Source organism: Syzygium oleosum, unplaced genomic scaffold (genome assembly GCF_021117445.2).
Source record: "Syzygium oleosum isolate NSW1041296 unplaced genomic scaffold, Sole_v2.1 Sole_v2.18, whole genome shotgun sequence".
Lineage (NCBI taxonomy): Eukaryota > Viridiplantae > Streptophyta > Magnoliopsida > Myrtales > Myrtaceae > Syzygium > Syzygium oleosum.
Genome location: NW_026607502.1, coordinates 6377069 through 6449157, shown reverse-complemented (window position 1 = coordinate 6449157; position 72089 = coordinate 6377069). Strand labels below are relative to the sequence as shown.

General features: G+C 44.2%; 1 long non-coding RNA gene across 1 annotated transcript; it reads right to left on the bottom strand.

The window, feature by feature from the left end:
• Positions 1-24744: 24744 nt before the first annotated feature.
• Positions 24745-30210, bottom strand: LOC130140365 (uncharacterized). Its single transcript, XR_008818380.1, has 3 exons — positions 29766-30210; positions 29583-29641; positions 24745-25123 (listed from the first exon to the last, which is right to left on the bottom strand). It is a non-coding gene; the product is annotated as an uncharacterized LOC130140365 (long non-coding RNA).
• Between the last annotated feature and the right edge of the window lie 41879 nt (positions 30211-72089).

Below are 72089 nucleotides of genomic sequence, written 5' to 3'. Positions count from 1 at the left end.
GCAGTCGTCGAGCATGCACCCCGGTGGGGATGGAGCAGAACGGAGAAGTGGCTGTTTGGATTATTCCCAGCTGTTGGTGTTTCCTTTTTGGTTGTTGTGAACACTATAAAAAGAGTTTTAAAATAGTAATATAAGTATGTACATATTTTCTGCGTTAATCGTTGTTTATTGGATGGCTATCCTTGGCTTATATTGTAATTGTCTGGGTTTGTTTATTTTATACTTCCGCTTGTGCTTGATCTCTGTATGGGCGTGGGTCGGCGACGCTTCCTGGGACGTCGCAATTTATCGACCGAAGGTGGGATGCTCTCGCTTCGTGGGGTACGGGGCGTGACAGTGTGTTCGAGAATATTTGCTGTGAATCAATTGCAATCTTTTGGAAGCATTTTTATAGAATTTGGGACTGGTGTATGGTAGCGGGTTGTAGGAGTTCTCTAGAGGCGACCTTGGTATAGGTTGATTTCAAGACCTTGGTATTGGTTGGTTCCTAGCTATCGGGGAGAGAGAGAGAGGGGTGAGAAGTGGCTTGACTCGGCTGACTTAGAGTACTAGAAGTCAAATTTAAGAAGGTATTAACAGCTCGCATTGATTTCTCCAGTAAGATGTCTCTTTCTAATTCGTTGGCCTAGTGAATACTTACAAATTTCTGTTATTGTGAGACTGTTATATATGTCTAGTAATCTATGTTGACTTTGTCTTTTCTGGAAATTTTTGGTCCACTTACTCCGGTTTCGCCTTGCAAGGCGCAGTTTCTTGTTCTAGTTGTTGAATGCAAGATATAGTCCGAATCGCCTATATAGGCGAGGAACTTAGGTTAAATAAAACTTTTTTGTCATTTTTTTAGTTTCATATTAGAGTTTATTAAATTTCCAAGAACTAAGATGGTCATTGATCATTGATTTCTACCAACCCTAGAATTCACTGAATCACCTATTTTGTCCATGTCTGGATCCCGTTTTAAATCATGATAAGAACAGTCAAGTGCACCGTCTTCTCTATCGTGTATAATTGGAAGATTTGGGATTGGAACCACAATTGCATGGGTCTTTTCTGTGTCCAAGTTTCTATAAAGTACTTGTTCTATACAACAGTTGAGTAAATTTGTAATTCATCTTGGGTTGAACGATTAAGTTAACCATTCTTTTGTTATTGTAAACTTATAGTCATCTCATCCATTTTGCAGTTCAAAGGCCGAAACTAAATACACCTCATTAGTAAATTCGTAATTCATCTAGGTTGACTGGGTGAGGATTTGTGTCCAACATATTGTTGTTGTCCAGTTTTACCAGTGTTAGGTTTTCTATGTAGAATGCGAGTGCAAAAAGAATCTCAAATCAGATTGACTAGATTAAAGTAGAGCATCAAAATATGTGGTGGCTCGGCCATAACTAATCGGCCTAAGCTTTTGACCGAAATTCATTCCAATTAGGTTTGTTCGAGAGATTATGTTTTGGCTTCCTCTTTTGAGCGGCTATTATGTGGTATTAAACTTCTGTTGTGATTCCTAACAACTTTTGCATACCCTTGTTGTCTATTGTTGAGAAACTGAGTAGATTCGTAGTCACAACTCATGAGTATTGAAGAGTAAACAGAGCAAGGAAGTTTACTAGCTGGCTAACACATATGTCAAGTGGATAGATTTAACTCTCTATCCCATGTAATTGTTATGATGGGAGCACGCAGTCGAATGACTTCATTTCAACTTGTGCAGCGCACAGCCACTGTTGTGGTGGTATGGCCTATGCTCGATCTCCACATCATTTACTAACCCGCTTCCATCAAAGACACACCGAAGCATCATTTCAGCTGCTGTGGTGACCATTCGCTTCTCTCTCAGCAGTTCTTTTGGATCTTCTTGTTCAATTTTGTTTGTGTTGGTATGTTTGAGAATATAGCTAGTAATTTGTGAATCTTTCGCAAGCCCTCTGAATCATTTATATAGAATTTGGAATGGGTGTATGCTAGTGGGTCATAGGATTCCCTAGAGGCCTTGGTTGATTTCAAGAGAATGTTGAAGCTGTTCTAAAGAGCTTTTTGTGCTGTTAGTTAACTAAAATTGTTCTTCCCGAGAGAGAGAACAGTTGGCTCGGGGCGGCTTGGCTGGCTTGGGGCACTACGAAGTAAACTTCATGGACGTAATAGAGCCTAGCGTATTTCTCCAATATATGTCTCTTTCCAGGCTAGCTTGTTAGAGCGAATCTTTACACTATTGTTTTGAGTGATGCTGGTGATTGTCTGTATGTATATGTAGGATTTTAAATTGAATTCTTGTCTTTTCTGAAAATTGTTCCGCTTTCTTTGGTTATGCCTTTTAAGAATTGTTTCTTGATCTATGAACAGCACAGTGCTTGGAAAATATAGTTCAAGGGCCCATTTGGCAACTTACCAAACAGTAAAAATTTCTGTTCTTTTGTTTCCAGAATCAGTTTGGAAATAGAAATGCGTTTGTTAAATTTTTTTGTGCCCGGGCACAATTTTGCAAAAAATTGTTCCCAGAATCAATTTTGGAATAGAATCAAGAAGCAAAAAAAAATAGCTTCTTGATTCTGGAATAATTTTTCCATTTCTGATTCTTCTTGGTTTTTTTTCTTTTTTCTTCTTTTTTCTTGGTTTGTTCTTCTTCTTCTTTCCGACTTGCCGCCACCTGCCACCTGCCTGTTGCCGCCTACCTCTGGTTGGCCGCCAGCCGCCGATCACCACCGGCCACCAGCCATAGGCTAGGGTCGACGAGGGCATCCTAGCCCTCGCCGGTGGCCGGCGAGGGTCCCCCTCGCCGCCTGGGCGAGTGCGGCTCACGGCCACAACGGCGAGGCCTCGCCATGGCTGGGCGAGGCTCGACCTCGCCTAGATCTGGCGACGGCGAGGTCGGCCTCGCCAAATCGGGGCGAGGTCGAGCCTCACCTGGCAAGGCCGACCTTGCCGTTGCGACCGGCGAGGTTGGCGGCAAGGGCTGCGATGCCCTCGCCGGCCCTGGCCTGTGGCTGGTCGTCGGCGCCGGCGACCGGCCATGGCCAAGGAAGGGAAGGAAAAAAAAAGAAAAAAAAAGGAAAAAAAGAAAGAAATATTAAAAATTCAAAATATTATTAATAAAAAAAATTTGTATAGTTACCAAACGCATTTCTGTTCTATTTCTGTTCTAAGAATAGAAATTTTGGGCAGTTACCAAACACCTTCAAATGCTTAAAAATTGTTCTCGGGTACGGAAGTAAAAAGATTTATTTCTGAGCAGAATCTGTTCCCGTACACAGAATGGTTGCCATGCGCAGCCCAAATTGCCAGTTGAGAAAATGCTCGATCTCCACATCATTCACTGACAAGCTTCCATCTAGGACAGACCGAAGCATCATCTCAGCTACTATGGTGGCCATTCTCTTCTCTTTCTTCCTGCTTGCTCTTATGTGTACGTAATTTGATCTCAAGGCTTTTGTGTGTCTAAAGTTTTCTGTTGTGAATCAGTTGAGTGCCTTAGGGAACATTTAAATAGGAGTAGGAAGAGATGGATGATAACAAATTGTAGGAGTTCTCTAGAATAGAGACCTCGGTTTTTGGTAGAATTCAAGAAATGTCGTTGATTTTGCCATCAGTGTTCTTGTCTGGTTAGTTAACTACTAACGGATTATTCGATGGTTTTCTTGATTCCTTAATATTGTGTGTGACATTTCGAATTTCAGCCCATTTTTTTTGGGATTTATGAAACGTGCAATACGTCAGTGTGCTGATAGTACAATCTCGCCCGGGAACTGATCACTCTCGGTTATTTTATTTTTAAATTAGAGATTTCGCTAAAAATGCACTTGATTGAATTTGGCCGTTAATTAGAGCCCAAGCTTTGGTGTCGAATTTCTCGGAGTTCCAGGATGAATTTAATTGGACGGCGTCGATATTATTGTGGCCAGCCTCGAGATTGCCCGGAATATGTGAAAAGTGGATTTTTGACCGGGTACGGGTTTGGATTAGTAGACCTCCCTCGGGGTAGTTTGATTTAATTAATTCGGCATTTGTCCCTTATTATATTCTGCGATTAATTTGAACTGCCAGATCGTTTTCGATTTTAAATATGGGCCATTGAATCGCAATAATTATTTGAATGAACATTTATTTTTCTCTATCTCTCTCCTTCCCTCTTTCTTTCTCTCTCTTCTCCCCCTCTGCCGCGCACAATGGCCCCTCCCTCTCTCTCTCTCTCTCTCTCTCTCTCTCTCTCTCTCTCTCTCTCTCTCTCTCTCTCTCTCTCTCTCCTCTCTCCCGCGTCGCTGCTGTGCACGTGTTTTTCCCCCTTGTCAGAGACTCTCTCCTCCTTTTCTCTCTCTCTCTCTTCCTTTTTCTCTTTTTCTTCTTCTTCTTCTTCTCTCCCTTCTCTCCCCCAACGCCATGGCTTCTGATTCTTCTTCTTCTGCTGCCTGACCTGCTCGCCGACTGGACCGCCTCGCTGCGCGCCGCCGCTGCTCGTCGGGCCGCCGCGTCGCCGTCAGGCTCCGCACACCGCCCAGCCGCCGTGCCGTCCGTCCGGCCACCATCCCTCGACTCGGCTGCTCTTCTCCTTCGCGTCGCGCACAGCAGAAGTAGATCGCCGTTGCGTCCGCCGCGGTTCGGCGCTGCCTAGTCGCTCGTCGGCCCGTCTTTTGCCGTCCGACCTTCGCGAGTCGCCGATGCGTCACACTGCCGCGCCGTCTGACCAATCGACTCCCCCTCTCGACCTGGCTAACCTCCTTCCCCCTATTCGCGCGAGCAGTGAGCTTGTCCCCGCGATCGCCGCACGCCGCCGTGCCGGTCGCCGCCGCTTCCACCACCACCACCCGGCTCCCTTTGCCACCGCCTCCGCGTATTAGCCGCCTTGGCCGCCCGACCACCGCCATCGCCCCGACCGTCCTCGCCCGAGCCGACCACGAGCGTGGCCTTCCGCCTGTAACTAGCGGCCGCTCGTCGTCGCCGTCGCCCGCCGTAGCTCGCCGTGCCAGCCCGGCCAATGGCTAGCTAGCTCGTCGGCCGAGTGTGCCCCGCCGTGGCCGGACAGCCAACCAGCTCGCCCAAGCCGGTCCCGTCGTTGCCCGGGCCGTGGCCGAGCTAGCCTAGCCACTACCCAGCCAGCCCGAGCGTGCCCAGGCCGTGGCCGGACTGCCCCGGGCCGTGGCCGAGCTCCGGCCGTCACTGTTCATCGGTCCGTTACTGTTCATCCGGCCCGTTTACTGTTCATCCGCCTGTTTTGAGCCCGTGCGGGTTTTTCCCGGGCCATATTGAAGTAAGTGACTTTCTAAACCCTATTTAGTACTTTGGGTATTTTTATGACTTGTCTCGGGTTTAGAACGGTTAGAGCGTGATTTAATTTAATTATATTATGATATAATTGTGCTAATTGGATTGGATAAAATAATGTGCATGATTTGGGTGATCGTACGTGGCCGACTTGAACGTCGGGTTTATGGATTGACGTGGCGAATTGTGAATTGGATTGAGTTGTGAATATGGATGGTTTAATGCAATTGGCGTGAAATTGATTGAATTGAATGGCGTGTACACGCCTGTTGATTATAAGCCCGGATTGATTGGAGAGCTACGGACTTGGAACGTGTTGACGGCGGTCCGTGTGAAGGCATGAATGGCCGGTGTGCCAAATGGATGCGGGCTTGAGACGTGTTGACGGTGGCCCGTTAAAGGTGTGTTGGACCGGGACGTGTTTACGTCGGTCATTAGAATTGAGCCCGGATTGATCGGAGGGCTAAGGACTTGGGACGTGTTGACGGCGGTCCGTGTGAAAGCATGAATGGCCGGTGTGCCAAATGGGCTTGAGGCGCAGTGGCGCGGGCAATGAGAATAGACTTGAGGCGCAGTGGCGCGGGTTGTGAGAAAGATGTTCGGCCATGCATGCGATTTGAGTGTGATTGAATTGACTGGTTGAGCATGTAATTGAATTGGCTGGTTGGATGTGTGGTTGAGTTAATTGGATTGATTGAGTGCGAGTGTGGTTGGTGTTTGAGCGATTGGGATGTGTTATTAAATTACTATTATTGCATTATCACGTTGTAACTAACGTGCAGAGTTGGCATGGGCTTGATGACGAGGTAAGTACAACGATGCGAATTTTATTTGTTATGGGGTAGATTGCGTGTACGACTTGTCTGGGTACGCATTGGCCTATGTGGGGTATAGGGGGTTGCTTATTGAGACTCGTTCTCACGGTTATTGTATAACCATTTTCAGATCTGCGACCGTGATTGATTGGAGACGCCACCAGGGTATCTCGGGGATGGAGGACGGGTCAAGTTACTTCATATTTTGTTAGCGAAGTAGGATATCCCACCACTGTTTCTTTTGATGTTGTGTATTTGGATTTGGAATTATTGTTTCGTGTTATTGCTACCCCTTGTCATTATTAATTGTCTGGGTTGTTTCTATTTGTTTCCGCGCGTGCCTAATCTCTGATGTTTGGGTTGGGTCGGCGACGTGCCTGGGACGTCGCATTCAATGATCAACCATCGAGGGATGATTGCGCGCTCGTAGGGTGCGGGGCGTGACATCCCGGTTGATTTGGTATCAGAGCAAGGTTAGCTCGAACCAATATGGTCGAAGCTTGGAGTGATAAGGAGCGATGATTTTGGGGTAGCCAGTTAGGGAGACTCGTGTTCCATGCGTACCCCATACCGTGTGGTTGTGATTGCTGAGTAATTTTATGCAATATTATGTGAGGTGCAGGTGCGTTAGGACATGTGGTAAGTGCACGAACTTTGTTGGTTGTGATCGAGTTTTGTTTGTGATTGGCTGCCTGCTTAGTAAATTGTTGTGGTTCACTGCCTAGGGCTTGAGACTGGTATAGTTGGCCTAGGTCTTTAATTTTCGAGGGGAGTTATAGCAGGTAAGTGGGTGGTGTGAACCCTGTGAGTATGAGTAGTCAAGGAAGAGGTCGAGGTCGAGGTCGAGGTCATGTAGGTCCGCAAGTTGGAGTTGCAGAGGATCCCAGAGTGAATGGAATTTTGAGGGCACTCGAGGAAGTTGAAATTTTAATGGGAAGGTAGACTGAGAAGCGAAATGCGACTGTTGCTACTGATGTTGAGGCCGCTGTTGCCGCCGCTAATGGAAATGACGGGAATCATGGGCATAATGAAAATATCGGGAATCAAGGTCAATGGCAAGTTAATGCAGTCAGATAGATGCGTCAGCTGGTTAGAAAATTTTTGAAATTTAAACCTGCAAGGTTCGATGGTAAATGTGACCCTGAAGCTACGTTACTTTGGATAGAGGACTTGGAAATGGGGCTTTTGAGGTATTTGGGTGCACTGATGAGGAGAAAGTGACCCTGGCTATATATCAACTCTAAGGAAATTCAAAGAATTGGTAAGAGGGCCCCCGAAGTAGGATATTTCAGAGGGCATATTTCCAAGCTGGGGTGTCGTTATCGAGGCCTTCAATGGGAAGTACTTTCAGAGAGTGCGCGAGGATAGAAAATGACAGGGTTTTTTCAGCTTCGCTAAAATTGAATGTCAGTCGACCAGTACGAGGTCAAGTTTGTAAGGTTGTCTAAGTACGCACCAATGATAGTTAATGATCGTGTGGATAGGACAAGGAGGTTCCGGGATGGACTGAAACCGAATCTCCGCAGTTAGTTGATGCTAGTGAACTTAAGGGATTGTAATGAGCTGTATGACAAGGCTTAAACGGTTGAAAGGGATATGAATGAGAGGGTTACCGTATATGGATCGCGATGCACGCCAGCTAGGGACAATGGGAACTTTGGGAAGAAGCTTATGACCGAGAACAAGAGACTTGTCCCTTCGTTAAGAAAGAACTTTGGAAAGCCGAACTACTACTCCAACGCCGTATGTCGGTCTTGTGGAAAGGGGCATAGGAATGACTATTGCCAAGGTAGAAGTGGAGCATGTCGTGGATGTGGACAGTAAGGTCACCAAGTGAGAAATTGTTGAACCGACAGGTTAGGTTACTAATGCAATCGCAGCGACCGCAGGTAGGACATTAAGCGAGAGCTGCCCCGCAGATTAATCAGAATCGGCTAAGGACGTAAGGAAAAGTGTATGTTGTGGCTGAGAAGGAAGTGAAGGGTGTGCCTTGAAAGTCTAGATGCGTTATGAGATGGTATTGAGTACAATAGGAGAAGATTTTGAAGTTATTACTTGAATGGTCATGTAAGACTTATAATCACTTGTGGTGAATAGGCGCAATCATTTTGAGGATTTCTGATTTACTAAGGACATTCTTGGACGAGTTTGGAAGAATGAGTTATGCTTGGAAATTTCGGATTTTGTAAAGAACCGGGATAATTTAATTTGGGAGACTGTTGGATTGAAATTGGATGGATTAAGCATTGTCTTTGAGGTGTGGAAAGATAACTATCTTGTGATTAACTCGTTGGTTAAGGAGTCAAGGCTAGATGACATAGCCGAGGTGTGTAATCTTCCCGATGTATTTCCTCAGGAATTGCCGGGATTGCCACCTGATAGAGAAGTGGAGTTTGTGGTTGAATTAGCCCCAGAGATAAAACCGATCTTGAAAGTGCCCTATAGGATGTCATTATCGGAATTGAAGTCATTGAAGGTCCAAAAGCAAGAGTTATTGGATAAAGGTGTTATTCGCCTAGTGCGTCTCCATGGGGAGCGCTAGTGTTGTTCGTGAGGAAAAAGGATGGATCATTAAGGTTGTGCATTGACTATAGACAACTGAATCAGGTGACTATTAAGAATAAGTACCCGTTGCCTCGGATTGATGACCTTTTTGATCAGTTGCAAGGGGCATCAATATTTTCAAAGATCGATTTGAGGACTGGCTATCACCAATAGAGGATTAAGAAGGAGACGTGCCGAAGTCGGCATTTAGGACGAGGTATGGACACTACGAGTTCACGGTGATTCATTTTTGACTGACAAACGCCCCTGCAGCCTTTATGGATTTAATGAATCGGGCGTTCAAGGAATTTCTGGATCAGTTTGTAATTGTGTGTATAGATGATATCCTGTTATACTCGAAGAGTCCCGCTAAGCATGAGTTACATTTGGAAAAGAGTTCTATGGACTTTAAGGGAACACGCACTCTACGCTAAGTTTAATAAGTGCGAATTCTGGCTTCATCGAGTGGCATCCTTAGGGCATGGGATACCCGGGGAAGGAATTGGAGTGGACCCAATGAAGATTGAGGCCATCATGACTTGGCCAAGATCGACAATGGTAATCGAGATTCTGAGCTTCTTGGGTCTGGCAGGCTATTACAGACGTTTCGTGAAAAGGTTTTTAACGTTAGCGACACCGTGGACGCGTTTACTAAAGAAGGAAACGGAATTTGAATAGACGGATGAGTGCATAAGGAGTTTTCAGGAATTAAAACAGAGTTTGACGACCTCGCCAGTGTTGACGGTCCTGTCAGGTCTGGAAGGATATGAAATCTACTGTGACGCGTCGCTAAAGGGACTACGACGCGTGCTAAGGCAACATGGAAGGGTGGTAGCATATACATCGTGACAGTTGAGATCGCATGCGATGAATTACCCGATGCATGATTTAGAATTGGCCGTGATCATTTTCACCCTTAAGATTTGGAGGCACTACTTATGTGGGGAGAAATTTCAGATTTATACGGACCATCAAAGTTTAAGGTATATATTCTCCCAAAAGGAATTAAGCATGAGACAGCGCCGTTGGATGGAACTCCTTAAAGACTGCGATGCGAGATTATGTATCATCCCGGAAAGGCTAACAGAGTAGCGGATGCACTGAGCCGGAAATCGAGCGTCGCGCATATGGTGGTCAAGGAATGGGCTCTGTTGGGGGGGAATTCGGGATTCGAAATTTAAGTCTGAGGTGAGTCGGGTCTCAAGTTTACTTGCCGCATTAAGGATTGAGCCGGAAATTCAAACTAAGATCAAGGCCTTACAGTCGACGGATCCAGAGATTCAAAAGATTCTGAGTATGGATGTCACAAAAAGGAAATCGGATTTTCAGGTATCCGAGGATGGGATACTGAAGTTCCGTGGACGATTGTGTGTACCCTGTGATGCAGAGCTTAAGGAGGAGATTTTGTCAAAAGCTCACCGTAGTAATTACAGTATTCACCGGGGTAGTACGAAAATATATCAAAACTTACGACAACATTATTGGTGGAACGGCATGAAAGTAGATGTAGCCAACACGTGGCAAAGTGTTTAACATGTCAGCAAGTGAAAGCGCAATAGTGTAAGCCAGGTGGAATGTTGCAACCATTAGAAATCCCTGAATGGAAGTGGGAACACATCATGATGGACTTTGTAATGGGATTACCAAGGAGTCAGAGGAGTCATGATTTGATTTGGGTAGTAGTCGACCGATTGACAAAGTTTGTACATTTTCTGCCAGTGCGAAAGGACTTTGCCTTAGAAAGGTATGCCGATATATACGTGCGACAATTAGTCCGCCTACACGGAGTGCCAGTGACGATTACCTCATACCGTAATCCTAAATTCACTGCCGCTTTTTGGAAAAATCTTCATACGGCATTAGGGACAAAGTTACAATTTAGCACGGCCTAGCACCCCAAACGGATGGCTAGTCTAAAAGGACAATTCAGACCTTAGAAGATATGCTACGGGCATGTGTATTGGATTTTAAAGGTAACTGGGAGGAACAGTTGCATTGGGTTGAATTTGCCTACAACAATAGCTATCAACAGAGTATCGGAATGGCACCGTTTGAAGCGTTGTATGACAGAGGTTGCAGAACACCGGTTTGTTGGAATGAAGTGGGTGAGTGGAGTATCACGGGTCCCGAGTTGGTTCAACAGTCAGTCGAAACAGTCAAGGTGATTCGGGACAGGCTTAAGACCGCTCAGAGCCGTCAAAAGAATTATGCGGACCGGAGACGTAGGCCTTTGGAATTTCAAGTGGGGGACCACGTTTTCATCAAAGTGTCGCCGATGAGAGGATTGTCACGGTTCGGCAAGAAAGGAAAGTTGAGCCCGAGGTACGTGGGTCCATTCGAGGTTTTAGAGAGAATCGATACTCTGGTCTACCGTCTCGCGCTACCGCCAAATTTATCTCATGTTCACAATGTGTTCCACGTGTCTATGCTAAGGAAGTATGAACCGGACCCGGCCCACATGCTGAATTACGAGGAAATAGACGTGGGCGACAGAGTGTCGTATGTGGAAAAGCCAGTTTGGATCGAGGACAGAATGGAGAGAGTGTTGCGGAACAAGACAAACCCGATGGTCAAAGTGATTTGGGAGCACCATAGGACTGAAGATGCGACGTGGGAAAGCGAAGAGTTGATGCAACACCAATACCTCAATTTGTTTGAATAGTTGGGTTGGATTGTAAATTTCGATGACGAAATTTTTGTAAGGGGGGAAGAGTTGTGACATTCCGAATTTCGGCCCATTTTTTTTGGGATTTATGAAACGTGCAATTCGTCAGTGTGCTTATAGTACAATCTCGCCCGGGAACTGATCACTCTCGATTATTTTATTTTTAAATTAGAAATTTCGCTAAAAACGCACTTGATTGAATTTGGCCGTTAATTAGAGCCCAAGCTTTGGTGTCGAATTTCTCGGAGTTCCAGGATGAATTTAATTGGACGGTGTCGATATTATTGTGGCCAGCCTCGAGATTGCCCGGAATATGTGAAAAGTGGATTTTTGACCGGGTGCGGATTTGGACTAGTAGACCTCCCTCGGGGTAGTTTGATTTAATTAATTTGGCCTTTGTCCCTTATTATATTCTAGAATTAATTTGAACCGCCGGATCGTTTTCGGTTTTAAATATGGGCCGTTGAATCGCAATAATTATTTGAATGAACATTTATTTTTCTCTATCTCTCTCCCTCCCTCTTTCTTTCTCTCTCTCCTCCCCCTCTGCCGCGCACGATGGCCCCCTCTCTCTCTCTCTCTCCTCTCTCCTCTCTGCCGCGTTGCTGTTGTGCACGCGTTTTTCCCCCTTGTCAGAGACTCTCTCCTCCTTTTCTCTCTCTCTCTCTCTTCCTTTTTCTCTTTTTCTTCTTCTTCTTCTTCTCTCCCTTCTCTCCCCCGACGCCATGGCTTCTGATTCTTCTTCTTCTGTTGCCCGACCTGCTCGCCGACTGGATCGCCTCGCTGCGCGCTGCCGCTGCTCGTCGGGCCGCCGCGTCGCCGTCCAACCGTCAGGCTCCGCGCACCGCCCAGCCGCCGCGTCGTCCGTCCGGCCACCTTCCCTCGACTCGGCTGCTCTTCTCCTTCGCGTCACGCACAGCAGCAGTAGATCGCCGTCGCGTCCGCCGCGGTTCGGCGCTGCCTAGTCGCTCGTCGGCCCGTCTTCTGCCGTCCGACCTTCGTGAGTCACCGATGCGTCACCCTGCCGCGCCGTCTGACCAGCCGACTCCCCCTCCCGACCTGGCTAACCTCCTTCCCCTTGTTCGCGCGAGCAGTGAGCTCGTCCCCGCGATCGCCGCACGCCGCCGTGCCGGTCGCCGCCGCTTCCACCACCGCCACCCGGCTCCTCTGCCACCGGCCTCCGCCGTATTAGCCGCCTTGGCCGCCCGCACCGCCATCGCCCCGACCGTCCTCGCCCGAGCCGACCACGAGCGTGGCCTTCCGCCCAGACCAGCAGCCGCTCGTCGTCGCCGTCGCCCGCCGTAGCTCGCCGGCCAGCCAGCCGGCTAGCTAGCTCGTCGGCCGAGCGTGCCCCGCCGTGGCCGGACAGCCAACCAGCTCGCCCAAGCCGGTCCCATCGTTGCCCGGGCCGTGGCCGAGCTTGCCTAGCTGCTGCCCGGCCAGCCCGAGCGTGCCCAGACCGTGGCCGGACTACCTCGAGCCGTGGTCAAGCTCCGGTCGTCACTGTTCATCCGCCCGTTACTGTTCATCCAGCGTACTGTTCATCCTGCCCGTTTACTGTTCATCCGCCTGTTTTGAGCCCGTGCGGGTTTTTCCCGGGCCATATTGAAGTAAGTGACTTTCTAAACCCTATTTAGTACTTTGGGTATTTTATGACTTGTCTCGGGTTTAGAACGGTTAGAGCGTGATTTAATTTAATTATATTATGATATAATTGTGCTAATTGGATTGGATAAAATAATGTGCATGATTTGGGTGATCGTACGTGGCCGACTTGAACGTCGGGTTTGTGGATTGATGTGGTGAATTGTGAATTGGATTGAGTTGTGAATATGGATGGTTTAATGCAATTGGCGTGAAATTGATTGAATTGAATGGCGTGTGCATGCCTGTCGATTATAAGCCCGAATTGATCGGAGGGCTACGGACTTGGGACGTGTTGACGGCGGTCCGTGTGAAGGCATGAATGGCCGGTGTGCCAAATGGATGCGGGCTTGAGACGTGTTGATGGTGGCCCGTTAAAGGTGCGTTGGACCGGAACGTGTTTACGTCGGTCATTAGAATTGAGCCCGGATTAATCGGAGGGCTACGGACTTGGGACGTGTTGACGGCGGTCCGTGTGAAAGCATGAATGGCCGGTGTGCCAAATGGGCTTGAGGCGCAGTGGCGCGGGCAATGAGAATAGACTTGAGGCGCAGTGGCGCGGGTTGTGAGAAAGATGTTCGGCCATGCATGCGATTTGAGTGTGATTGAATTGACTGGTTGAGCATGTAATTGAATTGGCTGGTTGGATGTGTGGTTGAGTTAATTGGATTGATTGAGTGCGAGTGTGGTTGGTGTTTGAGCGATTGGGATGTGTTATTAAATTACTATTATTGCATTATCACGTTGTAACTAACGTGCAGAGTTGGCATGGGCTTGATGACGAGGTAAGTACAACAATGCGAATTTTATATGTTATGGGGTAGATTGCGTGTACGACTTGTCTGGGTACGCATTGGCCTATGTGGGGTATAGGGGGTTGCTTATTGAGACTCGTTCTCACGGTTATTATATAACCATTTTCAGATCTGCGACCGTGATTGATTGGAGACGCCACCAGGGTATCTCGGGGATGGAGGACGGGTCAAGTTACCTCATATTTTGTTAGCGAAGTAGGATATCCCACCACTGTTCCTTTTGATGTTGTGTATTTGGAATTATTGTTTCGTGTTATTGCTACCCCTTGTCATTATTAATTGTCTGGGTTGTTTCTATTTGTTTCCGCACGTGCCTAATCTCTGATGTTTGGGTTGGGTCGGCGACGTGCCTGGGACGTCGCATTCAATGATCGACCATCGAGGGATGATTGCGCGCTCGTAGGGTGCGGGGCGTGACACTGGGGGGGGGGTACGCGGAGGAGGAAAGAGCGCTGTTACTATGGCTTTAAATGTCCGCTTGGCTTGGCTGGACATGGCTTTTGTAGTTCATTTCAATATGTAGAATCTCATATTGGCTTAGACTTCTCCGAAGAGTAGCTCTCTTTTGACTACTACGTTAGCCAAGTGAATCCTTTGAAATGTTGTTATAGTATGTATTAAAATGGCTGAGTTTTGTATGTATATTGGTTTTACATCTTTGTCATTTTCTAGCAGCCATTAAGTAATTTTGGTTAGTATTTTTTCTTGGTACTAGGGGTGTTCTACGAAAAACTTGTTTAATCAGCAACTATACTTTTTCGCCTGAATTCATGTCAGCATATATGTATTGGTACAAATTATTAATGTAAGAATTATTAGTCTGCACACATAGTTGATAATAAAGTTATTCCACGTTAGCATTCTCTGCTAAATTATTTTTTGGAATATAACTTAGGAAATATCAGTGTTTTTCTGCAGACAAAGTTCTGAACAATTAACATCAACTCCAGTACCGGGCATCGAAAATGAAAACCAAGAGGGCATACGTTAGAGAGGATTGATGTTTTAGAGAGAGAGCTTTGTGATTTTAGAATTGCCAAGATTCTTGTTATCAACCTTTGATGATTTTTGTTTGACGAGGAAGAAAAATTAACGAGTTAGGTTATTTCTAAACAACAGTTCCTTGTTCTAGGAAAGATGGAAGTCCGGGCGATGAATGCAAAACCGGTTCCATTTTCCAGAGTTTGTGCTGCTTATCTTTCATCACTTTTTACAGAGTTTCCTAATTTGGTTGTCAATGTAAATATTAGTGTTAAAGACAGAGATTCTAATCCAATGGCGTTGAATCGAGAGCTGCTAATACATTTTTCTAAAAAATATAAGGAACAAAAAAGTGTCCTACTTTTTAGTGTATACTTTTCATCATAATGCATTTTTTTGCTGATGCATCCTCTGTTCCACTTATTTGTGATGAATGGATAGCTGATGCAATGTGTGAATTCTTCCTGCAAAAAATTTGATGGTTTTCACTGCCACAAAAAAATGTACAGAAAGTGTCTGCACGGGAGCAACCGTGCTGTGTGATTGCATCTCGGTTCATTTAATTGATTTCTTGAGATTAGACACTGTTATCAAATAAAAAATAACGCCCTACTTATAGATGGTGCTAAGCGAGTCCTAAAAAATGTCTCCATATTGAAGGAAGTTATCATGATCATGCTTTGACCTGCAAACTTGATTAACTTGATGAGAACGAAAATGATGTCATAAGTGATCCCCAAGTAAGTTGTTATTCAGTGAACTTCAAATCCCACATACCTAATATTGCTTCAACAACCTGAAGTATAGGCGTTGCTGTACGTTTCGAGAGCATGGTGAAAGGTAATTCCTGTTGCTAAAATGAAAATAAGAAATAATTGAGCAACAGTAGTTTCAGTATTATATACTTTATGCGCACCATTCTGTCCCATAATAGTAAACGCACTCTAGTTTGTCATCAAGACAAATTCAAGTGGCAGTGCATGCTCTGGAACTACTCTAGAAAGTAAATTGGAATGAAGTTCTACTGATCTGAATTGGCTTCTATATGTCTTGAAATTCAGAGACGGTGTCCTTTTCATTATGTATCCTCCGAATGCAGTTACAGAAGAGTAAAAACCTGTCCTAACTGCGAGTCTTTTCATTATGCCTGATTCTTTTCTTTAATTCTCAAATATTTTGCAAGGTTTTGGATGCATTTTGATAGAAGTAGAACTTTATTTTGGTCATTGGAATTAGGAATTCTCAAGAGAAAGATGATGATGCCGTTGGAATTTCTGAGGAGTTAAAAACTATTCTCTCGTGTTCCTGGCCAGTCAATTAGCTGAAATTGCAATGATGTCTTGATTTCTCATTGTCCTGTGCCTTTTGGTGTGGGTAACTTTGGAGTTAGAGAAACTTGAGCCGCTCGGCTTGGCTTGTATGGCCTTGGCCAGTAAAAAACAAAATCCAAGAATGATTTGCCAAGATTTGACCGAAGGGATGTCTTTTTCTTTGACCAATTCGTTAGCAAAGTGAATGCTTACAAATGTTCGTTATGGGGAAACTGATGGTCTTTTGTATTAACATCTAGGACTCTATGCTGACTCTCTGTCTATATTTGTTGCATTTTACTTCCATTGTAAAGCACCTTCGGACACTATTCCTCTTGTTCGAAGAACAACACCTTGTAAACATCAGCAAAAAACGCTACGAGAGTATTTTGATGGACCTCTTATAGTGTTATCTTTAGTTGTCTATTTCCTATTGAAAATCACTGACATAATAGTTGTAACTGTGATGATCAGGGAAAAAATGCCGTAAAATGTTGCGACATAATTTAAGTGGTGCATGCTGCCCATTATTGAGAAACTGAAAAAATAAGACACTAAAGTTTCCGAGTCATAATTTGTGAGCATTCAAGTAAAAACAGAGGAAAGAAGTATTGGACCGGCTAATATGTCTACAACGGATATTAAAACTCGGCCGAATTTACAGGAAGAAGCTCGCCAAGAAACTTGTGCTATTCATCCTCTAGAGATTTTGTTCATTGAGGAGTAAGGACTAGAAATAAGAAAGGACCAAATGAATAGCTTCCCTGTTTCTATCCTTTTATAATTCTTCCTCTACAACACCTCCAGTGTCTACCTATCTTCTACTTGACACTACTAATCCATTGTCATGAGCTTTCCTTGCTACCGACAGAAGAACTACTGCAAACACAAGATTGAGAAGTGAACTTGGCAGCTTTTGCGAACACAGAGCTATTAGTCGGTAACTCCTTCCAGGGGAATGATATGTTGCTATGATGGGAGCAATTGGTGGAATGGCTTCCTTTCAACTTGTGCATCGCACATGCGCAATTACGATGGTATGGCCTCCTCTCGATCTCCACATCATTTATCGACAAGCATCCGTCAAAGACGCCGCGAAGCATCAACTCAGCTGCTACGGTGGCCATTCTCTTCTCTTGTAGTGATTCTTGTAGATGTTTTTTTTTTTTTTGGTTTTTTTGGTGTGTTCGAGATTTGCTGTGAATCATTTGCAATCTTTTGGAAGCATGGGACTGGTGTATGGTAGCGGGTTGTAGGAGTTCTCTAGAGGCGACCTTGGTATTGGTTGATTTCAAGACCTTGGTATTGGTTGGTTCCTAGCTGTCGGGGAGAGAGAGAGAGAGGGGTGAGAAGTGGCTCGGCTCGGCTGGCTTAAAGTACTAGAAGTCAATTTTAAGAAGCAATTAGCAGCCCGCATTGATTTCTCCAGTAAGATGTCTCTTTCTAATTCGTTGGCGTAGTCAATACTTACAAATTTCTGTTATCGTGAGGCTGTTATTTATATCCAGGAATCTATGTTGACCTTGTCTTTTCCAGAAATTTTTGGTCCACTTACTCCTGTTTCGCCTTGCAAGGCGCAGTTTCTTGTTCTAGTTGCTGCATGCAAGATATAGTCCGAATCGCCTATATTGGTGAGGAACTTAGGTTAAATAAAACTTTTTGTCATCTTATTTAGTTTCGTATTAGAGATTTTTTTATTAAGTTTCCAAGAACTAAGATGGTCATTGGTCACAGATGTCTACTAACCCGAGAATTCACTGAATCACCTATTTTGTCCTTGTCTGGATAGTATATGTTTTTCCATATAGCTGACGTCTTGGAACATTTCTGCCTGTTTTAAATCATGATAAGAACAGTCAAGTGCACCGTCTTTGCCACGCCCCGAACCCTCGAGTACGCGAACATCCTTCTTCGGTCGTTAAATTGTGACGTCCTAGGATGCGTCGCCGACCCATTCATTTTATCTTTCAATTAAACGCAAGCGGAAGCAATCATAATCCACCCAATCACAACAACAGGGATGGTCAGGAAAACACACCTCAATATATACAACATCATCAGTAATACATCGAGTTAACATATTACAAGTCCGCTATGCGGACCTTTCCAATTATAACCACAAAAGGTAGGGGGTTAACTTATCTCCTCTACCTACGAGGTGACCTCAAAAGAAGTATGACCCCTTGAACGGGTACCTGGTCACCTCCTGGTCCTAGTCAACAAGGACTCCAAAATCGCACGTGGTGATTTTCCATCACCCAAGGCCTGAAAAGGGTTAACAACAACAAATGAGATATAAACCTCAACAAGTTAACGACCTAACTCTCGTTTAGGAAGTCAACTCGTCTCGGATGCACCTAAAACACGTAGTGATATAATGATGGCAAATCAATTGCAAAGCAATCCCTTGCTTTGCCTTAATTATACACAGTGGCAGGCAACTCGGCACAGCATACACAAACACGCCATCACATAATCGCAAGCATCCTTACCTTGCCTTGGCACACGCCCTACACGTTATAAACCATCATATGCCATAATTATGCAATAAGCATATAACATAATCAGAACACATAGCAACTTTCCCATGCACAATGCACCCATGCATGTTCTGATTATTACGACCATTCAGGGCCACGGCACAACCCAACGGGTTGGCGGTCTTCCGGCATGACCAGGCATCTATGACGATCGCTCAGGGCACGCCCATCCTCGAACGGGGGTCTTCCGGCTTAGCCGCGCATTTATCACGGCCACTTAGGGCACACCCGAAATCCATCGGGGTCTCATCACGGCCATTCAAGGCACGCTCGCAATCAGGCGGGGGTTTTCATCCCTGCCATTCAAGGCACGCCTGCACTCATACGAGGGTAATGGGCTAAAAACTAAAAAATACTTAGTTTGAGGATGGAAATTGAGAGAGAGAATAGAATACTTGTCATTGGATGCAGCTTCCCCTTGTTAATCCAAGTTCCCTTTGCTAGCAGTGGAATGCCAAAACAAGCGAAGCTCTGGCTCGTGCATCCTAGGAACTCAATATTTAGCTTAAACTTTTAGTAGCTATGCTTATAAAATAAAATAATGCCAGGATTAGGGACCGTCGGGACTAATTTTAGGAATGTCAAAGTAAATATTCAATCAAGCGACTATAGAGAATAACAGATAAACAAAAAGTTTAATGCATGGTTTCCGGTTGATCTACCATTAGGCTCTTTTCCATCTCAGGTTGTTTGGACAAGGTTGTGATCAAGTTTCAAGAAAATAGTTGTTGTCTAGTTTCCCCAGTGCTAATCACCGTTGCTCACCTTGTTGAGAAATAAAATGTTGGTTATGAGACTGAGACTCAACTGCGTGGGAAGGGCTACTAACTTGATATTTTCAATTGGTAAGTTCAACTTCCGATGTCCCATGTGAAAGAGAACAAGATAGAAGAATGTGTATATATAAAAGTCTTCAATTTACAATAGTAAGATGAAGAAGAAGCTGGTGCTATCAATCCTCTGAGGTTTCGTTGCCTTGAGGAGCACTTTAAGGGTCAAAACAAGAATGTACAGATCCTCTGTTTCTGACCTTCCTGTTCTATTCCAGTGGAATAACGCCTCCAAATTATGCCTACCATCTGCTGAACAAAGCTAATTCACTGTTGTGTGCTGTCCTTGCTACTGATGGAAGAACCGTTGAAAAGGGAAGAATTAGAAGAGAACTTGGAAGCTGCCATGGACAAAGAGCAATTACTGGATAACTCTCTCTTGGGGAATGACATGCAGTTATGATGAGAGCAAGCGGTTGGCCAATCGCCTTTCAATTGGTGAAGTGCACACCCGCAATTGTGATGGTACGACCTACGCTCGATCTCCACATCATTCACTGACAAGCTTCCATCTAGGACAGACCGAAGCATCATCTCAGCTGCTATGGTGGCCATTCTCCTCTTTCTTCCTTCTAAAGTTCAACTGTGCTCGCTCTTATGTGTAGGTAATTTGATCTCAAGGATATTTTGTGTGTCCAATTTCTGTTGTGAATCAGTTGAGTGCCCCAGGCACATTTAAATAGGAGTAGGAAGAGATGGATGATAACAAATTGTGGGAGTTCTCTAGAAAAGAGACCTCGGTTTTTGGCAGAATTCAAGAAATGTCATTAATTTTGCCTCGAGTGTTCTTGTCTGGTTAGTTAACTAATAACGGAATATTCAAGGGTTTTCTTGATTCCTTAATATATATATATATATATATATATATATATATAGAGAGAGAGAGAGAGAGAGAGAGAGAGAGCTTTAAATGTCAGCTTGGCTTGGCTGGACATGGCTTTTGTAGTTTATTTCAATATGTAGAATCTAATATTGACTTTAGACTTCTCCGAAGAGTAGCTCTCTTTTGACTACTTCATTAGCCAAGTGAATCCTTTGAAATGTTGTTAAGGTATGTATTAAAATGGCTGAGTTTTGTATGAATATTGGTTTTACATCTTTGTCATTTTCTAGTAGCCATTCAGTTATTTTGGTTAGTATTTTTCCTTGGAACTAGAGGTATTCTATGAAAAACTTGTTTAACTAGCACCTATACTTATTCACCCGAATTCATGTCAGCATATATGTTTTGGTACACATTATTAATGTAGGAATTATTAATATTATTAATCTTAACGCATAGTTGATAATAAAGTCATTCCACATTAGCATTCTCTGCTAAATAATTTTTCGGAATATAACTTAGGAAATCAGTGTTTTTCTGCAGACAAACTCCAGAATAATTAACATCAGCTCCAGTACGGGGCATCAAAAACGAAAACCAAAAGGGCATACCCATCAGATTTCATCTTGTATTTGCTTCTTTTTATCTAAAATAATGGGCTTCGATCATTAGAATTGTTCATCCATGCCGGCGCTAGGCTGGGGGAGGGTAAAATCTCCCAAGTCCATAATTGTTTTTACCGACAAATAAAAAATATCAAGGCTGTACATCCATGAGGTTAACCCTTTCTAGAAGAAGTATTTATGTGGAATATAATGGTTTAAGAAAGAAGATGATATTATTTTTAACTTGTTCTCGGTTCATCTAAGGAAATAACTGAGCTACAATGCTGTTCTTTTGTAAGACATATAGACGAGTTAGACCAACCAAAAAATTTAGTAGTTCCACCGACTTGAAGTATAAAAGAGCATAGAACTGAGCATATCTTTGTAGTTATATTCTTTTTGTTTCATTTTAGTCTTAAATTTGAAGAAAACAGGAGGAGCAACGAAGATGCTTCCACGTAATATCTACAGTACACACTGTTTTACAAAGTTTGAATTGATGTTACTTATTCTCTAAGGGGCTATTTGTCCTTGAAGAGCCATCAAGGCTATGAAAGGAAAAAGAAAAAACGAATGGAAAGAAAAAAGTGCCTCTTCATTCCTAACCTTTCCTCTTCTATGTTTATGTACACATCATTGTTCTGCTAAAGCTGCTTCACAGGTGTCTCTGTTGCTAACTGAAAAGCTGTTAACTAACGGGGAAGACTGAGAGGAGCAATTGGAAACTGTCACTGATAGACAATGATCCTTCCAGGAATCTTTTCTGGGGTATGAAACATTTCTATGTCTGTCACAAGCACCTGGACAAGTGCCTTTTAACTTGTGCACTGCACAGCTGCAATTGCGGTGGTATGGCTGACGCTCAATCTCCATGGCATTCAGTGATAAGCTTTTTTCAAGCACACAACCAAGCATCATCTCAGCAGCTAAGGTGGCCATTATCTTCTCGATCCTCCTTTCTTCTTAGTTTATTGTGCGTCATCTTTGACTAAAGGTGTAGTATCTTTGAAGTTTTGAAAGTCTTGTATACTCTGGGAACATTTATGTAGAGCAGGAAATCACATATGTTAGAGAGGATTGACGTTCTCGAGAAAGGGCTTTGTGATTTCAGAATCGCCAAGATTCTTGTTATGCGGTATTCATGTTAAGTTAGTTAACAAGTATGCAATTTCCTAGGGATGCTGTGATTCCTTAGAGAGAGAGAGAGAGAGACCACCAAGAGAGAGACAGAGAGCGAGAGCGAGAGAGAGAGGACTTCTTGGCTTGGCTTGGCTTGTATTTGGGCTTTGAAATTTCCATTAGCTGTTAAGGTCATAGACAGCATAGATTTTTCCGAAGTGGGTATTCTAATTCGTTAATGTTGGATCTTAAAAAATGTTTGTTTATGTTTGAAGGACAATGTTTGGAATTACTCAAGGATCTAGCCTTTGATGTTTTCGTTTGACGAGGAAGAAAAATTAACAAGTTCGGTTATTTCTAAACAACAGTTCCTTGTTCTAGGAAAGATGGAAGTTTGGGCGATGGATGCTAAACCCCTTCCATTTTCCAGAGTTTGTGCTACTTGTCTTCCATCACTTTTTTTTACAGAGTTTCCTAATTTGGTTTTCAATGTGAATATAAGTGTTAAAGATTCTAATCAAATGGTGTTGAGCGGAGAGCTGCTAATACATTTTCCTCAAAGATGTAAGGGAAAAAAAAGTGTCCTCTACTGTGTAGTGTATATTACTTTTCACCGTAATGGAATTTTTTGCTCATGCATCTTCTGTTCTACTTGGTTTTGATGAATGGCTAGCTGATGCAATGTGTGAATTCTTCCTGCAAAATTTGATGGCTTTCACTGCCACACAAATTTTCACAGAAATTGTCTGCATGGAAGCAACTGTGCTGTGTGATTGCATCTCCGTTCATGTAATTGATTTCTTGAGATTACACACTGTTATTAATTAAAAAAGAACGCCTGGCTCATAGATGTGATGCTAAGCAAGTCCTAAAAAATGTTTCCCTATTGAAGGAAGTTATCATGATCATGCTTTGACCAGCAAACTTGATTAACTTGACAGGAATGAAAATGACGTCATAAATGATCCTAAAGTAAGTTGTCATTCTGTGAGCGTCAAACCCCACATACCTAATATTTGCTTCAACAACCTGAAGTATTGGCGTTGCTGTATGTTACAAGAGCATGGTGAAAGGTAATTCTTGTTGCTAAAATGAAAATAAGAAATTATTGGCAATAATTTGTATTAAAGCATGGGATCCTATGTGTATGATATATTTGAGCAACAGTAGTTCCACTATTATATACTTTATATGCACCATTCTGTCCCATAATAGTAAACGCACTCTAGTTTGTCATCATGACAAATTCAAGTGGCAATGCATGCCCTGGAACTACTTTAGAAAGTAGATTGGAATGAAGACTGATTGAATTGGCTTCTATGTCTTGAAATTCAGAGAGAGTGTCCTTTTCATTATGTATCCTCCGAATGCAGTCAGAGAAGAGTAAAAACTTGTCCTAACTGCGAATCTTTTCATTATGCCCAATTTGTTTCCTTGAATTCTCAAATATTTTGCATGGTTTTGGATTCATTCTGATTGACGTAGTATTGATTTTGGTCGTTAGGATTAGGAGTTCTCGAGAGAAAGAAAATGATACTTGTGGAATTTCTGAGGAGTTAGAAATTATTCTGTCTTGTGTTCTTGGCCAGTCAATCAGTTGAAATTGCAATGATGTGTTGATTCCTAATTGTCCTTTGCCTTTTGGTGGGGGTAAGTTCGGAGTTTGAGAAGCTTGAGCAGCTTCGCTTGGCTCCCCATGAGCTGACATTGGAGGGTGAGACTGGCTCCGAATAAACTGAAACACTTTTGAGGGTGGAATCTTTTCTGGGCTTGGCTTGTATGGCCTTGGCCGGTACAAACAAAATCCAAGAATTATTTGCTACAAGAAAGATCTGTCCAAAGGGATGTCTTTTTGTTTGACCAATTTGTTAGAGAAGCGAATGCTTACAAATGTTCGCTATGGTCAAATTGACGGTCTTTTGTGTGAATATCTAGGACTCTATGCTGACTCTCTCTGTATTTGTTACGTTTAACTTCCTTTGCAGACCACCTTTGGATACTTATTCTCTTCTTCTGAGAACAATACCTTGTAAATATCAGCAAAATCGCCACCAGAGTATTCTCTTGTTGATCCGCGTGTCAAGAAATGATTTTCCTCAGCAACTTTTCGTGTCCTTTATCAGAGAGGATGAAATTTGGTTAGAATAAAAAATCTTGCTTCTTCAATTATATATTGTTTATCTTGGAACCAATTTTCTTAGCTTTTAAATCCTTCTGTATTGTGGTTGTTTTCTTAATGACTTCTCTATTTTGATGCAAAACTAAGAGACTAAATGGTCATCCATCTCTCCATGGGAGAAACACATGGCAAGTCCTATAAGTGGAACACACCTGAATTATACACTTCTTTAACAACAAAAAGAGGATAATTTTCTCCATTTCTGATAAAATATACTTGGAACAGTGGTACTAACCATTGGGAATTTCTATCTAGGGAACTAATTGACTGATTATATCTCATGTCAAGAGAAATCTTGGCTGAACTGAAGCGCGCTAAAGTAGTTAGATGCACAAAAAAATGCACTGTGTAGAGTCTCTCGTTGTCGAAGTTTTTCTCTCTCAACTATGTAGAGTCTCCTCTACCTCCATGGTAGTTCCTTTCGCATAAACCCTATCTTTTCCCAGTTGTTCCCCTCTTCCCATCTTACAGTTTGCTTTGGACTTTTCTCAGCCCACAGAAGATGAAGCAAGCACGATTTTCAACATTTCCATCCAGATACTGGGCGGAGTAACCAAGAACACCTTGCTCGAAACTCTCTCAACTATGTAGAGTCTTCTCTACCTCCATGCCCACAGAAGATGAAGCAAGCACGATTTTCAACATTTCCATCCCAAATAGATCACCACTTCCACAAAAACTGTCCATTATCCATTGCAATCTCGACCTTTTCCCCAGAATATTTTAGTCTAGAATTACTCACCACCTAGAGTTTCGTTTTCTGTTTGCAATTTGGCATTAATCCCTAAATTTGCAGTCACCTTTTCATAAACCCTACCCATGAAATCTGATTTCCCTTCAATGCTCCATCGGGTCCAGAGGCCTCTTTCCCACTCTCGTTAATCTGATTTTTATATGCAGCAATACGCAATTTCTTCCCCTAGGGTTCCTGTTACTAAAGCATCTCTCTTCTAGTCACCATGGAAGAAACTGAGGAAGGAAATGCTCGCTTGGCCTCGCTCTGCAAAAGGTTAGGTAGACTATGGTCAGAAGAGACGATTGAAGAATGGGAGGATGCAGTGCCGAAGGAAAAACTTGAGGAATGCCAACTAATTTTAGTGGGTAAGTTCATGTCCAACCGTTCCATCAATTTTCAAGCCTTTCAGAATACGATGAAAAGGGCTTGGAAAGTTGAAAATGTTGATATCACACAACGTGAGTCTGGCTTGTATGTGTTTAAATTTAGAAAGGAAGAGGAGAAAAATAAGGTTTTGGAGAATAGCCCTTGGCTCTTTTCAAATCATCTGGTGATTCTGAAACCTTGGATTCCCAATACCCCCCTTCAATGTTATGATTTCACAACCTGTGCGTTTTGGGTCCATGTGTATGGTTTGCCCTTGGAAAGGGATACTGAGAAGGCTATTTGTAGAGCTGTCCAAGAGTTGGGAAAAGTTACAGAAGCTAGAGTGGAAACTAAAGATGGTGTCTCACTAAAAGCAGGGAAAGCAAGAGTAGAAATTAACCTACAGGAACCACTCAAATCTGGCAAGCTGATCAAGTTGGAAGGGAAGTACATGTGGTTGGATTTTCGGTATGAACGACTATCACATTTCTGTTACTCATGTGGGAAATTGGGACACTATGCAATGTACTGCAAAGAGATCCCTTTTGATGAAGAGAAACTGGAAAGAAAAGAGGAGATGTGCTTTGGTCAATGGCTGCGAGCTGAAGTTCGGGAACATAGCCCGTTTTGGAAGGCCTTTTATGGGAAACAAGAGAAAGTTGATGACGAGGATGAACTTATCCCCGAGACACCAGAGATCTCAACTTAGTTGGTTCCTTTTGAGCCAACTTGCAATAACAAAGACAAAGAAATTGTGGAGGTGACGGAAGCAGAGATGGTGGATGTTGCATCAAGTGTCCTGTGTAACCGTCACCAAGATAGAGAGACGACAGGATACGGGGGTACTATACCCACGTCACCAGTATTGGTCCAGAACCAGAGAAGCCAGGAAAAGAAAGAGGGTTCGGCAAAGGTTAAAAAACTGAAGCTTACAGGTATGCATTCAATGGCATCATCTAGCAAAAAGATTAAACGCTATAATCCCTATGGACTGAGAGGAAGTTTGCAGGGAGGAATTGATGAGACTCAAATGATAGACACCCCGATTTTTGAGGTGGAGGGGCCAGGAAGATGGGCTTTGGTGGCTAGCCCTAATAAGCCACCAAGTGACAAATGACGCTCATAAGTTGGAACTGTCAGGGTCTGGGCAATCCCCTGACAGTCCAAGCACTAAGAGCCCTTGTGGTTCAAGAAAAGCCCAACGTAGTGTTCTTAATGGAAACAAAGAACCAGGAGATGGTGATTCAAAGAATTAAGAAGAGGTTGAAGTTCCCCTATGGTTGTGTAGTGGATCCCATAGGCTTAGCAGGGGGGTTAGCGGTGTTATGGAATGATAGGGTATCTTTGCATATTGAACGTATGGCTGAGGAGTTTATAGATATGATTTACGAGGAGATGGATAGTGGCAAAAAGATGCGCATCACGTGCCTTCATGCGTCGACTGTGTACCAAAAAAGATTACAACTATGGGAGGAACTAAGACAGATTAGCTCCTCAAATTCCCTTCCATGGGTATGTATTGGGGATTTCAACGAAGTACTTCATTATTGGGAGAAAGTAGGTAAGAGGATAGCTGAAAATTATAGAATGAATGCTTTTCGAGAGCTTCTAAATGACTGTTCCTTAATGGACTTGGACAGTAAGGGTTGCGCATTCACTTGGGCAAACAATAGGGAAGGCGATGATTTTGTGAAGGAAAGGCTGGATAGGGTGGTTTGTACAGTGGAATGGCAATTACTGTTCCCAGAAGCTGAAGTTTTTGCACTACCTGCTATTGGATCAGACCACAGTCCAATTCTATTATCTTTGGAGGCAGATCGAGTGAAACGAAAAAAGGAATTTAAGTTTGAAGCATTTTGGCTGGAAGATGTGGAGTGCCGAGATGTGATTACTTATTCTTGGGAGTCCCCTCTTTTAAAAGAGACAGATCTTTCTAGGAAATTACATGCAGTGACTCTTGCACTTGCCAAATGGAGCAGGAAGAGGTTCTCCAATGGGCATCAAAAGATCAATTATTTGAAACAAGAACTTCAACAGCTTATAAACAGTAACAGTGACTTCTATGATAGGGAGCGAGTATGTCTTTTACAATGGGAGATTGGAAAATTGTGGCAGCAAGAGGAAATGTACTGGAGAATGAGATCCAGAATTAACTGGCTTCAATGGGGTGATAAAAATACTAAATTCTTCCATGCGACCACTATCCAACGAAGGCTAAGAAACAGAATCAAAATGCTGCAGAACTCAGATGGAGATTGGATTAGGGACCAGGACCAACTGAAGAATATGACCATAGATTATTTTGAAAATTTGTATCAATCAGTTGGGTTTCGAGACTTCCAGCCCGTGTTGGATCAGTGCCCCCAGGTGGTGTCGAAGGAAATAAATGACCAGTTAGTAGCTGAGGTTACTTTAGAGGAAGTAAAGGGAGTAGTTTTCCAGCTAGGGGTCTCAAAAGCACCCGGGCCGGATGGTCTTAATGGGCTATTTTATCAACACCATTGGGAAATTTTGAAGTGCGATATTTTCAAAGCAGTGAGAGATTTTTTTGTATCCGGGGTGATGCAACCAGACTTTAACAAAACCGTGATTTCCCTCATACCCAAAATCCCTAACCCAGAAAGACTAGAACAGTTTCGCCCTATTAGCCTGTGCAACTTTGTATACAAAATTATTGCTAAGGTGATAGCTAACCGATTGAAGACTTGGTTACCCGAACTAATTGCAATGGAGCAAAGTGCATTCGTGAGTGGGAGACAAATTCAAGACAACATCCTAGTTGTGCAAGAGGTACTCCATCAACTTAGAGTCAGAAGGCGAAAGAAGAAATTTCAGGCCATATTGAAGTTGGATATGCAAAAAGCCTATGATCGAATAGAGTGGGATTTTTTGGAGGCCTGCCTAATCAAAATGGGATTCCACCATAAGTGGGTACAATGGGTGATGCAATGCGTATCTACTGTTTCCTTTAGTGTGAAATTTAACGGACAACCTTCTCGGTACTTTCAACCGTCAAGGGGTATTAGACAAGGAGACCCGCTATCCCCTTATCTCTTCATCTTGGTGGCAAATGTTCTATCTACGCTTATCAAGAAAGCCGTGGAGATTGGCAACATCAAAGGCATCAAACTAAACAGGTGGTGTCCCACTCTTTCCCACTTATTCTATGCAGATGATTCTATCTTCTTTTTAGACGGGAAGTTACAGGAATGCCAGAATCTGGCTAACGTTCTAAACCAGTATTGTCTAGCTTCAGGACAAACGATTAATCTCAACAAGTCTGGAATATTTTTCAGTAGAGATTGCCCTCAAAGCCTAAAAGTAAATCTAGCTAGAGAGCTGAGAGTTCCTGTGATTGATAAAACAGGTAAATATTTAGGAATTCCATCGGATTGGGGATGTTCTAAAAAAGAAATGTTCGCATGGATCTTGGGGAGAGTGAATACTAAACTGGAAGGATGGAAGGAGAATTTAATGTCCAAAGCAGGAAAAGAAATTCTTATTAAAACTGTGGTTCAGGCTCTTCCACAGCATGCAATGTCTATTTTTAAAGTCCCAGTGTCCATTTGTAAGACAATTGAGCAGAGAATTGTTGCCTTTTGGTGGAAGAACACTGTAGCTAAACCAGGCATGCATTGGAAAAGATGGGAAATTCTCAAAATTAGGAAAGACATGGGAGGGTTAGGCTTCAGAGACTTAATTGTCTTCAACAAAGCAATGCTGGGTAAACAGGCCTGGAGACTCTCTCAGAACTCGTCATCTCTTTGGAGCCAGATACTAAAAGGAATCTACTTTCCACATAGAGACTTTTGGCATGCGGAAAAAGGCACACGTTCTTCGTGGGGGTGGCAAAGCTTACTAATGGGAAGAGACTCAATTGCTCATCAGGTGCAGTGGTCAGTGGGGGATGGAAAGAAAATAAGAGTTAGAGAAGACAAATGGTTGAGAAGGGGAGTAATTGGAGGACCTGCACCCAGAGGTGAACCTTCCTTGGTGGCTGATTTCATTAATTCAGAGGAGAATACATGGAATACCCAGCGTCTTAAGGATAGCTTTGATGCTCAAACAGTCAATGAAATTCTATCGATCCCAGTTAGACCTCAAATAACAACTGACCAGCTGATATGGACAGGGACTCAATCAGGCGAGTATTCAGTAAAGAATGGATACAACAGCATAAAAGCAGCCGAGCACAACAAAAGCCATGATTCAGCATCATCTTCCTATCAAGTGCCCCGTAGCCTTTGGAGAAGGATTTGGAATTTGAAAATTACTCCTAAAGTAAGAATTTTTATGTGGTCTCTATGCCAAAATGCTTTACCCACAAAGGAAAATCTCTATCGAAGAAAAATCGTACCAGATCCGTTTTGCACACTGTGCAATGAAGAAGTCCCAGAGACAATCGAACACCTTTTCCTGTTATGCCCATGGACAAACAGAGTTTGGTCACACCCACAACTTGGCATACATATTCCATCACAAGGTTTATCAAGAATCGAAGCTTGGTTAGCAGATCGGACAGCAAATCGAGACAACTCACCTGATCTGGAAGTCATAGCCTCGGTCCTTTGGCAGATATGGAAGGCGCGGAACCATTTCGTATTCAGAAAACAATGCCCAGATCCGGCTTTTACTGTGGAAACCGCTCTCGCAAGTTCGAGAATCATTAGCACTTGGGGCCTGCACAACGCGAAAACCCTCCAAAACCCAACCAGCTCATCCCAGATTTGGTGTCCACCGACGCTCGGGAATCTTAAAATAAATATTGATGGAGCCTACACACCGGGAAGGGAAGAAGGAGTAGTAGCTTGCGTGTGTCGTGATCACCAGGGAAGGCTTGTTGATGGATTCTCTTCTTTTGTCCGTGCGGCTTCCTCCCTACAAGTGGAAACACATGCTTTGTTACAAACCCTAAAATTTCTGCTCCAGCGTGAGAGAGAAAAGGAGAATCTAGTGTTGGAGTCAGATAATCTTACTTTGGTCAATGCCTTGCACACCCCCTGTCGACACCTTGGGAGGTCGAGCTCTCTTGTCCGAATGTGTTGCTTTGTTAGAGTGTTTTCCTCATATTCGGATCCAACACTTTGTAGAAGGGAGGCAAATTTTATTGCGGACTGGGCCGCTAAAGCCCACGGACGCAATTCCCTACCTTCAAATTGGGTTGTTTCGCCTCCTCAAACTCTTTTAGACCTTTTATGTACTGAAGCCCATTTTATGGGTCGTTTTGGTTCTCCTACTTAAATGAAATGCAGCTTTATTTCGACCCAAAAAAAAAAAAGTAGTTAGAAGCTTTTGGGACATTTTCTTCCACTCGAAGTTATATGAATTTTGAATTTTTATTGTACCTTCACATTGACATTATTTGGCCACCCCAAGGGGCAAGGCCTGCTCCCTTTGCAATCAGCTTGTTACCATGGATAGGGGGACACTGCCATGAAGTGACGGGAATACTCAGGTGCTCTCAGAAGCCTGGACATCCAACCTCATAAGGGAAAAACATAATGATCTCTTTATGAGTTTTCGTAAATTGAATGTATTGCGTTTTCTCGATAGTTTTTACCGACCCCTCTGTCACGCCCCGAACCCCATTGAGCTCGCGACATCCCGCTCCGGTCGAAATGATGCGACATCTCAGGAACGTCGCCGACCCAACCCAAACATCAGAGCCACATGCGAAAGCGAATATAAAAACCCCGGACAAAAAGATGACGACGACGGGGTAGAACACCATAAGAATCAAACAACAACAACTTCATACAGCACCAAATATACAAAATTCATATTACAGACATAAATACAGACGAACATCCTCCGCCACCGTTTTAACAAAAGTTCAGGGGTTTGGTTATCTTAACTTCACTATCGGATAACCCAAGTTGAACAACCCCTAAAATACCCTAGGGAAAAACCTAAGGGTCGCCCTTCTCCAATCTGCTCCTCATTCATCTGGTTCGATCCTCCGGAAATCTCTTGGGCATCGCCTGCGAATCCTCCGGGCACCATGGCGGCTCTTCGTACTTCAAAAAGAAGAGGTGGGCTCCCTGGGTTTACGGCTAGGGGTCTGAAATTGTGGATTATACAACTATGAGACGAATCTCAATAAGTGTACAATCCCAAACCCCACGTAGGCACTCACGTACCGCCAGACGAAAACACGCATAACATACAACAATCAATCAAACTACCAACCACACACAAACCTACCTGGAATCCATCATACACGTCCCTGCACGTTAGTCAATAACACAGCCCACATATCGTAGCAATGATTCACATATGCGTACGTGCCTCAATTATAAGACAGAAACCACTTGGGCACGTCCCATACCGTGTCTAGCAGTTTCTACCCCATAATTAAGCATCACATCACGCGATACAAACACACTCGCACACTACTCACACCATGCGTCACTTTCTCAAACCTCGCACCTCAAGCCAATTCCCGCTCATTCGCAACTCTTCCACCACTACCACGCCCGCGTAAAACGCATCAGGCCCACGGTCTTCTGACCTCATCAGGCATCGACACCCCGTCGGGCCGGGCATTGTCACCTCGCCAGGGACGACATCGTCTCACGTAAACGAACACGCCTCAGGACGGAATCCTACCTTTCCCTTTCCTTAATTACCGTGCCCGCGTAAAACGCATCAGGCCAACGGTCTTCTGACCTCGTCAGGCATCGACACCCCGTCGGGCCGGGCATCGTCACCTCGTCAGGGACGGCATCGTCCCGCGTAAACGTACACGCCTCAGGACGGATCCCCTTTTTCAACCAATCCTACCTTTCCGTACCTTCATTCCACTCATACCACATCTATCACACGGTCACACATGGCCTCCCTTACACACGGCCACATATACGCACGACCAAATACACACACCTCACACACATGCCACAATTGTACATCCTCGTCACACGAACACGCCACCCAATCACACATTCTTGGCACGCGAACACATTGCGCAATCGCACCGCCACACCATCACACCTCACGGCCACATGCTCACGGCACACAACCGCACCACACGGCCACTCACACACAGCATACGGCCAATCCATACTCAGCCCACAGCACTTTCAAAACAGCCCACAATCACTAACTCCACAATCGATCAATTAAGCCCAATTTAGCCATAACCATTCCAATCAATCACACAAATTAATCACGATCGCTCCACACATCACAGCCATCATCGAGCCTCCTAAACCTCGCAATTTTCTTCGCCTAATCAGTCCGTAATGACCAAATACTCAGCCCCAAAACAGCCCCCAAAACAGTCACAAAAATGCCTAAACCGGGTCCTAAACGAGCCTAGAAATACCCGAGGTCCTAGGTAGTTTTTGGGGGAGACACTTACCTAATAAAAACAGGGCAAGCTGGCTGGATGGTGGCCGGAACAGAGCAGCAGCAGCGGCGGCGCCGGCGACCAAGCAGGCGAGCGGCTGAGCTGCCTTGGGCGGGTGGCTGGCCAGCGGCAAACGGGCGGCTGAGGGCGGCGTCCAGGTCGTATGGACCAGGGGAGGACGGCCAGAGGTGGCTCGGCGGCAACAGGGCTGATCGGAACAGTGGAACAGAAGGAGAGAGAGAGAGACAGACAGTGATGAGGCTTGGCCGGAAAAGAGAAGGAGCGACGGCGGGCGGCTGGGCTAGGCGGCGACTGGCGGTGGCGAGCTGGTGGCCAGTCTTGCTAGGCTCACGCACGGGGAGAGGGGAGAGAGAGAGCAAGCCGATCGGTGGGAGGGGGAATGAGGAGAGAGAGAGCGTGAGAGAAGAGAGAGAGAGAGAATTCAGGTGAGGGAGAGAGAATCTCGGCCGAATGGGAAGTGAGGAGAGAGAGAGGGCTGGTCCAAGGTGGTCAAATGGGGTGGCTGGTGGCGACACTTGTCGCGATCCTACGCGATCTTCCCAAAATACCCTTGATCCAACGGTCCTTGTTGGTCTTATCCAAATAATTGAGGGGCATTTGAGTCTTTAAGTCCAATAATGCAGCTGAAAATCCTTAATAATTATCCCAAATATTTTCTCAAAAATTCGGAACTGAAAACAACCCAGGGGCAAAATGGTCATTTTTCCGGTCCCGGGTAGAAATTTCAATTTTCGCCCGTACCAACCCCAAATGTGTGTGGCCAACATAATATGGCGTCGGAATCGCGAAAATAGCTTCTTAAGCCCTCGAAAATCGACTGCGAAGTCCTGGGGATTAAAATAATATTATTTTTCGCTTCCGAGCCAAAATTCCAATTTTTGACCGAAACCACTCCAAATATGCGTGGCCACCCCAAAATGGCATCGGCCTCGAAAAATAACCTCATACGGCCTCAGAATCAACGTCGGGGTCCAGAGGGGCAAAATCGTAATTTTTTCCCGGTCTCAAACGAAAATTCATTTTTTTTTTTGCAGAAATGGGTGGCCCCAAGGTTGGCCAAGCCAAAAACATCATCGGCCGCTCAAAATTGTCACTTTCAAAATTCTCGATTCCCGGGCCCGAATTCCAAGAAATGACTAAAATCGAACAATCGCGACTTTAGCTTATCTCTGACTAACGGGTGGTTCATTGGAATTACGCGCTCTCGACCCGTGACCGACACCAAGTCAAATCACGTTTAAGTTTACTCTATCCGGGACGACCTCGGTTGTCATATAATTGCGAGGGTCTGTCACTAGTTCCCTTCGGACACGATCAATCAATTAGATCGGTCTATGTTGGCTCAAAACATTCCCTCGTCAATCGATATGGTCGAAGATCGAACCAAGGTCAAGTTCTTTGGTCGTGCGAACTCAATCCCGTACTGGCCTTACCCCTAAGGTTAGCATCCCGTGAATGCGCATTTCCGGGTGAAATCTCACTATAAGTGCATTGGCCAAACTCATTTCTTAAATCCTGGGAAAAGGATCGAAAATTCGGACTGTTACACCCTCTCTCCTCTCTGCTTTTTCTTTGTTAAATGACTTTCTTCTCATAATGAGCAAACCAGGAAAAATTTACGACCGGCTAATATATATCCCAAATGGCTAAAATAAGGAGAATAGTGCGTTTACATCAAAACTCAACTGAACTTACAGGAAGAAGCTAGTAAAGAAGCTTGAGCTATTTATCCTCTGGAGATTATGTTCCTTGAAGAGCAAGTAAAGACCAGAACTAAGAAAGAACAAAATAAATGGCTTCCCTGTTTCTAACCTCTTATCATTCTTCCTATACAATGCCTCCAATCTCTACCTATCTTCCACTTGATAATGCTAATCCACTGTCACGTGCTATCCTTGCTACTGACAGGACCACAGCAAATGCATGATTGAGAAGAGAACTTGATGGCTGTCGTGGACAAAGAGCAATTAGCCAATAACTCCTTCCCGGGGAATGATATATTGTTATGAAGGGAGCAAGTTGTGGAGTGACCTCCTTTCAATTTGTGCAGCACACATCCGCAATTGCGATGGTATGGCCTCCTCTCGATCTCCACATCATGTATTGACAAGCATCTATGAAAGACACCGAGAAGCATCAATTCAGCTGCTATGGTGGCCATTCTCTTCTCTTTCAGTAATTCTTCTAGATATCTTGTTTGGTTCTGTTGGTGTGTTTGAGTATATTTCTGTGATGATGCTGTGAATCATTTGTAATCTTTTGGAAGAACTTATATAGAATTTAGGACTGTTGTATGGTTGTGGGTGTTAGGAGATGTCTGGAGGCAACCTAGGCATTGGCTGATTTGAAGACAAGGTTCACAGTGTTCCTAGGAGGCTTTTGGGGTGTTGGCTTACTAACTAAAATTGTGCTTCCCTAGGGATCTGGGATTCCTAACCGTCGGGGAGAGAGGCAGAGGGAGAGAGAGAGAGATGAGGAGTGGCTCAGCTCGGCTCGGCTCCACTGGCTTAGAGTACTAGAATTCAAATTCAAGAAGCTGTTGGCAGCCAGCATTGAATTGTTCAATGAGATTGGCTATGTTAACTTTGCCTTTTCTCGAAATTCTGGTCCACGTACTCTGGTTGCGCATTGCAAAAGTTGTTTCTTGTTCTAGTTGTTGCATGCAAGATATAGTCTGAATTGCCTATGGAGGTGACGAACTTAGGTTAAATAAAAATTTTGTCATTTCACTTAGTTTCGGATACGAGCTTTTAATTAATTTTTCAAGAACTAAGATGGCCATTGGTCGCTGATCTCTTTTCAAGGAGAACATTGTGGCAGGCTCTTTGAGCATCGCCAATCTGAAATATAAGCTCCTTCAACCCGAACTGCAGAAGGATTTTGCTCACTGCTCCTGAAGTGTGATTGGACCCTAGTTTCTACTAACCCAAGAATTCACTGAATCGCCTAATTTGTCCATGAATGGCCACTATCTGTTTTTGCATACTGTCAACATCTTGGAACAGTCTGGCTGATTTAAATCATGACAAGAATTGTAAACTGCACCTTCTTCGCCATCGCGTAGTTCTTCTATATAACACTCGAGTAAATTTGTAATTCATCTGATGTTTGAACGATTGAGTAAGCTATTCTTTTGTTTTGTATACTTAGAGTCATCCCATCCATTTAGCAGTACAAAGGCAGAAACTGAAACTCATCTCATTACTCAATGCGTATTTCACTTTAGGTTAACTGGGTGAGGATTTGCGTCCAAGAGATTGTTGTTGTCTAGTTTCATCCGTGTTGTTAGGTTGCACCTGTGGAATGGGAGAGCCAAAAAGAATATCAAATCAAATTGATTAAAGTAGAGCAATTAAAATATGTGGTGGAAGTAACTAATTGGCCCAAGCTTTCGAGTAAAATTGAATCCAATTAGGTATGTTTAAGAGATTATGTTTTGGCTTCCTCACGAGTGGCTATAATGTGGTATTAGACTTGTGACATTCCGAAATTCCACCAATTGGAATTTATTGAATAAATGAGTTTTATGAGATGTGCTCGCAGTAAATTCTCGCCTGGAACTGATCATTCCTGGGAATGCTAACCATTAGGGAAAGGCTAATAGGGGAATTAAATTCGCGCGACTAAAGGAAATTCGATCGTGAATGGATTTCGACCATTAAATCGCGGAAATGATATTTTGAGCCACTGTTGGTCGATCCAAGGATAGTTAGGGGTCAGTTCGCCACTGTCCTAGTAGTGGATCGCGGGTGATTCCGTTGGACCACGAAACAACTTGACGAATGATTCTGAAATTATACCGAACGATCATACCCCTCGGATCAAGTGATGGATCTTCGCGATTTTAATGACAACCGAGGTCGTCACGCACTGAACGGACTTGCACGTGACTCAATTTAGTATCAGTCAGGAGTCGATTTTGCGAATTTCCGCAGCAGGCCGCCAGTTAGCTCGAGAAACGCTCGAGTTGCGTTTAATAGAATTTAATTATGGAATTTTTGCCCAAATTGGACACCGGAAAATTAGGAAGTCACGCCGGAATGTTAGGACGACGTTGCACGTGACACGTATGAATTTTTTGTGCGCTCAAATCCATCGGAAAAATTCGATTTGGACAAGAAACGGAGGAAGTGACCAAAATACCCCTAGGATTTATTAAAAGGCAAGCTTTAAGGGTAAAGGGCATTTTGGTAATTTTGCCCTAAAATTTTGATTGGACAATTTTACCCTTGGATTTTTGGGAAATTACAAGTATGCCCTTGGATATTTTTGTGCAAGAATCGATCTCGGCCGTCGGATCAAGATAAGATCGAATCGGGACCATTGGATTAAAATTTTGAGGAAAGGGTAATTTGGACATTTCCACCTTTGGTCAAGATTTACTATTTAGGTCAAGAACACTTCTTCTTCTCCCCATTCTCCTTCTTCCTTGCCGTGAGACCCCTCCCCCATTTAGTTTTTTTTTCTTCTCCCCACCGTGAGCTTCCTTGGCCGTTCCTCCCTCCACCGCCGGCGCCACCGCTCGTCGCCGCAAGCCGGACTGCCCTCAAGCCGCCGCCTAGCCACCGTATCAGCCCCAAGCCACCACCACCAGCCACCATTTTTCTCTCTCTCCCTCTCTTTCTCACCGTGGAGGCAAGACCCACGGCCAAGCAAGCCCCACGCCGCTGCCGCTCAAGCCGGACGCCGTCGTGAGCCGTACGCCGTCGCCGTAGAGTGCCGCCGCTTCCCGTTCTAGCCGATTAAGTCTAGAACTTAGTAAGTCACACTCTAATCCCGATTTAGGATATTGGGTATCGACGGATAATTTGATTTGGGGTGAAATTGACAATATGTGGGTGCGAAATATTGGGGTTTATGATTGGAATGTTGTGGCGGGCCTTGAGGATTATTTTTGGAATTTTTGGAGGACAATTTGAGGTGAATTACAAGCTGTGATTTACTGTTCACAAGCTGCGAATTACTGTTCACGGGGCAGTGATGATTTGTTCGGGACGTAAGTTGGATTTTTAGAACCATTATTTAATGGCGAGAAAGTGTCGTGAAGGATCGGAATTAATCCGACGCCATTTGGTCGGAGAAAATTGGCAATTTACGTGTTTAGGCATGTTTGAATTATTCTGGATGGGGTTGATTTAATTGAGGGCTTATTTGTGTGTTTATATAGTGGACATATGTCTGTTTGGTGCACGTGTGGGCCAGATCGAATTAATTGTTGATATTGGCCATGTGAATTGTTGAGTGAGCTCTGTCTGCGTGTGACTCGATGCGTGCACGGATCGCGTGTGATGGGCTAGTTGCGTGTGGTAAATGCATATCGAGTATGTGCATGAGTAAGGAGAAGTTGTGGTGTGACAAGTGATTGTGGGAAAGTATGCGAAGGTGTGGTAGTGCGAGAATGGGATCGGGCCGGGTATCTTAAACTCGGGCAGCGATCACGTAGGTCTGATGCATTTGGCACAGGCTGAGGCTGGAAAAAGCAAGTATGAGAATCGGTCCGAGGCACGATCAGCTCGGGTGAGACCGGGATTGGACCGAGGCATCTTAAGCTCGGGTTTCAATCATGTAGGCCTGTCGCATTTGGCGCGGGCTGAGTTGGGATTGGGCCTGGGGGCGTGTGATGCTCAGGTCGCGATTGAGGCCTGAGGCGTGAACAGGCACGCGGGCCGGATGTGGTGAATGATCGCAATGTGCCTGAGGCGTGTACTTCAACGCGGGTCACTGACGAGGAATGAGAAAGAGGAAATGAGAATGGAAGGAATAGTGGAATGAGAGTTGGTACATGCGTGTGTTGCATACGACGTGATTGTGATTGAGTACGGGTGTACGCATGTTTGAGTCTGACTATATTATTTGAGGTGCCTGCGATGTGATGACTTGATGTGTACGAATGCATGTGTGTCTGTGTGATTGTCTGGAGGTACGTGATAGCCTAGGTTGGGTTTAGAGGTGAACTTGCTGAGATGTAATCTCATGATTGTGTAAACCAACAATTTTCAGAACCCCGACCTGAGAGATGAACCCTCCACCACCGCCACCAGTACGTTTTAGAGTACCAGTGCATACGGAGTATGAGGTAGCTAAGTTTCCGATGGGTGACCGGATGACCTGGATAAGACACACGACAACCGTGTTTGTAGAAGTGGGAAAGCTTGCCTTGGATGAGAACCATTTTTGAGGTTGAACGTCAGGTCATCGACTCCTTTTTTATTTTGGTAGTTTCAGTAAAGTGTGCACTGGTAGTCAGAGGTTTGTTTTATTGTATATATGGTGGAACGAGTTGAACAAGAAATGGAAATGTATATTCTCCCAATTCTCCCCAGTTTAAGTTTGTCCGGGTGCTTTATGGTTTCTGTTTGCGCGATTAAATCTCTGATGTTTAGTTGAGGTCAGCGATAACCTGGGACGTCGCAACTGTTCGACCGGAGGCGGGATGTCGAGGGCTCGACGGGGGTTCGGGGCGTGACAAGACTTCTGTTATATATCCCAACTAGTTGTAAGTACACTAGCGGGCCACTGCTGAGAAACTGATTAAATCTCACATTGTGAGAATTCATAGTCACAACTCATGAGTATTCAAGAGAGAACAGAGTAAGGAAGTTTATCAACTGGCAACTATACATGCCAACATGACAAATTTGACTCTTTATCTGCAATAATTGGACTTTCTTGGACAAGTGGTGGGTCCCACTTGCATTAAAAAAAGCAATATGTTGTAAATTAAGTTGGATTGCAGAGGAATTATAATTGTCAAAATCGCGCAAGATATTGCCTTATATTCTCTTTGCAGAAAAACGTAAATAGCACAGTAAAAAAAGAACGATACACCAAAAGTTTTTACATGGAAAACCCAATATTAGAAAAATCACGGGACGCTGATTCAGGGACTACTCCACTATAATCAAAAGATTACAATTAACACTCTGACGGTGTTTCTCTCACAATAAATCCTCACAATTGTCACAAAACACATCCTCACTTGATGAACTCTCAAGATCTCTCGTGTCTACGCACATTGTTAAAGACTCTTGTGATTTCTCTAGAGTATTTTCCGGTGTACACAGAAACCTCCACCTAAGCCCTTCTATTTATAGCGGTAGATCTTCACCCAAGTTAAGAATCCTCCCTGATTGATTGAAAATCACCTTCTAATTAGAAATCTCCCTGATTGATTGGAATTTTTCTAATTAGGCAATCACTAGAATTGATTCCATCCCGGTATTTTTTCTAAATAAGATTTATTATTTAGATTTCTTCCTTATCAGCGTCCTATCATAATAAGACTCGTTCTTATTAGATATTATTGATGAGTAATCTTCGGGATATTTCAAATCGATTCCCGAACATGTTGGGCTGCACCCAACAAAATAAAAGGTTGAAAGTCAAAAAGAGAAGGAGAGAGAGTGAGTGGCGCATCTCTCTCCTGCAGACACTGAACTATTCGGGAAGAGAAAGAGAAAAGAGAGAGAAAGAAAAGAGAGGAAAGAAGAAGAAGAAGAAAGGGAAAGAAGGGAGGGGCTTTCACACGTGCGTGCCACGGGAGCCTTGCCTTGCCGACTCGTCTACATAAGGCAATGCCTAGGGAGTACTCACGCCTCTCGTTTGTCCAATCGAAGAATTTTTCCGGTTTAGCGCTCAAATTCGGAATTTTGGGAAAATCGATCTGCGAAGTTCGATTTTTGGGTTGCGAAGCTTTTGGTTTTCATGGAAATGGAGGTTTATGGCGTTGTAGAGACGTGGGTTTCAACGGGAGTCGTTTTGACGCATCGGTTTGGTCGGATCGAGATTTTATGGTTTTGCGGGCGAGTTTTTCGTGTTGAGTTTAGGTTTGAGTAATCGCTTCGGATGAGCGATTTGTTAGCGCGTAGGCATCGTTTTGTTAGCGTTAAGGCATAGATTAGTTGTTTCGTAGTTGAGATAGAGTTTTGTTTGATTTTAACGTTATTCCTCGATTATTTGATAGGGCCGTAACTTTGACGATACGAGTACCGTTTTGTTGGTCGTAGGTGACAAGGTGAGTGGTTCTATATCTTCTTTGAATTTGTAAAACATATGTTCCGAAAGTACTATGGATTATATATAGTATGGATTACAAAACGACATAATTATTGCATAAAAGTCGAATCGAGCATTTACTACTTTTTGGTTGTTTACGAAGGTTTGGAAAGCGTGCTATGCAAATATTGTGAAGCAATATATATATATATGTAATTGCTTTGTGACTAGTTTATGGTTTATGGAAAGGTTATGAATGATCTGAGAAATGGATGTGAAATGGCGGATAGCTATGTTGCAAAAAGTTATTTGATTGGTTTATGAGATTGATTTTTGTATTGAATTTCTGGTGTTGGACGATGGTTGTTATTGCTCAGTATTGCTCTGAGCCCATTGAGGGGCATGTGGGTATGCATACTAGGTTTAGGATATCCTTTTGGGCTGAGCCATCGGCATTATAGGTGGAGACCTTGCTAAATGGGGAATCTTGGTTGCTTTGTCACAAGGCGTTGTGTCGTGACCATGGTAGGATTTTGAGCAATAGATTGGTCAATGGATGGACCATTGACATGTGGTTTTTGTTGGAGATTATTCAATGGACTTGACCATTGATGCTTGAGTTGTGATGGTGGTTTAAATGAGTTTTTCATATTAGTATAAAGCTTCGATGATAAGGAGCAACTCCTATATGATTCAGTATGTATTTTATACATTGAGTTTGAGTTATGAAGTTCTGGTATTGCTTTGTACACATGCATAGTGCTTGCTCGATCTGCTTAGAAGATATGTACTATTCACTGAGCTGTGGTTGCTCATTCCACTTGTCTTTCATGTTTTCAGGCTCCTTGGTTAGCAGCGAGTAGAGCGAGAGCGCTGTCAGTGGGAATCTTTTAGGAGTTGTATTTTTGGGTATGGCCTAAGGAAGTGGTGTATATAGTTGTTGTTTATGTTGGGTTGGCTGAGTTCTAGTTGTTTATGTTCTTTTTGGTGGATTGTAGAAACTCTGATGTTGTAACCAATCCATTGGGTTATCTTATATGTATATATGGTTTGAGATATATATGTGTGTGTGTGTGTGTGTGTGGATATCAGGTTGTTGGTTATATTTAAGGCTGCGTCCTTCGTGTGGAAGGACGGCCATGGCATCCCCCTTTTCTTGCAGTTTTGGGGTGTGACACATTTTGGTATCAGAGATTAAGTTTTGATCTTTTTGGATATAGATATGGGACGTTGTGAGTTGTGTGATAGATTTTAGTGCATTAGTCTTTTAGATACTAAGGCGTGATTTTATTCTTGGATTCAAGTGATCATGCATACCAACGCCGAGACGCTTGCCTCGCTTCGTAGGATCGGCCAAGGCCAGCAAGTCGATACCCCCGACACAAGAGATACTGTCACGCCCCGAACCCTACAAGCTCATAACATCCTCGTAGGTCAATAAGAATACAACGTCCCAGGCCTCGTCGTCGACCCCAACGAATCACTAATGATTAAACACGTGCGGAAGCCAACTAAAACACCCAAACAACATTCAATGAACGGGATAGCAAAGGAGACATCAAATGCATAAACCAACAAACCACTTTTATAAACATATGGTTAATTATAAATGGAATAATATACAAGCCTAACTATAGACCATGACTACGGACCACGCTCAAGCAAAAAGGATCGGGTGGTCGTGTTAGCTTCACTTCTCTACCAAAAGCGAGCGCTCCAAAAAGACGCGGTGACTAAGCTTATCGTCAATAATCGCGGTACCACGGAGGCGTCCCTAGATCCTCCATGTCATCATACGACTCAGGATCCAACTCCTCAGGACTGGTGTCAGGATCGATGACGGCCCCGTCGGGAGGATCTATCTCCATGGGGTCCCACTCCCCTACACCATCATCAGGGGGAACATCGAATCCTCGGAGTGAAACATGCAACTCATCCCCATCTTGATAAAACCACGTCAAAAAGGTGTGCGGTCTCCAAAACGCAAACCCTTCGTCCACCCATAACGTCGTGATATGCCTAATGTAAATCCTATCTTCACCTACCGGGTACTCCGTCAACTGATGGTTCATGTCCATCAGTACCCCAAAACGTTGCGGAGGACCATTCATGGTCGGGGATCTGAAATGGTTAGAATACAACAATGAGATAAAATCTCAATAAGTAAACTCCCTAAGTCTCGTTTAGGTTAACACGTACTTCCGGAGTATTCTAACATGCAATTCTAACATAACCCAACGTGCCACAATCAATCATAGGCATCCTTGCCCTACCTTGGCACACTCATACCCCTGCGCGATACAAACTACCATAACATGGCAAATGCTCCTTGAGCACACACGAAACAACCATAGCACAATCACGCATAACTCAATTAACCACCCAGACGTACTCAACATTAACCTCGAGCATAGCATTCCCCAATGCATAACGCACACGTAGTTGTCCAGATTATTAACGGCCTCACGAGCCACAGCGCAACCCGCGTAATACGCATCAAGTCGGCGGTCTTCCGACATGATCGGGCATCGTCCCGCTCCATTGGGCACCGCAACATCCCATATTAAATGCATCAAGACGGCATTCCACAAAGGAGGATCAAGTCCGGCCTCTACCGCAACTCGGCATTCGAAACCCCGCCGAGCATCCGACAAACTGGGCATCGTCCCGCGTAAAACGCATCAAGACGGGTTCAATCCCCGCGTAAAACGCATCAGGATATTATGTGACCATACGAGCGCTCAAACATTTCTGCCAATTCTTATCTTTTCAATTAGCCAATGCCAAGTGTTTATGACGTACGATTCTCTACTAATGAGCATGTCATGAATGCATAAATTCCCAAGCACGAATAGCATGGCCTAGCGAACAATAACCCAATCAGCCATAGCATGCACCAATTCAGCCATTTAATCAACACATGATCCGCCAAGAAACCAACCAAGCATGAGCAAACAAGTTGATCAATCAACATCCAAACTAACCAAGGAACTCTGCCATTGCTCAATCGAGCATGACCAGCCACTACATCAACCAAATCAGCCAACATTTAGCCCTAAACCAGCCACTAAATCAGCCCCTAATTAGTCCATTAATCAGCCAATAACAACCTCTAATTTAGCCACTAAACAACCACTCTATTACCACAAAACAGTCCCTAAACACAACCATTAGTCTCCCATTATCCTAGTCAAGATTAGGAAGTCACTTACTAGAAACCTAAGCAAGAAACCAAGCGAGACAGCCAAGCCAAGCAGCAACGGGCCACGGTGAGAGCGACAGATCAGTAAGCGGCATCAACAGATGGCGAGCACAGCGGACGGCTCATAGTGATGCAGAGGAAGGTCGCAGCTGAGGGTGGCGACGGTGAGATAATGGTGATGGTGATGATGGTCGGTCGAACGAGCAAGAAGGAGGGGCGAAATGATGGTGGCGAGCAGCTTGGCCGCGGCGGACGAGTGACGACGAACGGCCACCGGGCGGTTGAGACGGGCGGCTGGCGGACGGTGACTAGCCGATGGCGAGCTGGTGGTGACGGTGTGACAGGGCAGTGAGGAAATGGCGGACAAGCAAAGAGGAAGCAAGGTGGTGGCGGGTGGCAGCAGTGCATGGTGGTTCCGGCGGCTAGACAAGCGGAAGGCAGCAGCTCCGGGAGTGGTGATGGGGTGACGACCGAGCAAGGAGGATAGAGAGAAAGGGAGTGAACGGGTAAGGGTGCAAGGTGGTGGTGCGAGCAGCAACGGCCGCGGTGAACGAGCAATGGCGAGCGGATTGCCGGATAGCTGGGACGGGCGGTTGGTGATGACGGAGCAAGTCACGGCAAGGGCTGGTCAGTGAAAGTGAAGGAGGTAGTGGTGGTCTCGGCCGAAGGGCGAGAGAGAGAGTGAGAGTGAGAGGTGTCCTGATCAAATGCAAATGGAGTGACAAGTGAGAGTGAGAGAGAAATTGCTTTGCAACTAGTTTATGGTTTATGGAAAGGTTATGAATGATATGAGAAATGGATGTGAAATGGCGGATAGCTATGTTGGAAAAAGTTATTTGATTGGTTTATGATATTGATTTCTATATTGGAGGATGGTTGTTATTGCTCAATATAGCTGTGAGCCCATTGAGGGGCATGTGGGTATGCATACTGAATTTAGGATATCCTTCTGGACCGAGCCACCAGCATTGTAGGTGGAGACCTTGCCAAACGGGGAATCTTGGTCGCCTTGTCACAAGGCGTTGTGTCGTGACCATGGTAGGATTTTGAGCAATATGGTCAATGGATGGACCATTGACATGTGGTTTTTGTTGGATTATTCAATGTACTTGACCATTGATGCTTGAGTTGTGAAGGTGGTTTAAATGAGTTTTTCATATTAGTATAAAGCTTCGATGATAAGGAGCAAATCCTATATGATTCAGTATGTATTTTATACATTGAGTTTGAGTTATGAAGTTCCGGTATTGCTTTGTATACATGCATAGTGCTTGCTCGATCTGCTTAGAAGATATGTACTACTCACTGAGCTATGGTTGCTCATTCCACTCGTCTTTCATGTTTTCAGGTTCCTCGGTTAGTGACGAGTATAGCGAGAGCGCTGTTGGTGGGAATCTTTTGGGAGTTGTATTTTTGGGTATGGCCTAAGGAAGTGGTGTATATAGTTATTGTTTATGTTGGGTTGGCTGAGTTCTAGTTGTTTATGTTCTTTTTGGTGGATTATAGAAACTTTGATGTTGTAACCAACCCATTGGTTTATCTGATATACATATATATGGTTTGAGACATATATATATATATATATGTGTGTGTGTGTGTGTGTGTGTGTGTGAATATCAGGTTGTTGGTTATATTTAAGGCTATGTCCTTCGTATGGAAAGATGGCCGTGTCATCTCCCTTTTCTTGCAGTTTTGGGGTGTGACATTATCCCATGTAATTATATAAGGAGAAGAATGAGTTGCAGTGGAACTCGACAGAATTTACGGGAGGAATCTGGCAAAGAAGCCTGTGCTGTTTATCCTCTGGAGATTTTGTACGTTGAGGAGCACGTAGAGACACAAGAAATAAGAAAGAACAAAAAATAGCTTTCCTGTCTCTAACCTTTTTCATCTTTCCTGTCCAATCCCTCCAATATATACCTATGATCTACTAGACCGTGCTAATTTACTGTCAACTGCTGTCCTTGCTGCCGACAGAAGAGCCGCTGACAAAGCAAGACTGAGAAAGAACTTCGAAGCTTCTGTGGACAAAGAGCAGTTGGTGGATAACTCCTTCCTGGGGAATAATATGTTGTTATGATGGGGGCAAGCAGTCGAACGACTTCCTTTCAACTTGTGCAATGCACAACCGAAATTGCGGTGGTATGGCCTACGCTCAATCTCCACATCATTTACTAACAAGCTTCCATCAAAGACGCACCGAATCATCATTTCAGCTGCTATGGTGGCCATTCGCTTCTCTCTCAGCAGGTTCTTCTAGAACTTCTTGTTTGGTTTTGTATTTTGGTTTGTTTGAGAATACAGGTGGTAATTTGTGAATCTTTCGCAAGTGCTGGGAAGCATTTATATAGAATTTGGAATTGGGGGATGCTAGTTGGTTATTGGAGTTCCCTAGAGAGTGATATTGGTCTTGGTTGATTTCAAAAGAATGCCGAAGCTGTTCCAAAGAGCTTTTTGGGCCGTTAGTTAACTATAATTGTTCTTTCCGAGGAATGCCGTTATTCCTAGTTGCAGGAGAGAGAGAACAGTAGGCTCGGGTCGGCTTGGCTGGTTTAGGGCACTAAAAAGTGAACTCCAAGGACGTAATAGCGCCTGGCATATATTTCTCCAATAATACGTCTCTTTCCAGGCTAGTTCGTTAGAGCGAATCTTTTACATTTTTGTTTTGTATGAAACTGGTGGTTGTCTTTACGTATAGTAGGATCTTAGTTCTTGTCATTTCTCACAATTTTTTTGCTTTCTTTGGTTATGCCTTCTAAGAACTGTTTCTTGTTCTATGAACAATACTGTGCTTGGAAAACATAGGCCAAATACCCAATAGAGTATTTTCTAATTTAAGTAACCGACACTCGATGATTTTCCTTGGTAATATTCATGTCCAATATGAGACATGTCGGACCTAAGTTGAATGAAACATTTTCATTTTTTTTAATTTTTATCACTGGAATAAACTCTTTAGAGTTGTTCGAATCCTGGAACACAGTGACGTATACTTTTGTTCTCCAGCTTTCACTTAGTAAGAAATAGGATGGTCGAGCAATCTCTCTGGTGGAGAAAACATGTGGGAGTTTCGATTAGCCTCATAGATCTAAAGTATGACCTCCTTGGACCCTAATTGCAGTGAAAATTCGTTCATTTGTATTTTGTTGACTAAAGCAAAAGAAAAGTTCCTCTTTTCCGAAGATCTAAATGTCAGTCTACTACCTGTTTGTGTTGATTTGGATATTGGAGTAATGCAATCTGCTGCCAGATCGTCCTAATAATATACGTCTGAATGAATTGATTTGCAGTGTATTGATCTGTGTGATCAATCCATTTACATGTTAAATTGTGACATTGTATACAGAGAGAGTGAGTACATTCCAGGGCCATCACTTTGCTAAAACTCACTTTTAAGTTGACCGTCTAAGGAATCCGTTAGGCAAGTGATTCCCTAGAAATGTCCTTATATGCACAACTGGCTCTGTTTTGTCTATATGTATATGCTTCCTTTGCTTTGGTTTAACTGTTTCTTGTTCTATGCTAGACATTAAAATTTAGTTTACATCAGCTACTTTGCTCTTCCATCTGAATCTATGGCATCATATTGGCGAGTTAGGAGTAGAACAAAGGATTTTCATGTCTTCAACAAGCATGTTATTGAAGATACCTTGTTATTTTCTAATTCTTTAAATAACAATGAGTGTAAAGTTCCAAGTTTGGAACTTTCGCTTAGCAATTTAGAGTCCTATTACAAGGCACGTAATTGTCATGGGTCGTAAAGCTTTCTAGCTAAGGACAAGCCTATGAGGCGCCTGACGAGCGTAAACACCAGGCTTGCCTTATCTTGATAAATCTTTCCCAAGAATAATGTGGCAAATCGCATCCTTATAATTGACTGTCCCACACCCAATTTAGCTCAGGCATATTGTCCCTCTAGCAGCACATGCAGATCACTTCAGCATAGAAATGGTTTTGACCTACCATGGCCATTACATAACCATTGAAAATATTTTTTATATTAGATTGGTGCGCCTTGTTCTTATATACATGCAAATTTTCGCTGCTTCGTACTAAATGCCAGAAAAGAGAGTAAAGACAAAATAGTAGACTTCTTACTAAAAACTAAGAAATACTTTGTTTAGGGATGGAGAGTGAGAGAAAAAAAAGAATACTACTCATTGGATGCAGCTTCCCCTTGTTAACCCAATTCCCCTATGGAATACTAAAACAAGCGAGGCTCTGGCTCTTGCTTCCTAGGAACTCAACATATAGCTTAAACTTTCAGTTGCTAAGCTTAAAGAATTGGATCAGGATTACGGACCCTAAGGATTAGTTTTAGGAATCGCAAAGCAAATATTCAATCAATAGGCTATAAGAAAATAGCAGATAAATAAAATGTTTATTGCATGGTTACTGGTTGATCTTCCAGTAGGCTTGCGTTAAGCACCCTCGCTCACCATCATTGAGAAATAAAATGCTAGTTATTTGAATGAGACTCAACTAAGTGGGAAGGGCTACTAACTTGATCTTTTTCAATTGACAATTGGACTTCCGTTGTCCCATGTGAGAAAAAAACAAGGAGAAGAATGTGCATACATAAAAAAGCTTTGAATTTACAGGAGGAAGATGGAGAATAAGCCGGTGCTATCAATCCTCTGAGGTTATGTTCCCTCGAGGAGCACTTTAAGGGTCAAAACAAGAATGTACAGCTCCTCTGTTTCTGACCTTCCTGTTCTACTCCAGCCGCGTCATGCCTCCGCTGCATGCCTACTGTCTAGCCGACAAAGCTAATTCACTGTCGTGTGCTGTCCTTGCTACTGATGGAAGAACCGTTCAATAGGGAAGAATGAGAAGAGAACTTGGAAGCTGCCATGGACAAAGAGCAATTACTGGATAACTCTCTCTTGGGGAATGACATGTTTTTATGATGAGAGCAAGCGCTTGGGCAGTCGCCTTTTAACTTGTGAAGCGCACACCCACAATTGCGATGGTATGGCCTCCGCTCGATCTCCACATCATTCATTGACAAGCTTCCATCTACGACACACTGAAGCATCGTCTCAGCTGCTATGGTGGCCATTCTCTTCTCTTTCTTCCTTCTAAAGTTCCACTGTGCTTTCTCTTATGTGTTGGCAATTTGCAAGACTATTTTGTGTCTAAGTTTTTTTGTTGTGAATCGGTTGAGTGCCTTAGGGAACATTTAAATAGGAGTTGGAAGAGATGGACGACAACAAATTGTGGGAGTTCTCTAGAAAAGAGACTTGGTTTTTGGTAGAATTCAAGAAATGTCGTTAATTTTGCTTCGAGTGTTCTTGTCTGGTTAGTTAACTAAGAACGGATTATTCGAGGGTTTTCTTGATTCCTGAGAGAGAGAGAGAGAGAGAGAGAGAGAGAGAGAGAGAGAGAGAGAGAGAGAGAGAGAGCTCTGTTGATATGGCTTCAAATGTCAGCTTGGCTTGGCCGGCACGGGGCTTTTGTACTTCATTTTCAATGTGTAGATTCTCGTCTTGGCTTAGACTTCTCCGAAGAGCAGCGTCTTCTTTGACTATTTCATTGGCCAAGTGAATCCACAGAAACGTTGTTATGGTATGCATTACAATGGCCGAGTTTTGTATGCATGTTGGGTTTACAACTTTGCCATTTTCTAGCAGCCATCAGGTTTTTAGAAATAGCATAACTAAGAGAGGATGGATGCTCCCGAGAGAGAGCTTTGTGATTTTAGAATTGCCAAGATTCTTGTTATGTGGCGTTCTTGTCAAGTTACAGACCTCTATTGAAAAAAGCGCCTGGCTTACAGATGTGCGAAATGAGTCCTTAAAAATGTTTCCCTATTGAAGGATGTTCTAATGATAACCCATCATCTTCTCTTTGAAAGAAGGGATTTTTACCTGTGAACTTCATTAACTTGATAAGAACGAATATGATTTCATAAGTGATCCTCGGAGTAAGTTGTTATTCGACGAACTTCAAATCCCGCATACCTGAATTTTGCCTCAACAACTTACAGTATAGGCATTGTGGTCTGTTACAAAAGCATAGTGAAAGGACTATTCTCATTACTACAAAGTAAGTAAGAAATGATGGGTAATAAACCCTATCAAAGCGATATCTTTTGAATAGCAGTAGTTCACAACTATATACTTTTTAGGGAAAATACCATCAAAAACCCCAAATTATATCACTTGTGACAAATTTATCTTGAAATTTTTTTTGTAACACGAAAAACCCCAAACTATGCCAGTTGTGACACATTTACCACAAAATACTTTGGCCCATGAGCATTTTCGTCTTTTTCCTTTTTCTTTTTTTTTTCGTCTCTTCCCTCCGCCGACAATGGCGGAGGGAAGCCAGCGAGGGCGGCCCTCACCGGCGTTAGGGTTGGGCGAGGGCAGTTGGCAAGGGTGGCCCTCGCTGGCCCTCGCTAGATTCGACGAGGGCAGCCCTCGCCCAACCCAACGCCGGTGAGGACCACCCTCGCCGGCTTCCCTCCACCATGGCCGACGGAGGGAAGAGAGAATAAAGGAAAAAAAATAGAAAAAGGAAAATGTCACACCCCGAACCCCGCGTAGCGCGAGCATCCCAACGTAGGTCGAATTTGTGCGACGTCCCAGGATACGTCGCCGACCCAACACACATCTTAGAGCTCAAGGCACACGTGGAAGCAACATACACCCGTACATAACTAAAACATCATGACTAGGGGTAGCAACACAACAATAATTACAACTTGCATTCATAACAAAGATATACAATATTTATTTACAACACCAGCACAAAAGTCAAAATGGTTTAGCGGCCACTACAATATAAATTTGCCCGTTCCAATCGGGGTACTTGGCCATCGAACAGTCTATCCGGTCCAGGATCCCAAAACGATTCGGCACACCTGCCATCCTCAAGGCTGGGTCTGAAAAATGGGGTTTAAACAACAATGAGACGAATCTCAGTGAGTAAAACCCCCTAAACCTAAACAAGGCTAACATGCACCTCTTGACAGGCAAACAAAACACACAATGCAAAATAATTGCAACCAAATGACCTAGGCCCTCGGCCCAGATCGAGTACACAATCGACTCTGCAGGTTAGGCATTTCATAATAATATTCACGGCACATACGCGAACACACTGGTCACACGTACGCCATACGCATGCTCATGTTCATTAATGCCTGTCTCACACACGAATCACCGATACGCACAATGGCTAACACACTCCGGCACACATTTGCCATGCTCATAATTTGCCTCAAACAATGCACTCGGCATACACTCATTTTCGCTTATAAATCGACCCGTAGGCCCACAATTGTAAACCGACCCGAAGGCCAATAATTATGAACCGACCCGTAGGCCAACAACACTTCACGGCCCGCGCCAAAGCGCATCCGGCCCAGTGTCTTTAGCCCGCGTAAAACGCATCAGGCGCAACACTGATCTCCTTACGGACCAAAACCCGCGTAAAACGCATTAGGCTAGCCGTCTTCCGGACGTACCGGGCATCGTCCCGCGTAAACGCATCAGGACGGCATCGACCCCGCGTCGAAATGCATCAGGCCTTAAGTGATCACACGGCACACCGCCAATTTTATCTGAGCCCCGCGTAGACGCATCAGGGCATTTAAGGTGATCACACATGCTCATGTCAGGCACGCAAACTCGCACACTTTTCTTCTCATGTCCATTCTCAGCATACGAAATGCGTGGCCATGCAATTCCCGCACTCAGGCAAATGATGCAAATCACATGAGCATATAATTCCAACACTGGCACATCAATGAATCACTAATTCATATGAGCATATAATTCCACATAGCCCAACACATAATTCACACTGTTGGGCATCATAATTCATGCCAAATCAACGTGCATCTCAACATGCCCACTGGATTACTCAACTCAAACCAGCCACGACAAGCCCAATTAATCGCAATAATATGCGCACTCATCCAATTAATACCATGTGGCTCGACACCCACAATTGGAATTCACAATTCACACACTTGGGCAATGACATTCACGCCAATAATTGGCCAATCACACGCCGCACTAATCGGCCACACGAACGCGCGGCATGGCAATATACAGTTGAGCACAATCATGCACAAATCAACCAATTTAGGTCATTCCGGGCATTTCCGGCAATCTCACGACTTAACGCCAATTTCGTCCATACTTAGTCCGATAACTCCCCATTATGGACAGTCACTATTTAGGTCACTCTAGGCCAATAATTCTCCACATATACGGCCAACTAATCCACCAAAATGGTCGCAACATCAGCCATTACGCCCATCAATCTAGGCATGCTCGGGACAGCCACAATTAAACCCTAAACTTCCGAACTTAAGCTAATTAATCATCACCCGGACAGCCACTAATTCCGGTCATTCTCGGCCATAAATCAACCTCAAAATATCCGATTAAGCTTCCCAATTCATTAATTCAGTCCAATTCTAACCCGGCACACAATTGGCACACAATTCGTGCAATTAGCACAATTCAAACTTACACACTCAAGGCCCGCCATGCCACTTCATACTCTGCCACAATATACACGCAACATGGCATCACGAAATTAACATCCCAATTAACACGAATCAGCCATCGATCAGTAAACCTAGGCATCCTCGGCAATTACACAATTTAATCCCAAAATTGACCAAACTTAGTTCAATGCGATCCACCATGGACAGCCACTTACTCAATCATTCTAAGCCATTAAATTTACTCCCAAATCAGCATAATAGTCCACCAAAATCATCCCGACACCAGCCGCCATGATCAGTCCCCTAATTACCCTCAAATAGTACTAATTAAGCACTAAATCACCCTAAACCCGTCTAGAAATGCATAATCGTCCTAATTAGGATTTAGAGGGTAAAACTTACAATTTTCCTAAGCTCCTACTATAGCTAAATAGGTGGGGGAACGGGCGGTCCAAGCGGCGGCTCACGGTGGCGCTCCGGCGGTGCTCGGCGGCACGGCGGCCCTCGGCGGTCCAAGGCGATCCGAGCAGCGAGGGGCGATGGTGAGGCTGATCGGTGGTGCCACGGAACAAGGGAGAGAGAACAGGTCGGTCGGGTGGTGGTGTACAGCGGACGAGACGGACAAACGGGCGGTCGGCGGCGGCGTGATTGGCGGCGATCGGCGAACTTGGCCGAGAAGGAAGAGAAGGGGAGAGAGGAGAGGAGGGGGAGTGTTGGCTTGAAGGGGAAGAAATGAGGAGAGAGAGAACATTATTGGCCTTTAATAGGGGTTTGATCACTTTTTCCAAATTCCCATTTTGCCCTTCAACACTTGGTCCACATTAATCCAAATCCCAATAATTGAGGGCATTTTGGTCTTTCAAATGGCTGAATTATTGGGGTTGATCTTATCCACTTATCCTCTAATAATTTCCCCCAAAATTCGGAATACCTTAAAATAGGCCCAGGGGTAAAATCGTAATTTTCCGATTTCGGGCCGAATTTCCATTTTTCGACCGTACCGACCCCAAATATAATTGGCCACTAAAAAATGACGTCGTTCTCGTAAAAATAGTTGCGTCTGCCCCCAAAATCTGACGTTCAAGTCCGGATCCAATTTCGCGATCAAATTTACTCAATTACAATTTTAGGGTCTCTCACTAACGGGCGGATGTTTAGGGGTTACGCGTATCGACCTAGGGTCAATCGAGTCGTGGCGGCCTCGATTTCCGGGAGAACGCGAGGAATTATCGCTAGTTTCGGAGGTCGCGATCGTTCGAATCAAGTTCGGGATTTGTTCGTCACGCGTACTCTCGGTCGTGCGGAATCACCCGCGATCCGATCGTACGTCATTGGCCAAACTAAATCTGTCACCTTCTTAAGATCGGCCCACATTGGCCCAAAATATTTCCTCGTCCTTCCTCGGAATCGGTGCTCGATTCGCAATCGGGTCCCTGGTCCACGTGTCATTTTCCTAGTTAGCAATTCCCTATTGGTCAGTATCCCGTGAAGGATCCATTCCGGGCGAGACTCACTAAAATTTAATGAGAATAATATCAGTCTCATTGATCCCGGAAATGAGTCGAAATTCAGGATGTTACAACTCTTCCCCCCTTATAAAAATTTTATCCTCGAAATTTGTAATCCAACTCGTCTACTCAAATAAATTGGGGTACTGACGTCATATTACTTCCTTGCTTTTCCAGGTGGCGCCTTCTGCCCCGTGATGCTCCTAATTAACATTGACCATCGGGGTTGTCTTTCCCTGAAAACCTGTTTCTTTTTGTCCTTAATTCACACCAGTCTCTCTACGTACGACACCTTGTCGTCCACGTTTATTACTTCATGACTCACACGTGGGTCAAATCCAGTTCGTACTGCCTCAGCACTGACACATGGGAGACGCCATGAACTTACAACAATTTCGGCGGCAAAGCGAGACCATAAGCTAACGTTCCAATCTTCCCTAAATTCTCAAACAGCATATGTGCCCTGGGACTTGGCTTCCCTTTCTTGCCGAATCGGGGCAGTCCTTTCATAAGAGACGCCTTGAGAAACACATGATCCGTAACCTGAAATTCCCAAGGTCGTCTCCTCCGATCGGCATAACTTTTCTGGTAACTCTAAGTGGTCCTTAACCTTTCACGGATAATTTCTACCGACTTCATCCCAACATACCGGCGTCCTACACGCCCTGCCATACAAGGTCTCAAATGATGCCATCTCAATATTCTGCTGAGAGTTGTTATTGAAGGCAAGCTCAACTAAACGCAACTGCTTTTCTCACTTCCCTGAAAATATATTATACATGCTCTTATTCTATCCTCTAAAGTCCGAATAGTCCTTTCAGACTGGCCATCCGTCTACGGATGATAGGCCATACTGAACTGCAATCTTGTTCCTGATAACTCTATAAAAATAGAGTTATTTTATCTACTCTAGGCAATAAATAATGCAATATTTGTTAGAATATATTTGGATTTCCTTTTATTTACTTAATTTTTCCTTGTTTATGCAGAATATTGAGATATGGAGAAAATAAGGAAAATATGGCAAAAAGAAGGAAAGGAATATGCAACCCAGAGAAGAGTTAGAAGGTGGATATCACATTGGGAATTCTGCGATTTATTCCCTAATTTTATACAAAAAAGAAGCAATTGCCTTGTGAGAGGAGTCTTGGATGTTATTATATAAATAGGATAACTTGGGGGAATATGAAGTTTTTTTTTTTAGATCGTTTTTGTTTTCAGTGTTCTGAGAGTTTTTCAAGTATTTTGAAGAGAAGACAAAAGTGGTGACAGAATTCTTGTTCTTTGATTCAAGATGTTTGGTTTAATTTCTATTGTCGTTTCTTCTTATATTATGTTCTAATTTTCTTTGTTAGAGCTACGATGTAGCCTAACTATGATGATATGAATTTCATGCTTTTTTATGCTTTGCAAGTAATTTCATTCATGTGAGTTATATATTATTGTGCTTAATGCGTTTAGGTGATTGGCCACCACTTGAATGATCCGATGTGCATGTTTGAGACTGAAAAGTAATAATATGCAATTGCTCCTTATAATATATAACCATGAATTAAATATGGATAGAAATATACCATGTTATTTGTGTAGCTTTCGGTGATAAGGTGGTCCAAAAGATTCATTGTAAACCGGGAATATTCACAGATTTTAATGCGCTTATGTTTATTTAAATTCACATAGAAATATAGTGAATTGATAAACCGAGTAGGTTTGCTATACCTAGAGATAGGATAGTAAATAGACTAGGGAATTCCGCTATCACATGTTTGATATTGTTCTTGTATGCATAATGATCCGAAATTCATATCTAGTGGTTATGGTGAAATCGGATGCTCTAACATATTTTACCTAATTGATTATCTGCCTTTAGTTTATACAATTTCGTTTTTAAAAATTGTCAATTTTTATTTGTTTTCAATTATATTTTGATCAGTTAGATAAATTTTAGAATTAGTCCATTTTTAATATTTAATTGGTTTATTATCATCAATCTCTGTGGGACGATACTCTTCTCATCATTATATTACTTGTTCAACACGTTCGTTGACACGTGCAGAATTTTACGAACAGTTCCCCTAGCCACTTACAGACTTTTTCAACATTAGCCGCAGATCTCAGATCACGGTCCGAAGTGATCGTTACCAGTACTCCACGCAATCAGACAATCTGTTACATGTACTAATCCGCATACCTTTCCCACTCAAAGTCCTTTCGCACTGCCAGGTAGTGTGTTAACTTGGATAATCGATTCACTATCACCTAAATAGAATCGCGTCCTCTCTGATTCCTTGGTAGTCCCATGACGAAACCCAGGGTGACGTGCTCTCGTTCCCATTCAGGGATCTCTAACGGTCATAACAATCCTGCAGGCTTACAGGGTAGTGCCTTAACTTGTTGGCACGTCAAACACTTGGCCACATCCACCTCGATTCCATTCCATCAATGATACTGCCGCAATTTCTAGTACATTTTCGTGCTGCCCGGGTGAATATCATGACTGCTCCTATGAGCTTCCGATAAAATCTCTTTTTAAGCTCCAACTCATCGGGCACGCACAAACATCCTCAAAACTTCAAAAGTCCATCCTCGGACACTTGAAAGTCCGGTTTCCCCTTAATATTATCCACTTCTAGAATTCTTTGAATTCCTTGATCCGCAGACCGCAAGATCTTAATCTTAGTTTGAATCTCCGATTCAATCCTCAGAGTGGCTAGCCAGTTCGAGACTTGACTTATTTCGAATCTAAACTCCGAGTCTCGTACTCTTTCTAACAATGCCCATTCCTTACCCTCAATTGTGCGACACTTAACTTCAGACTCAACACATCAGTTACCCGGTTGGCCTTTCCGGGATGATACCAAAGGTCACAATCATAGTCCTTTAACAACTCTATCCACCGACACTGCCTCAGACTTAACTTCTTTTGCGAAAACAGATATTTGAGGCTCTGGTGGTCTGCATAAATTTGAAATTTTTCTCCACATAAATAGTGTCACCAAATCTTCAGGGCAAATACTATTACGGCTAATTCTAAATCTTGCGTCGAAATAATTCATTCCATGCTACCTCAATTGGCGCGACGCACATGCAACTACCCTTCCATGCTGCATCAAAACATATTCAAGTACTATTAATGACACGTCACTATAGACCTCAAATCCTCCTGATCCAGAGGGAATAGTCAAGATCAGGGCAGTTGTCAGCCTATGCTTCAACTCCTGACAACTCCTTCCACATTTTTCATCTCACTCAAACTTGATTTCTTTCTTAAACAACCGCGTCAACGGCGTGGCTATCAACGATAATTCTTCTACCAAACGTCGATAATAACCAGCCAAGCCTAAGAAACCTCGAATTCTCCGTCACTGATACCAGTCTTAGCCATTTAGTCACTGCCTCACTCTTTGATGGATCCACAGAGATTTCATTTCTCGACATTATATGTCCAATGAACGCTACTCTACTAAGCCAAAACTTGCACTTACTAGGCTTAGCGTAGAGTGTGTGTTCTCTTAAGGTCCGTAGCACATTACCCCAATGTACTTCATGCTCCTCAGGACTTTTCAAACACATCAGTATGTCATCGATGAACACCATGACGAACCGGTCCAAAACCCCTTGAACACCCTGTTCATTAGGTCCATAAAAGTAGTTGGAGCATTGGTTAGACCAAAGGGCATCACTGTGAGCTCGTAGTGTCCGTACTGCATCCCAAACGCAGTCTTAGGTATGTCCTCTTTCCCAATCCTTAATTGCTGATATCCGGTCCGTAGATCATTCTTGGAGAACATTGAGGTTCCTTGCAATTGGCTAAACAAGTCCTCAATCCTCGGCAGTGGATACTTATTCTTAATCATCTTCCGATTCAACTGCCGATAATCGTTACACAACCTCAATGTCTCGTCCTTCTTCCTTATAATCAGGACCGGTACTCCCCATGGAGACACAATAGGGCGAACGAAACTCTCGTCCCATAATTCCTGCATCTGGACTTTTAATCCTTCCAACTCCGACAATGACATCCTTTAAGGCGGCTTCGAGATTGGCTCAACCCCAGGGCCAACTCGATAACAAACTCCACTTTTCTTTCTGGTGGCAATCCCAGTAATTCCTGAGGAAAGACGTCGGGAAAATTGCACACCACTGCTATGTCCTCTAGCCGCACTTCCTCCATCGTCAAATCAACCACACTTGCCAAGTAATCTTGATAACCCTCATTCAACAACTTGGTTGCTTCCACTGGTAACACTCAAGGGATCAAGGTTCCTCCTCGACTCCCCACTAACTCGGATTTAGGGTGTCCAGCCGGACTACACTGAATCATCCAGTCACAGCAATCCAGCATGGCACTCTGGTTAACCAACCAACCTATGCCCACAATTGCATCAAGGCCACACATAGCCAGAACTGTTAGGTTTATCCTTTCTTCTCTATCACCAATCACAAAAGTGGCAGCCCTTTCTATCACGTCAGGACCAATTGTTTAGGCATGTCCACGAATCTCCTTATAGCCCTTCTGATTTAGCAATATCGTCTAACTATGGAGATCCGGCTTCAATCCATCACGGAACCTCCGGGCCTTATCCAATGGGTCCTTCACCATTTTTGAGGCAACTTGGATAGCCTAGCAAACTCAGCTTCATACAGGTTCGCTATCATCTGTTCCTGATAGAACCTCATAAATTCAACCAACTTCCGCTCTCGTGCCCTCTCGGGGTAGTACTTGCCTTTAAAGGCCTCAACAGACACAACCCAAATCTAAGCGGTATCAGCAGGAAACGCTCTTCCTCTGGTGGCTTTCTACCAATCACTTAAATTTCCTTGCAGCTGGTATACTGCTAAAATCTCATTTTCCTCATCCACGCACCCCAATACCTCAAAAGTCCTTTCCAATTCCTCTACCGAAAGTGACGCAACCTCACGTCACCCCTTTTCCATCAGACTTAAGAGCTTCAATCTGAGAAACTACTCAACCACTGATACCTCTATCTATTCGCATTTCCTTGACCTCAGTCAGGATTTTCATTATCACCAATAGCAACAACTGCAGCGGCTTCAACAACCTGAACTTTAGTGGCAGCTCGCTCTTGAGCCTGCCCACCTAAAAAGTTACCAATTTCCTCAAGTGCCCTTACGACCCTGACTACTCACAAGTCCCTTGCTGCTTGGCTCTCAAAACTTGATTGGCCCCTTATAACTCTACTTCTCAAGCTCAACCTTGCAGGTTTCTATCACTAATCACCTATCTGCTATAATTCCACTCAGGAATTAGAGACCTCAACCAAGCTAAACTGGTCTAAGGTCCTAGTTAGGGAATTAGCATAACAGCAATCAAGCAACCAGCATGCAGTTTAACACAAACAGCACAGAACTTCACCCAAGGAGATTCACACACTTACCTCGGGTCCTGCCGCACCTGCACTTTATGGGTCAATTTACACAACCAATCAATCAAGACACAGACAGTCAGGAGGTACACTTAGCACACGAGGTCACCCTACTGACTACCCAAGGTCATCGCTCCTTATCACTCCAGGCTTCGACCTAATTGGACCGAGCTGACCTTGCTCTGATACCAAATCAAACGGGGATGTCACGCCCCGAATCCCGCGTAACGCGAGCATCCCAACGTAGGTCGAATTTGTGCGACGTCCCAAGATGCGTCGCCGACCCAACACACATCTTAGAGCTCAAGGCACACGCGGAAGCAACATACACCCGTACATAACTAAAACATCATGACTAGGGGTAGCAACACAACAATAATTACAACTTGCATTCATAACAAAGATATACAATATTTATTTACAACACCAGCACAAAAGTCAAAATGGTTTAGCGGCCACTACAATATAAATTTGCCCGTTCCAATCAGGGTACTTGGCCATCGAACAGTCTATCCGGTCCAGGATCCCAAAACGATTCGGCACACCTGCCATCCTCAAGGCTGGGTCTGAAAAATGGGGTTTAAACAACAATGAGACGAATCTCAGTGAGTAAAACCCCCTAAACCTAAACTAGGCTAACATGCACCTCTTGACAGGCGAAAAAACACACAATGCAAAATAATTGCAACCAAAAGACCTAGGCCCTCGGCCCAGATCGAGTACACAATCGACTTTGCAGGTTAGGCATTTCATAATAATATTCACGGCACATACGCGAACACACTGGTCACACGTACGCCATACGCATGCTCATGTTCATTAATGCCTGTCTCACACACGAATCACCGATACGCACAATGGCTAACACACTCCGGCACACATTTGCCATGCTCATAATTTGCCTCAAACAATGCACTCTGGCATACAGCTCATTTTCAGTTATAAATCGACCCGTAGGCCCACAATTGTAAACTGACCCAAAGGCCAACAATTATAAACCGACCCGCGTAAAACGCTTAGGGCCCGACCCGTAGGCCAACAACACTTCAAGGCCCGCGCCAAAGCGCATCCGGCCCGGTGTCTCTAGCCCGCGTAAAATGCATCAGGCGCAACACCGATCTCCTTACGGACCAAAACCCGCGTAAAACGCATCAGGCTAGCCGTCTTCCGGACGTACCGGGCATCGTCCTGCGTAAACGCATCAGGACGGCATCGACCCCGTGTCGAAATGCATCAGGCCTTAAGTGATCACACGACACACCGCCAATTTTATCTGAGCCCCGCATAGACGCATCAGGGCATTTAGGGTGATCGCACAAGCTCATGTCAGGCACGCAAACTCGCACACTTTTCTTCTCATGTCCATTCTCAGCATACGAAATGCGTGGCCATGCAATTCCCGCACTCAGGCAAATGATGCAAATCACATGAGCATATAATTCCAACACTGGCACATCAATGAATCACTAATTCATATGAGCATATAATTCCACATAGCCCAACACATAATTCACACTGTTGGGCATCATAATTCATGCCAAATCAACGTGCATCTCAACATGCCCACTAGATTACTCAACTAAAACCAGCCACGACAAGCCCAATTAATCGCAATAATATGCGCACTCATCCAATTAATACCATGTGGCTCGACACCCACAATTGAAATTCACAATTCAGACACTTAGGCAATGACATTCACGCCAATAATTGGCCAATCACACGCCGCACTAATCGGTCACACGAACGCGCGGCATGGCAATATACAGTTGAGCACAATCATGCACAAATCAACCAATTTAGGTCATTCCGAGCATTTCCGGCAATCTCACGACTTAACGCCAATTTCGTCCATACTTAGTCCGATAACTCCCCATTATGGACAGTCACTATTTAGGTCACTCTAGGCCAATAATTCTCCACATATACGGCCAACTAATCCACTAAAATGGTCGCAACATCAGCCATTACGCCCATCAATTTAGGCATGCTCGGGATTTCACAATTAAACCCTAAACTTCCGAACTTAAGCTAATTAATCATCACCCGGACAGCCACTAATTCCGGTCATTCTCGGCCATAAATCAACCTCAAAATATCCGATTAAGCTTCCCAATTCATTAATTTAGCCCAATTCTAACCCGGCACACAATTGGCACACAATTCGTGCAATTAGCACAATTCAAACTTACACACTCAAGGCCCGCCATGCCACTTCATACTCTGCCACAATATACACGCAACATGGCATCACGAAATTAACATCCCAATTAACACGAATCAGCCATCGATCAGTAAACCTAGGCATCCTCGGCAATTACACAATTTAATCCCAAAATTGACCAAACTTAGTTCAATGCGATCCACCATGGATAGCCACTTACTCAATCATTCTAAGCCATTAAATTTACTCCCAAATCAGCATAATAGTCCACCAAAATCATCCCGACACCAGCCGCCATGATCAGTCCCCTAATTACCCTCAAATAGTACTAATTAAGCACTAAATCACCCTAAACCCGTCTAGAAATGCATAATCGTCCTAATTAGGGTTTAGAGGGTATTACTCACAATTTTCCTAAGCTCCTACCATAGCCGAATAGGTGGGGGAACGGGCGGTCCAAGCGGCCGCTCATGGTGGCGCTCCGGCGGTGTTCGGCAGCACACGGCGGCCCTTGGCGGTCCAAGGCGATCCGAGCAGCGAGAGGCGATGGTGAGGCTGATCGGTGGTGCCACGGAACAAGGGAGAGAGAACAGGTCGGTCGGGTGGTGGTGTACGGCGGACGAGACGGACGAACGGGCGGCCGGCGGCGGTGTGACCGGCGGCGATCGGCGAACTTGGCCGAGAAGGAAGAGAGGGGGAGAGAGGAGAGGAGGGGGAGTGTTGGCTTGAAGGGGAAGAAATGAGGAGAGAGAGAACATTATTGGCCTTTAATAGGGATTTGACTACTTTTTCCAAATTCCTGTAACAGTCTGAATTTTCGATCCTTTTCCCAGGATCTATGAAATGAATATTTTGGTCAATGCACTTGTAGTGAAATCTCACCCGGAAATGCGCATTCACGTGATGCTAACCTTAGGGGTAGGGCTATTACGGGATTGAGTTCGCACGACCAAAGAACTCAACCTGGGTTTGATCTTCGACCATATGGATTGACGAGGGAATGTTTTGAGCCAACCAAGACCGGTCTATTTGATTGATCGTGTCCGAAGGGAACTAGCGACAGACCCTCGCAATTATATGACAACCGAGGTCGTCCCAGGTAGAGTAAACTTAAACGTGATTTGACTTGGTATCGGTCACGGGTCGAGAGCGCGTAATCCCAATGAGCCACCCGTTAGCCAGAGATAAGCTAAAGTCACGATTGTTCGATTTTAGTCATTTTTTTTAAATTCAGGCTCAAGAATCGAGAATTTTGAAAGTGACAATTTTGAGCGGCCGATGACGTTTTTGGCTTGGCCAACCTTGGGGCCACCCATTTTCTGCAAAAAAATGGATTTCGGTTCGAGACTGGAAAAATTACGATTTTGCCCCTCTAGACACCAACGTTGGTTTTTGAGGTCGTTTGAGGTTATTTTTCGCGGCCGATGTCATTTTGGGGTGGCCACGCACATTTAGAGTCGTTACGGTCAAAAATTGGAATTTTGGCTCGGAAGTGAAAAATAATATTATTTTATTCCCAGGACTTTGCAGTTGATTTTCGAGGGATTAAGAAGCTATTTTCACGATTCCAATGCCATATTATGTTGGCCACGCATATTTAGAGTTGATTTGGACAAAAATTGGAATTTCGCCCCGGGACCGGAAAAATGACCATTTTGCCTCGAGGCCGTTTTCAGTTCCAAATTTTGGAAAAATATTTGAGATAATTATTAAGGATTTTCAGCTGCATTATTGGACCTTGGACACTTTTACCCCTCAATTATTTGGATAGGATCAACGAGAACCGTCGGATTATGGGTATTTTGGTCAAAACTCCCAGATCGCGACACGTGGCGCCCACTAGCCATCATATTTGACCAGCTTGGACTATTTCTCTCTCTCCTCCTCCCCTCATTCAGCCAACTTCCCCGAACTCTCTCTCTCTCTCTCTCTCTCTCTCTCTCTTCATCTTCGTTTCCTCCCATCACCGTTGCTGCTGCTGCTGCTGCTGTTCCGCCCGTTTCAGCCACCCATCCAGCCCGTTCGTCTCGCCTTTCTTAGGTAAGTGTCTCCCCCAAAAACTACCTAGGACCTCGGGTATTGTTAGACTAGTTTAGGGCTCGGTTTAGACGATTTTTGTGGCTGTTTTGGGACTGAATTAGGGGCTGATGTTCGGGTGGTTGTGGACTGATTTGGAGACGGAAAATATGAGGTTTGGGAGGTTCGGATAGGGCCGTGAGGATACGGAACGATTACGGTTTGAATTCGTGAGATTTGGTGTAATTTTCGGATTTGTGACTACTGTACCCGTCCGGCTTGCTATTTTTGTAGAGAATTTTGGGGGCCGAATTTGAAGAAGTTTTCTTCATGAAAGTTGTTCCCAACATCTTGAAGTATAACATATTTTAATTTGGGATTTTTTTGGAAATCATTTGATGCCATTCGGAAGTCCATCTTTGGACCGAAATAAAACTGCCCGATTTACTGCTCACCCGACCTTCGGGTCTGTTCGAATTTTCATAAATTTTTTCAGGCCTATTTTCAAAATATTTCCTTACAAAAATCGTTGGGGACATTTGTAGCTATAACATATAAAAATTTCAAAGCTTTTCAAGGTGATTTGGGTGTTGAAATAAATGTATTTTGAGGACAAAGCAGTCTATTAGAGCGAACTGATTTTGGTCTGATTTCGAGGGACAAAAAGGCATGGTTGCAGATTGAACCGGATTTCGTGTTCTTCATAAGAAATGTTGATCAAGATGTTTTTTATGACATATCCAAAATTTAGAATTTTTGGAGTTCGTTTACTATTTATTTTGATGGGATTTCGGTCACTGTGTAAACTGCCCAGATTTACCCTGATGCTATGAATTGAATTGTGTACGTGGTTGTGTGACTTGTGATTATGGGCTGATTTGGGATTGTGCTTGGGCTGATTGTGGACTAGCCATGTGGCGTGGTAGTGTGACCGTGTGCATCATGTGTGTAACCACTAGTGTGGTGGTGTGATTGCGTAACGAGTTCGTGTGCCGAGTGTGGGTGAACGTGTGGTGTTCGTGTGACGAGAACGTGTGTTTGTGAAGTGTACGTGAGATGTGAATTGGTGCGTGGCTATGTATGTGTGTGAGGTGTGTATGTTTGGCCGTGCGATTGTTGACCGTGTGTAAGTGTGGTTTGAGTGGAACGAGGATATGGAAATGTAGGATTGGTTGGAAAGGGTCCGTCCTGAGGCGTGTACGTTTACGCGGGACGATGGACGATGTCGTCCCTGACGAGGTGACGATGCCCAGCCCGACGAGGTGTCGATGCCTGACGAGGTCAGAAGACCGTTGGCCTGATGCGTTTTACGCGGGCACGGTAATTAAGGAAAAGGAGAGGTAGGATTCCGTCCTGAGGCGTGTTCGTTTACGCGGGACGATGCCGTCCCTGACGAGGTGACGATGCCCGGCCCGACGAGGTGTCGATGCCTGACGTGGTCAGAAGACCGTTGGCCTGATGCGTTTTACGCGGGCGCGGTAGTGGTAGAAGAGTTGAGAATGAGCGGGAATTGGCTTGAGGTGCGAGGTTTGAGAAAGTGACGCATGGTGTGAGTAGTGTGCGAGTGTGTTTGTATCGCGTGATGTTATGCTTAATTATGGGGTAGAAACTACTAGACACGGTATGGGACGTGCCCAAGTGGTTTCTGTCTTATAATTGAGGCACGTGCGCGTCTGTGAATCATTGCTGCGATATGTAGGCTGTGTTATTGACTAACGTGCAGGGACGTGTATGATGGATTCCAGGTAGGTTTGTGTGTGGTTGGTAGTTTGATTGATTGTTGTATGTTATGCGTGTTTTCGTCTGGCGGTAGGTGAGTGCCTACGTGGAGTTTGGGGTTGTACACTTATTTAGATTCGTCTCATAGTTGTATAATCCACAATTTCAGACCCCCAGCCGTAACCCAGGGAACTGCCTCCTCTTTTTGAAGTGCGAAGAGTCGCTTTTGGTGCCCGGTGGAACTGCAGGTGAGTGTTCGGAGGCTCAAGCCCGAAGAATCAGGAGCAGATCGGAAGGCGATCCTTAGGTTTTCCCTAGGGTATTTTAGGGGTTGTGTAAATCGGGTTGGCCCATACGGAAGTTAAGTTAACCAGACCCTGATCTTTTGTTATGACGGTGATTTCGGGATGCTAGTTTGCGGCATATGTCTGTAATACAATGTTTGTATATTTGGTGCTGTATGAATATGTTGTTGTTTGATTGTAGTGGTGGTCTACCCCGTTGTCGTCATCTTTTTGTCCGGGGTTTTGTTTTATATATTCGCTTCCGCATGTGGCTCTGATGTTTGGGTTGGGTCGGCGATGTTCCTGGGACGTCGCGTCAATTCGACCTCAGTAGGGGATGTCGCGAGCTCGTAGGGGTTCGGGGCGTGACAATTCCCATTTTGCCCCTCAACACTTGGTCCACATTAATCCAAAGCCCAATAATTGAGGGCATTTTGGTCTTTCAAATGGCTGAATTATTGGGGTTGATCTTATCCACTTATCCTCCAATAATTTCCCCCAAAATTCGGAATACCCAAAAATAGGCCCAGGGGCAAAATCGTAATTTTCCGATTTCGGGCCGAATTTCCATTTTTCGACCGTACCGACCCCAAATATAATTGGCCACTCAAAAATGACGTCATCCTCGCAAAAATAGTTGCGTCCGCCCCCAAAATCCGACGTCCAAGTCCGGATCCAATTTCGCGATCAAATTTACTCAATTACAATTTTAGGATCTCTCACTAACAGGCGGATGTTTAAAGGTTACGCGTATCGACCTAGGGTTAATTGAGTCGTGGCGGCCTCGATTTCCGGGAGAACGCGAGGAATTATCGCTAGTTTCGGAGGTCGCGATCGTTCGGATCAAGTTCAGGATTTGTTCGTCACGCGTACTCTCGGTCGTGCGGAATCACCCGCGATCCGATCGTACGTCATTGGCCAAACTAAATCCGTCACCTTCTTAGGATCGGCCCACATTGGCCCAAAATATTTCCTCGTCCTTCCTCGGAATCGGTGCTCGATTCACAATCGGGTCCCTGGTCCACGTGTCATTTTCCTAGTTAGCAATTCCCTATTGGTCAGTATCCCGTGAAGGATTCGTTCCGGGCAAGACTCACTAAAATTTAATGATAATAATATCAGTCTCATTGATCCCGGAAATGGGTCGAAATTCAGGATGTTACAGAAAAAGACGAAAATGCCCATGGGCTAAAGTATTGTGGGATAAATGTGTCACAGGTGGCATAGTTTGGGGTTTTTTGTGTCACAAAAAAAAGTTTAAAGTAAATTTGTCACAAGTAGCATAGTTTTGGTTTTTTCATGTCACAAAAAAAAAATTCAGGATGTTTCAAAATCCTGCCAAAATGGTTCTCGGCGTTACTGTTCACCCGGCGGATTTCTTCTGATTCCGATGGTTTCCGGTGGCTTTTGAAGCTATTCTCCGGCGACGAAGGCCTCTGGACTCTCCTCTGTGACTCCATTAAAGGATTCCGTCTCTTGTGCAGTATAATAGCAGCGAATTCAGATCTGGATTTCTCTGTTCGTGGGTAGATATGCTCGCCATTACTGGTCGACTGAGCGATTGGGACCCAAAGCAGACGGTGCCCTCACCTACTAAGGTAAAGCCCTTGTTCTGCGGTGGTGCCTTCTCTGTGGATCTGGGTTCTCTCTTGGTTAGTCGAGTGTTGGGCTGGTGTTCTGAAATTGGAAGTTCTGGAGCGGTTCTGTCTGAGTTGCGTAGCTGGAGTGTTGCAATGCTGTGTTGTGCTGCTCTATATGGTTGATTAGTTAGAGGTTTTGTTTGTGGTTCCTTGATGGAGGAGGCTAGGATTTGTGTGACCGCTTCCCCTGCTGCCGAACCCGCTCAAGGCACAGATGGTATTGCTGGAGCAGAACAGATGGGAAAATTGTCTTCCCTTTCTATTCCCCCTTCTGGTCAGAGTCGAAGCCGTAGTAGAGGCCGCTCTAAGAATAGGAGCAGGTCCCTCAGGCGTGCCCATTTTAGAGAGTCCTCTGGTCGGCCTCAACCTGACACTGCTGGAACTTCCAATGCGGCTGGACAGATTCCCAACAAGTCCCAAGGGCAGCAACCTCCTGCACCTAAAACCAGAACTTGGGCAAATGTTGCTAGAGTTTTAACCAAAGGCTATAGCCTAACTTATGTACCTCCAAGGGTGGTGGACGGTGAAGAGATCGTGGATATCACTCCAGATATAGCTGCTGCTGAGAATCCCATCTGGCTGGAATGTGTTGTAGGCCAGTTTATAGGGAAGAAAGTCCCTTTCAAGCTGACTGAAGAGGCTATAAGGAAGGCATGGGGGGATAAAGTTGCTGAGATCAAACTACATGAGAATGGCTTTTATTTTTTCCGTGTTCCTGATAATGAATTCCGCAGAAAGATCATTGACTCGGGGCTGGTGTCTATCTTCAGCTGTACTATGTTATTACAACAATGGCACTCCAAGCTTAAGCTCAAGAAGGGAGCACTGGACACTATCCCGGTTTGGGTCAGACTTAAAGACATTCCTTTGTCCTTATGGTCTCCTGTTGGCATTGGTAGCATAGCCAGTGCTATTGGCAAACCACTGTATGTGGATATTCAAACTGAACAGATGACCAGGATCTCATTTGCGCGAGTATGTGTCATAATCAAAGCCACCAAACCAAGAGCTGAGCAAGTTAAGTTCTGCTGGGATGGTGAGGTGAATACTATCAATATTGAATATGAGTGGAAACCGATGGCTTGCGCCTCTTGTGGTATTTTTGGACATAAAGAGGGATCCAATGGTTTTGATTGTGGCCCTGTTCAGTCCATTAATAAGACTGCTACTCCAGGCCCTTCACACATTGTTCATAAGACTGGTCATGATGTGCAACTCCAAAGGGCTGAAGGGTGGGTTCAAGTCCATTCCAGGAAAGGTAAAGCTCCGGCTGCTAAGCATGCCCCTGCCCCACCCATTGCCCTCCAAATGATCGGTCGAAGCTCATGAACAGCTCCCTCCGCATTTGCCGGGTACCACGCATCCGGTAAGAACACAGAATCATGCCCTTCGCCCGATCCTCGTCTCAGCCTCCTCCTTCGACGGCCGCCGCTTCCGACCATCTACCTCCGCTCTCTCGGGCCGCACGTAACTCCGTTGGGACAGTATTGCCGGACCTGCTGCTCCGTATTGCTCTATGGAACCCGAGAGAGAAGCCAATGAGATGGGGCCATCCCAAGACGTTGAGGCGGGCCAGAGTCAAACCACTGCTCAGAAACCATCTGGATCTACTAATCAGCAGATTCTGGATCCTCTACCCACACCACAGGATTCCACTGAAGACTCCTCCGGGTCCCGGTTAGTACTAGAGGAATCTAGTGCCTCAGAAGACAGGCTGGGAGTGGAAGCACCTGTTGTGCCCCCCTCCCCCCCAACACTAGATCTCGCACGTTTGCATCCAGTGTTTCTGAGGATATGCCGAAACCCTCTCCCGGTTCTACACATAGCTCGAAATGCCCTATGAGTGCTCCTAGCCCGTCCTCCTCAAAAAAATCTAAAAGGAGGAGGCCAAGGAAAGCTCAAAGATAGTTTTTTCCTTTCTTCCTAAATGGTTTTTGGAATATGGAATATCAGGGGGCTAGTTGCACCCCTTAGGCAAGCAGAAATTCGCTCCTTTATTAGGAAGAATCATCTTTGCTGTATTGGTATAATAGAAACTAAAGTCAAGGCTTCTCGGTTTATTGAGATATCTAAAAACCTTTTTGCTAACTGGAATTGGATGTCCAACTATGAATTCTCTCCCCTTGGAAGAATATGGCTTGGTTGGGACCCAAATGAGATTGAGATGGACCTCCATTACTCTTCTTCTCAACTAATTCATGCTCAAACAAGGTTGCTACACATGAATAAAACTTGTATGCTTACAGTGGTATACGGAGAACACACCTTTATGAATCGAAGACAATTGTGGGCTGACCTTATTTAGCTCTCCTCATGTGATCTCCCATGGCTTGTTGCTGGGGATTTCAATGCGATCAGAGATCCAGACGATAGAGTGGACAGTTCCACTCCGTGGATTCTAGCTTTTGATGAATGTAGAGAATGCCTCAACCATGCGGGACTGGAGGATCTCCGTTATGTTGGTTGTAGATACACTTGGTCGCACTCCTCAGGTGCCAAACGAAAAATGCGTAAAATTGACCGAGTACTTACCAATGATAGTTGGTCTCAAATCTTCTCCTACTCGGAAGCTAACTTCCTTCCACCCGGTATTTTGGATCATTCCCCAATGGTGATTAAGATTGTTCCACCGTTTACTTCGAACAAGCCTTTCAAGTTTTTCAACTTTTGGGCTTCTCATCCAATGTTTCTGGAACTAGTCACTCAAGTTTGGGATACGCATATTGTGGGTACACCTATGTTCAATGTTTGCTGCAAACTCAAAGCTCTTAAGTTTAAGCTGAAACATTTGAACCGTAGTTCCTTCTCGGATATTTCCACAAGAACAGAACAGGCTAGATCGGACCTATTCCTTGTCCAAACGGCCTTGGACTCGAACCCCTTCGACCAGCGCCTTCTTGCAAGAGAAGTGGAGCTTCAAAGAATGTTTTCCGACCTAAGACTACAAGAAGAATCTTTTTACAGACAAAAATCCAGAATCCGTTGGATTAAGGAAGGGGACATGAATACCAAGTTCTTTCACCACCATGTCAATCATAGACGTCTTCATAATAGAATTTTATCTGTTTCAATAGAAGATGGGGAGTTTATTACAGAACCATTGGCGGTCGGAAATCATATTGTATATCACTTTCATCAACTACTCACCGGCAGCTCTTTTACTATTCAGCCCTCAGTCCGGGAGGTGAGTGGTTTTATTGACAGGACCTTAGATGAGAATCAACAGCTATTCTTATCACAACCGGTAACCGATGAGGAAATCAAAGCCACACTATTTTCACTTGCTAAAGGCAAGGCTCCTGGGCCAGATGGATTCAATGTTGAATTTTTCAAACTCACATGGGGGATTACTGGCCCTCAATCTTGAGGGCGATCAAGAACTTCTTTGAAACTGGCCCCATGCTCAAAGAGATTAACAATACCATATTAACATTAGTATCGAAAACCCCCAATGCGTCGAGTATGAATGACTTCCGACCAATTGCGTGTTGCAACACCCTTTATAAATGCATCTCCAAAATTCTTGCAAGGCGTATCGCGCAGGTCTTACCTTTGCTAATTGGACCGCCCCAAACGGCATTCGTCTGAGGTCGTAGAATAAGCGACAACATTATGATCGCCCAGGAGTTGTTTGCGGACTTCCACCATGAGGCTTACCTTCCTAAGTGCGCCATCAAGGTGGACTTCCAAAAAGCATATGACACGATTGAGTGGAGCTTCATTCAAAAGGTGCTCGCAGCCTTCAAGTTTCCGGAAAACTTTACTAAGCTAGTTTTGGCCTGCATATCCACCGCCAAATTCTCAGTAGCAATAAATGGGGAGCTTCATGGCTTCTTTGCTAGTACCCGGGGTATACGGCAGGGAGATCCCCTTTCGCCGTACTTATTTGTCTTAGCTATGGAAATCTTTTCGGGTGTGCTGAGAGATAAAACTCATAATCCGGACTTCCAATGGTTCTGGCGTTGCAAGAAAGTGCGCACCTCCCATCTTTTCTTCGCGGATGACGTCCTTATATTCGTACAAGCGCACTTGAGATCTATACAACTAATCAAGGAAGCAATCGATTTGTTCTCGAATTGGTCTGGTCTAAGACCAAATGCCAGGAAAAGCAACATTTACCTCTCGGGAGGGAACCCGGAGTTACATAGTGGCCTTCTACTTTGCCTTGGGTTTCAACAAGGCTCTCTCCCTTTTCGATACCTAGGCGTGCCTATCATAACTTCGAGGCTTCGTAAAGAGGATTGTAAATGCTTGATTGATTCCATAACGTCGCGTGTCCGATCTTGGACCCATCGGTTCTTGTCTTTTGCGGGCCGTCTGCAACTTATTCTATCAGTCTTGCATTCTATCCAGGTGTATTGGGCCACCATCTTCTCTCTTCCTAAATCAGTGCTATATGGTATTGAGGCCATTTTGAGACAATTTCTTTGGAAGGGCCCTGAATTAGGTTCGGGTGGCGCTAAAGTTGCATGGGATACGGTATGCCTTCCTAAAGAAGAAGGAGGTCTTGGGATCCGAAGACTTACTGAATATAACAGAGCTATGATGCTCAAACACATATGGCTTCTTTTCACCGATAAGGAGTCCATGTGGTGCAAGTGGATACACTCGAACTTCATAAAAAGCTCTAACTTCTGGCTTGTTTCTAAGCCCACTTTTTGTTCCTGGACGTGGAAGAAAATCCTTGATATGCGAGACTCTCCTCGGACTATTTTTCGATGGAAAATTGGTAATGGTCGTTCGGTCTCATGGTGGTTTGATTGGTGGCATGACAAAGGCCCCATATACCTTCTGTTCAGTGATACGGACATTTATCAGTCTCGTATCCCCCGGGACACGTCTATTCGGGCCTTTTATGACTCGGTATGGCAACATTCACATACTTTGGATACTATATTGAACTGGACGGAACCTCCACCTATTTTTGAGGAAGACATTGAAGATGAGCTGATCTGGGCTCCTCAACCATCCTCTACCTTCTTGGTGGCGATAGCTTGGAACCATATAAGAAGAAAAGGACTCCCGGTTCAGTGGCATTCCTTTGTATGGGATCATCATATTGCTCCACGCCACTCCTTTCTTCTATGGATAGTTTCCCTTGGTCGGTTGCCTA